The sequence below is a fragment of the Gymnoscopelus microlampas genome (assembly GCF_963454915.1).
Source record: "Gymnoscopelus microlampas genome assembly, chromosome: 11".
Lineage (NCBI taxonomy): Eukaryota > Metazoa > Chordata > Actinopteri > Myctophiformes > Myctophidae > Gymnoscopelus > Gymnoscopelus microlampas.
The window spans coordinates 39,869,626-39,941,714 of record NC_139948.1 but is presented as its reverse complement, the minus strand read 5'-3'; the positions used below and the strand labels follow the sequence as shown (position 1 = coordinate 39,941,714).

Here is a 72,089-nt window from a genome sequence, read left to right as displayed (position 1 = left end):
TAAGTGTCCATTTGGTCCCTGTCCATCATTTAGCTGGGGACCCCGTGGAACCCCCTGAAGTACCCCTGGGGGTCCCCGGACCCCACTTTGAGAACCAATGCCCTAGGGTAGGTACCCTCACAAAAAAACATGCAGTAATCCTGGTCTCTACACTGCCTCCCCCTGGTCAGCCGGGACGCCTGATGGAGGGGAAAGGAACTGGTTGGAATAACGTGTTACTTCCGCGCACTACGTTCTACCAGGGAAACCCCCCACCCCCCCCTGTCAGTTGATAAAAAGCGGCTTGCTAGCTCCTCGTACATTGGAGGAAGCATGAGCTCAGTTCTGGGCTCTCCCTAGGCTGGCAGAGGGAGAGTAGCGGCCAGGATTACAGCTTAGGCAATTGGCACTGGGTGAAAAAATTGGTTACAAAAATCGTGGCATAAAAATTTAGAGTAAAATGATTGTGATGCTTATAAATGGATAAAGTGGTTAAAATGATTGTGATGCTATGTCGACTACTTTTGCTGGCGAACCGGACCCCACTTTGAGAATCAATGATATATTCACTGCCAATAGGCCCGTCACATAACATTAGATGTCAGGGACATGGGAATGGATGGAGAAAGAAAGAAAGAACGAAGGAAGACTTAGTGGCAAATCTGAGAGAAAAAACAGAGAGCAGACTTTTATTGTATTATGACTCTCTTCTCTACGTGCCAGCATCTGAGTTTCTTTATCCAATGGAGAGTTTTCTCTTGTGAAAGTGCCAGTCGTGTGCAGCACCACGCTGAAAAAAAAAATGTTTTTCCCCTCTGATGAAAACTGATACTAATATTTCTCTGTAGTTTGATTTATGTGACAAGGTCATTATAAAAATAAAAATAAAAATAACTGGAAACTCTGCTGCGTTAAATTTGAGAAGTTGTGCGTGGTGATTCAGCGACATTTTATGACAAACGTGGTTTGAAAAACATAATTTCCTTACAGATGACTGACTGGCTGTTTCTTCAGTCCTTGCCCGCAAGAAGAAATACGGTGTCAGGGGCTTAAAAAAGCAGCTGCAGTGAAAATCCTGAGTGTGAATTTAACTCTGAGAATACAACTCACACTACTACCAGCTCATCAGTGGCCTTGTGATTACAGAGTCCACCCTGAGAATGGAAGGCTGGGGTTCAAACCAACGGCTGTAACAAATAGGAGCCAATGGTGAGCGGTGCCGCGCTATGAGCTTGTAGATCTGCCATTTTTGAAAAATCGTGAAAATGTGTGCAAATCTTTGAATATATTTTTAAAGCGAACATTTGTAACTCAAATCTTTGCTTCTGGGGGTCCCCGGAACAAAATATTTTGAAATGGGGTCGGCGGCTGATATAGCAACAAAAGTTTTTAGGATTTAGAAGACTATTTGTAGAATAAATATTCAAAGATTTGCACACATTTTCACGATTTTTCAAAAAATGCAGATCTACAAGCTCATAGCGCGGCACTCGGTGCCGCGCTATGAGCTTGTAGGTCTGCAATTTTTGAATAGCCAAAGAAATCTAAAAGTCACAGAGATGTGTCACTAGCCTAAAGGGGAATTCCCCCTTGGCAGGAGGAGATATGAGGCTTGTGGGCATCAGGCAGAGGGCTCTGAGCCACTATACTGCTCCACTTGTACATCAAGCCACGCCTCACACTACAGAAACAGGAGATAGAGGCTCCTGCCCTATAATGGTCCACATACTAACTTACTAAATTCACACTGAGGATTTTTACAGTGGACTATTCCACTCATGTTCAAGGTCAGGGAATGCCCTGCAGGGAACTGGCAATGCCACCAACATGTGGAATGCCCCGACACCATCCATTAAAAGACGTGAATCACTGGCTTTGAAAAGCATCTATCAGGACACCACAAGGGGAGGTGAATGCAATTTCCCATAGAAAGGAGGCGTCATTCACTGCCACCGTTTTTTCCTTTTTCTCCTTTGTACATATAGACCCCTTAACAGACGATGTCACACTGATAAGAACCAGTATGCGCGCGCAGGCCGGCACCAAATGAAACCCGTTCTGTCAGGTCTCGCAAGGACGCGCCTCACTAGCCAACACACAAGAGGAGGTTGAATGTACTGAAACCAGCGCACCCCGAAACAATATGTTGGGAATTGATTGCATGAAACAATCACCTGTGCGTCCAGTCTCAATGTTGGTAAACAAATAATTGGTCTATAGTGTTTTGTATTAGTATTATTGTGTTATGCTATGTTGATGAATTGAATACATAGGCCTTTTTTTGTGTTATCTTTTTAGCCTTGATGTCTGACTGTACCTCGTGCTGTTTCTGACTCAAATCAAATGTCTCCACACTCCGAAGTCCAAAGTTCACAAATGTAGACAAGCTTTTAAAAAACTTTTTTTGGGGGGGGTTGGTGGTGGTGGTGGCTCTGAGCAGAGTCTGACTCTGTTTTAACCCATTCCTCTCTCTCTGTGCTCTGTGTGGCCTCACTAGTAGTGCTTACACAGACTCATTCACAGAGTTCCAAAAGAACCAAAGTGCTAATCCCTCACACCGGAAAACTCCTGGGAAAAGTGGGAACAGCTGAGGATCTGCTGGAGGGGAATGAAGAGCAGCTGCTCCTGGAGCCGGCGCTGAACACCGACACCGTGGGGGGTAGGAGGGATCTCCAGATGGGATCTAGAAGAGGCTAGTGGTTCCCCAACCGGGGGGTCGGGACCCCCAGGGGGGTCCACACATTATTTTGGGTGGGGGGGGGTCCCCAAATGATTAGCTTATGGTGCAACATTGTTTTCTCACTCAACAGTAAACAAACCAACATACAGTATAGAGGATATGCGTGTGACATCATCATACCCGGAAGTTATGCAGGAATGCCTACTGAGTGTCAAAAAAATACTTTCTGGCCTTGACAGCCCATGCATCCAAACAGAAAAGTCATATCTGATTGCATTAAACAACATTAAACAATGTTAAACTCACTTTGCATGTTGCTTTGCCACTCGATGTGCCATTCACTTTAAGCATGCGCATATCCTCTATAAGTGTATACTGTATACAGGGTATCTGCACATTTCTTCAAGTTTCAATTTAATGTCTTTCAAGACCTTTTTTTAATACCAAATTGGCCAAATTGCCAAATATTACATTAGAAAGAGGCAAACATTGTGAAAATAGCCAATCTACAAGCTCACAACGCCTCAGCTATTTTCACAATATTTATCTGTGGAATCAAGTCAAACTAAATGTAATCCTACAATTCCATGTGCTTGTCAGGGAGGGGGGCCCCCCAAATACCGCTGGTGGGCCGCGAGGGTATTGCAAGTGGGCGCCCCCCAAATAATTGGCGACACACTAAGATTTTAAGGATATTATAACATTAATATAAAAAAGTGACACCAATATGTAAGAACTTAAAAGTGTAATACGTTAGTTCCCTTGATCCAAGGTGGAACACAACCGATTGATTGATCGTTAAAATAAACCTGCTTTGAAAATGCGGGCGGTCCACCCATCTGACCACTTAAGTGTTACAGTAAAGTGGTCAGATGCGAGTAAAGGCTGTTTCAGACGGGGAGCGATTGACGCGCCTAGTAGTTGATTTTCAATGAGAGGCGGGCGATAAGTTGAGACGGGCGGAGAAGCAGGCGGACGCGGCCCCGTGAAATTCTCGCGCTCGTTTCATGCACATGCCCACGGGCGACAAGAGCTCCATTGTGGTCAGCTTTTTGTCCCGCGCTATGCGTGTGTTTGTGTCATGTGGCACATGAGGGGCACACCGCCATCCAAGTGAGAACGCCCGCGCCAATCGCTCCCCGTCTGAAACGGCCTTTAGGGGGAAAACATAATAGAATAGATCAGGGGTCTTCAACAGGGGGTCCGGGACCCCTAGGGGGTCCTCAAAGTTACTACAGGGGGTCCGCCAAATCTTTGTGTGATAGGAGCTTCTTTTTTACATGAACAACTTGAACCCTAGAATCCCTGTTCTGAGGGGAACATTAGCCGAAAACAGCAGATCTACAAGCTCACAACGCCTCGCGCTGAGAGGCTTTGTGAGCTTGTAGATCTGCTGTTTTCGGCCAAGAGGTTTGGTGTAGAGGGGGGGAAAAGAGCAGACCAAGTATCGAGCCGAAGGTCAAGTTTACTAAGTATTGACGGTTTAAGTGGTTAGATGTTAAAATACAGTATATGAAGCTATCTATGAAATCTATGAAGTATTTTAATCTGCAACACAATTTTATACAATATGTAGTCGGGGTCCCTACTTCATCTCTCTCTCAGCTAAGGGGTCCTTGGCCTGAAAACGTTGAAGATCCCTGGAATAGATAGATTGAATTTGAAATAGAATGGAATAGAATAGAATAGAATAGAATACATGTCGTCATGTCGGGTGGAAACCTCATATGTACAAAACTTTGTTACTTTTCAGGATTCAAATTCAAAAATAGCACAAGTAGTGGATCTACAAGCTCGAAACGCGGCGCGCTTGCAGATCTGCTACCTTTGATGCTTTTGTGTGACGCATGTAGTATGATCAAGTAGGGTGTTGATTTACGAAACAAAACACAAAAAGTTTAAAATACGGACACAAGAAGGTTTCTGTCACCAACAGGCAGCGATGAGCAAAAACGCTAATGATTTGTGGCCCTGTGTTGCCATTAAAGCTATCATCCCAGTCATGGACCATATCAAGTTGCATAGAGTATTTCTAAAACGTTGCTCCGTTGCCCGGGCCATCAGAGCACAGCAAGAAAGCATTTCTGTTTTCAGCACCTTATAAAAATACGTATCCCTTCGCTTGGCCTTGAGACGCGGCTTGTTCCAAAACTGTTTCCCTTCAAGCAAAATACAATCCTGACAAATGTGCAATGAGGGGGTAAGATTCTTGGCCCCAATAATTGTATCCAGTGTCTACAGGTTTTTTGGGGGTTTTCTTTTTTTTTTCCTTAACCCATTAAGACCGGGAACGCATCTGTGTCATTTTTAGTTTTCTTTGGCTATTCAAAAATAGCAGATCTACAAGCTCATAGCGCGGCACCGAGTGCCGCGCTATGAGCTTGTAGATCTGCTATTTTTGAAAAATTGTGAATATGTTTGCAAATCTTTGAATATATATTTTTAAAGCGAACATTTGTAACTCAAATCTTTTCTTCTGGGGGGTCCCTGGAACTAAATATTTTGAGGAGAGGGTCCACGGCCACATACATATCTAAAAATGTTAAACATGTTAAACGTGTTTATTATATGTATTTGGCCACGGACCCCCATCTCAAAACATGTTCCAGGGACCGCCAGAAGCACGGATCGGAGTTAAAAATGTTCGCTTTAAAACACAAATGTTCACGATTTTACCCAAAAAGTTAGCAGATCTACAAGTTCATAGCACACGAGCTTGTATATCTGCTATTTTTTGAATAGCCAAAGAAATTAAAATGACACAGATGCGTTCCCGGTGTTAATGGCTTAAACAAAGAGTCGGCGAGAGAAGCGGCTAGGGTACTTCTCACTTTGTAAAATGTAACGCGGCACCTGACACCGCAACCCTGTCCTGCCCCGCGTCTTGTTGTTATTTGGGAAATGCTAGACATATTTCTGGGCTTCTCAAACACCGTCTCGTCTTACCCATAACAATCCAATTCAATATGCCGTATTATCGCAGTGTGTGGAGTGCAAGGAGCAAAAAAAGCTGCTCTTGCCTTGTTGCAGACCAGGTTTTTTTTGGGGGGGGTACTGAAATTCAAGCTGTCATAATGAAACTGGTAAAGCCAGGTTAAGATTTCTTGGGCCCAGGCTGAGTCTTGAGTGGCTCCACCTGGACTGTTAAGTATTAGGCAAAAAAAATATGTATATAAAATAGCTGTTTAGATTGAATGGAGTAAAGTCCCTGGTGTTCAGGGTGTCTGAACACCAGGGTCTTTCTGACGCAAATAGAGTCCTATAATCCAGTGCCTCTCAACCTCTGGGTCGAGGACCACAGGGGGGTCCCCAGATGACAGTAAATAGGAGAGAAAGGGGGATCTTAAGACTTTTATAATACAAAAAAAGAAATTAAAACATACCATTACTGCATCAAACATTAGCCAAATTGTCAAATAATATAACAAACAGGCAAAAAAAATCGGCTATTTTCACAATATTCATCTGTGGAAGCGAGTCAAACTAAATGTCATGCCTCAACTCCTAAATACCAAGTGCTTGTCAGGGTGGGGGGTCCCCAGTTCAAATATGATTATTTTGAGGGGTCGCGGCCTGAAAAGGTTGAGAAGAACCACTCCTTTAAATCCAGTGGTTCTCAACCTGTGGTGGCCTGGTGGGCCCACTGGTGGGCTGTTAGGGTATTGCAAGTGCCCCCCCCCCCCCTCCAAGTAATTGACAAAACACTAACATGTTATAAAATGTATTGGGGGAAAACTATTCTTGACAAAAACATAGTTTTCATTGTGATACTGATAAATAGGAACTTAAAAGTATAGTAAGTCAGTTCCAGTGATCCAAGCCAGAACACAAATCAATTGAATGGTCATTAAAAACAAATTAGCAGATCTACAAGCTCATATCGATCCATAAAAGGTTGAGAACCATTGCTTTACTACAAACAGAGACGAGTGTTCTTAACTTTGAACGAATAAGCAAGAACTAGCAGAAACATGCTGGGGAAACGTTGTGACTCAGTGGCCTGATGGATAACTTTAGGGACTTGCATTTCAAGAAGAGATACAGCATACAGTATTTTTTTTAGAGTTTCATACAGTCGTTAATTATTAAAGGTTAAAAGGTAAACTTCCTCAGTAGTCAGAAAATCTAATCCGAAAGCGAGCGAAATTACAAAGGAAAATGAATAACACTCTTCAAGCCAAGGCCAACACTTTAATATCATGTTTTTTTTTCCTCCCTCCCTGAGCAACGGTAAGAAAAAAAAAGAAATAAACTGAAAACCTAAAAAAAAAAAAAAGAAATGCCATGCCTCCCCCCATATAATCCCATGTGGTATGTTCCCACTTAACAAGTAATTGTATTTTCTCCTCACATATCTAATAGAACAACATGGCAGCCGCGCTTCTTAATTTCTTCCTTGTGTTCGGAGGGCAAACCCCAAGTGTTGAGCGCATGGAGAAGTGCACACAATTAGCTAATATAATTCACAGATGTGCTGCTCGCATTCTCATGGTGTGAGGAGCGTTTTGCTCTCTTTCTCTCTCTCTCCTCCTCGGCCACAAAAAAAGCGAGGCAGGCAGACGCGGGGCAAAACCTGAGAAATCTGGACAAAGTCTCATGCGAGCGCCTCACCCCGCCCTGACCTATTGGCACATACATTTCCGATGACGTAGTAATTAACCCATTAAGACCTGGCTGAGGCCCGATTCTATACAAAATGTCTTCTAAATCCTGACAGTTTTCAGGAGCAACGTAATGTTGCTTTATCAGTGGTGCTCCAACTTTTTCTATGTCACTGACCCCCAAAATGTATTTGGCCGCAGACTCACCCATCTCAAAATATTGTGTTCCAGGGACCCCCAAAACAAAAGCTTTGAGTAAAAGATTTTCACCCTAAAATAATATATATATATTCAAAGATTTGCACACTTTTTCAAGATTTTTCAAAAATAGCAGATCTACAATCTTGTAGCGCGGCACTCGGTGCCGCGCTACGAGATTGTATATCTGCTATTTTTCAATAGCCAAAGTGTAAAATAATGCTTTTTTTAGCTCAAATCTAAAAAAAATGGCACAGATGCGTTCCCGGTCTTAATGGGTTAAAATACACTAATTTGATAATAATGCAATAACAGCAGCACCCCTGAAGGGCTAATTTAAAGAAAACATTTACCCAGACTGCCAGTAAAGCACATGTAATTCCCCATAGAAAATACAGTAGCCTGTGTTGATGTGTTTTCTGAGGTCTCGGAGGGGGGGAGGTGGGGGGGTTCAAGGTACTGATTTCATACCACAATCATTAAAATCTTTAGCTCCCCTTTTGGCTGGGAGCGTCTGGCCGGCGTCGGGCCGTGCGGCGAATGATATTGGATCCCCCAAGGTGCAAACCTGATGAATATCTGAGGTTGTTTTTCAAAGGGTTAAGTTGGAATCCTCCTCCTCCTCCTCTACAGCAGAGAGAGAGGGAACGGTGACAATTCAAAAATGTTGAACTTGAACTGTTGTTTTTATTGGAGTGCAGAAGCCAGGGCATCACCAAAAGAAAAGGCCCTAATGATGAACAGAAAGGGGGTAGTACTGTAGGCCCTGGCTACCACAACACAAACATGGAAATGGAGGTCACCACCAGTGGCGAACAGTGACCAAGTATATGTACTTGAGTACTGTACTTAAGTAGTTAATCTGTACTTAATTATTTGGTGTGTGTGTGTGTGTGTGTGTGTGTGTGTGTGTGTGTTTTTTTTAATACTTATTACTTTCACTCCACTACATTTCAAAGACAAATATTGTACTTTTGACTGGAAAAAAAGTACATTATGAATTAACCCCTGAAACCCCGTTTCAAATATAGTGATAATTGCTCACAACGCGTTGCGATGCGATGCATTTGTGAGCTTCTAGATCTGCTATTTTCACTATAATTGGCATTTTTTTTACTAGCCCAAAATTTTCATCCTGGCTGCGCCACTGGTCCAAAGGTTGATCAGACAGTGTTCATACCAGTGTTGATTTCGTAGACTAAAACTATGACGAAAAATGTTCGTCGACTACCTTTTTTCACTGACGAAAACTAAATAAAAACTAAATAAAAACGAAGCTATGATGACTAAAACTAAGACTAAATATACTGAGAATTTTGTCGACAAATAAAAACTAGACTGGAAGTCTAGAAGTCATTTTATGTTTGGTTGTGCTCGGGTGTTGCGCTATGAAAATAGCAGATCTACAAGCTCACAACGCGTCGCAGCGCGACGCGTTGTGAGCTTATAGATCGGCTATTTTTAGCATGCAACCAAGTGTAAAATCAGCCATTACGGCGCCATCAAGGTGCCGCCAAAATACATTTTAGTCGACTAAATCAACTGTAGATTTAGTCGACTAAAATCTTATGATATTTAGTCAACTAAAACTAGACTAAAACTAAAACATTTCAGATGACTAAAATATGACTAAAACTAAATGGAATTTTATTTAAAAGACTAGGACTAAAACTGAATCAAAATTTGCTGTCAAAATCAACACTGGTTCATATTGCACTGGAGGGGTGAGTTCGATTGATTGATTGATTGAGTCCTACAGACCTCCTTCCGGCTACCTACACAGAGGAATGGAACATGTGGCACGTCGTGGCTGAGGAAGGATTCCCAGTACGCCTCGGGGATGTTCCCACGTTATTGCTCTTATTATTGTGCTTATTGTTTGGTTATTATGTGTGAGGGAATGTGTTTATTGGGGTCATTGTGTTTATGTGCATGTGTTTTATGTTGTGTGTATTTTGGCAGCTCCCTATCCCCATTTCCCTGTTGTGCCACTTGGGTTTGGTTGGGTGTGTTTTGTGAGCTGTTTGCAGTAGTAGTCATTATGCAGAATGTGCCAAGTTTTTTACAAAAGTCTAAAAACTACAAGATCAGCTATTTTCGAATAGACAAAAGTATAAAATAGGGCATGATTGTATGTTAAATGTATGTTTTATAATAATAATCTAAATCTGAAATGGGACTTGTAACTAAAGGTGGCAAATAATTGTAGTGGATTAAAAAGTGCAATATTTGTCTCTGAGGTGTTATGGAGTACAGAAGTTGAAAAAGGTCTTGGAAAACATAAAGAAGGTCCTCAAAATAGTACTTAAGTACAGTACTTGAGTAAATGCACTTAGTTAGCTACTTTACACCACTGGCTGTTTGCCACAATAAAAGAGTATTCCTATAAAAAACTTGTGGTCATGGTTATTCCTGTGGATAAGCAACCCCAGCGGTCATTACAATATTGTACATGTGAGTGATTCAGCACAAAGCAGTTTTCAAAAGTGAATGCTATGTTAATACTATGCCACAGTCAGACAAGGCTGGAAATAAAAAATAAATACACTCACTGACAGGTATTTCCATGAAGCTAATGTACTGTAATGCTGCTTTGCATTCTTTCTCGCCTCCAATTTCTGCTTTTCAAGACGACCACAAAATCAGAACGCTGATTTGGCCTCTTGGTATTATTTGTGCTGTTCAATTAATCAAATTCACACTCGGCACAACACACCCCCTAATATTTGTAAAAGTACAGAAAATTGGAAATACTCCAGCAAAATAAGAAATACCTCAAAATTGTACTTAAGTACAGTTGAGTAAATGTACTTAGTTACTTGCCCTCGCTTCTTTTTTTTATCAAATGAATAAAAGGTCTCCAGATATCTTCAAAAACAAGTTTATGAATAACAATATAAGTTATCTTTTCCACTGACATGGGGACATTTCCCTAAGCCACATACCAATTTGTGGTCCATGAACAACAAGCAATTATACGCTCTGCACGTACGATACACGTCTGAATATGAATGTCATCTCTTTTTACAAGACAGGGGGGTTTACAGGCCCAGAATCAAAGATTTAGGGTCAGGAGGTACATTTTTAGATACAAATCTGATCTGCAGTATCATATAAAGTTCCAAAACAACTTTACCGTTGCACATTCACAAATACTATGTAACAATGTTCCATTTGAATCGTCCAGTACAGCGGTTCTCAAACTATGGGTCGCGACCCAAAGTGGGGTTAGGTGCCGTTGGGGTCGCGCAGAGGCAACCAAAAAATATGATTTTTTTTTTAATCAAGAAACGGTAATAAAAAAAAATATCAGGGATGTTATCATTGAACTCATGCAATCTAACGGAGGTTATATGCATTATGCACATCCAAAATGTACAGTAGGCCTATATCAGGGTGTTTTCCCCCTTCATCGTATGCGTTCACACTTTAGTTTTTCAGACATTGTTAAAGGTGTAGTGAAATGAAAAATATGTTTTTCACACTTTTAGAGCATATCCGTGGTCATCATATGGGCATACCTAACAATAGATGCCAAAAAAAATGAAAAAAAAACATTTTTGTGTATTTTTACATCTAAAGTCCCTAAAAAGCCAATCTTAATTACTTCCTGTAAACGAAAACGTGCTGCGTGATGACATAACTCGACCTTCGTGAATATAAATGAATCTTGATTACATGCACCTGTTTGATTCCCATAGCTGCACGTTCTTCAAACACAGCTGATTTTAATTACAGAGATACTCCGTTTTGAATCTCATTGAAGATGAGTGTATTACTCATTTTAAACTTCATCTGCACACTAAAATATGTATCTGAAAACATTATAAGTTAGAAATAAGCCAGGTAGTAGCAAACGCGCTTCACTGGCCGTTTCTCTCTCACTTGTAAACAAACACTAGCCGTGTTGCCCACGGCTGAAGTGATTGAGATCCAACGTCCCATAGCCTGAAGGGATGGGACCTTCTGATTGGATTAGAGTCGTTGAGCCGACGTTTCGGGCTGAACCTTCAAAATAAAATGTCCGAAAATGTCACTTCAGTGCGTCTTTAACCACGTGCCAGCCCAGCACTATATACTTCCCGTACAAAGAAAAGCGAAAGAAGCAGATCTTCAAGCTTCTGCTTGTAGTGGATGAAAGCAAGTTATGATTTTGTGCAAAATGTTTAAAATGTTGAACTACTACTAACAGACAAGTCCCCCTGTGAGGGGGGGTGGGCATCACTGAATTCATATTGTATGTATGCATGCATGTGGGCCACACTGCTAGAGATGCCATTTTTTCCTTCCCGATACCGAAACCCATAACATGCGTATCGTTTGATACCGAGTACCGATCAAATACCAGTGAGTGATTTAAACAAATCTAGGACAGTGGTTCTCAAAGTGGGGTCCAGGGACCATCTGGGTTCCTTGAGGGGGTTCCAAATGGACCCTTAGACAGGGTCTGTAACTCTCAGAGTTATGGGGGTCCTTGAAAGACGCACTTGAGAACCACTGATCTAGGAATAAATACAAATTCCATTAATAATTGTTAATGTGCAGCTACAAGTTAGTAAAATAATGTAAATACTACAGTAAGAGTATAAAACAGTCGGGCAACGTCAACTGAAGCAATCAAAATATGACTGTAAATGAAATATCATCATGGGATAAATGACGTGGTGTCTGAATGGCATAGATTAGACTGACTGAGATTAGACTGGATTTTAGGCAGTATCGGCAGCTTTTTCCGATACTGGTATCTGGAACAACTCTACTCATTGCTTGTCTCCCTCCAGTCCTCCAAAGATACTGTACTGTATGTCCTCATCTACAGTACAGCAGCCATTCCCAACCTGTGAGCCATGAGGAATAGGCCTATATAGACATAGGTTTTGCAACCAAGCCAGTCATGAACCAATACAGTGTCACAACTCACAACATTCGACAGCAAACACAACACAACAGACGTCAAAGCCCAAAACATCTACCTTGAACTTCAAATAAAATAGCAAACTCACACTCTCATACAGTATTGCTCCCCGTTACAACACACTACGTTCAACAGCAGACACAACGCAACACACAAACTGCAGATTCACATCAGCATTCAATTCCAAAGCCAGAACTGAACATGATGTTTCATTGACACCCAGTCTATTGGGTCCCAAAATGACCACAATAGCACAGAATAGAATAGAATAGAGCAGCTTGAATCACATTAGTATAGGCCCACACACAGCATACAACACAAGCAGCAGCAGCAAAGCAGAAGAAGAAAAAGTATAGGCCTACACACACAGCATACAACACAAGAGGCAGCAGCAAAGCAGAAGAAGAAAAAGGTTCCTACTTTGAGCCGTCTTCTACTGGACTTCATCGGTTGTGTAAGTGATGACCAAACGTTGGAACCCATGGATAGAGAGATAGAGCCCCCCTCTCTCTAGTTCATCCTCAGATGAGCCCTACAGTGGTGTCTCCAGTCACGTCGATCCTCCATACATCTGTCTCGTTTGCCAGTAGCCTACTTTCCTCCACTGCTCTGCTGGGACCTCCCGGCTGCCATCTTCTCACCCATCCTTAGTTGGTTGGTAAGCCCCCCATAGAGATAGGTAGCCCCCCCATACAGATGCTTGTTGATATCATGTTCATCCAGGCTGGATTCACAGCTGTATAGGAGATTAGAATGGACTGATTTAACCACACCTGAAATACACACATTACCTGTATGTGCTTTAGGCCAGTGGTTCCCAAACTGGGGGTCCCCAAATTAATTTTGGGGTGGGTCCCCAAATGATTAGCTTAATGTGCAATATTAAGTTCATCTCTATAGGCCTACAACAGGGTATACACATTTCTAAAGTGACAATGTAAGGACTTTTAAGACCTTTTTAATAACAAATTGTCAAATATTACATAAGAAAGAGGCAAACACACATCACAATATTTATCTATATATTTGACTAAATGTAATGCCTCAACTCAAAAGTGCTCATCAGGGTGGGGGGTCCCCAGTTCAAATATGATTATTTGGGGGGTTCCCAGTTCAACTATGATTAGTTCAAATATGATTATTTAGGGGGTCCCCAGTTCAAATATTATTATTTAGGGGGTCCCCAGTTGAAAAATTATTATTTAAGTGTTCTCAAATTATGATTATTTTGGAGGGCAAAGCCTGAAAGGTTTGGGAACCCTTGCTTTTAGGCCATTATGCCTGCATGACATTACAATTCAAAGACAGCTCTACTACAACATACTCACTTCAGAACACAGTGCTTTATCTTGCCTAGTTTTTGTTTTACTAAATAAAATAATAAAAGCGACATTACACATTATTCAGCTCTTCTGCATGTTTGGGTTTGTTACCTGCAAACAGTCGGACAGAAAACCGCTACGCAGTTTACATTTTGTCACGGAAATTATAACTTCTCTTTCAACTGTCACAACTGTCGCCCCTTCCGTTAGCAATGCTAACCTGGAGCTAGCTAGCTTGAACGTGCAGTGATGCTGATTCAACAATATCCATGAGGTGTAACGTTAATAGTATAAGTTGTTTATTTCACTATAATACGTACAAATATGACGGCGCCAAACAAACACCCGTGTCTCGTGCAGGTGTTGGGGGAAGGGGGGGGGGTTGGGCGGAGCAACTCGAGTATTTAAAGAGCCCGCCTGAAGCCTGCTGCTCAGGGACCTTGTTGCCAGGTCTGCTTATTATAAGCGACCTTGATATTGTTTTTCTAAAGGGGGGGGCTTGTTTCTAAAGAGTAGTTGCTGATTTGGGCTTGTTTCCTAAATGTTGTTTAAACCAGTGGTTCTAAAACATTTTCATGTCAGGGACCCCCAAATTAATATTTATTTGTCGACGGAATCCCCCCCCCCCCATGAGGCCCATCTAAAAGTATATTGTTGTGACCCCTGTACCAGATTTGTGTTGTTAAAATGTTAGAAAAAATATTCAAAATGTATCACTTTTTTTTCAAGATCTGTTTTGAATATAGCAGATATACAAGCTGGTAGATCTGCTATTTTCAAGTATCCGATGCTCATGTGGCTCAGTCACTTCTTTTGGGCTTGTTTTCATAGACCTAGTTGCTTATTTCTCTCGGAAAATCTGGCAACACTGGTGTCGACTTTCTTTCTAGGGAGTATCTCACAGGCTTTGCTTTTTGAATGCTATTACCTTATATATTATTATGTTATGTTAGATAGCTGTAACTCTGTTTCAACAGGATAACAGTGCTGTTTCAAAATAATAGTAATAATACATAATATTATTATTTATCTATTTATTGGAACATGTGTTTGGGTTTTAATATTCGTCTAATGAAAAATGATATGAATGGTATGACATGACTTCAACCTTGGTGGCATAGTCAACATTAGTTCATATTCATGGTCAGTTTATTAGAATCCCACATTAACCCCTTAGTGGAGTAGGCCCGACACAAGTAGCCTATAGTAAAGTGTAATGCATTGTTTTTAAATGATTCTCAAACATGCATCCTTCTTTTTTAGTATATCATTTGTTTCTATTTGAGGACAGAGAAACTTAACACTCATTCACCATGTCAAGCAATCTTTTACTTCATGAACTAACATAAGCAACTCTGGGTCATTCACTTCTCTAATCCAGTGGTCTTCAACGTTTTTCAACCCAAGGACCCCTTAGCTGAGAGAGAGAGATGGGGGACCCCCACTATATATGTATATGTATTGTTGCAGATTAAACTTTTTCATAGATTTCATAGACTTGTTTGACAGCACTATCATCAGTGTGTTGTGTTGGATTCACGTTGATGTGTATTTTTAAGATTTAACCACTTAAACGTCAATACTTAGTAAACTTGACCTTTCACTCTGTACTTGGTTCTTTTTTCCCCTCTACACCAAACCTCTTTGCTGAAAATAGCCGCTATTTTTGGCTACACTATAAGTGGTGAATCAGACCAATTGATTTAGTTGACTATAAAAAAATCGATTGGAATGATTTTGTCGATTCGTTGATATCTAAGAAATTGATTAATCTACACAGGCAAGATTAAGTCGGTTATTGGTTCTAAATGTCGGTTTCGGTATAGTTTTGGTTAATTGCATACTTCCTCATATGATTAAAGAAAAATAAATGTTTTTTCCAGTCTTTACAGCCTTGGCATACAAACGTCCCCTTTTAGTTGCAGCAGAATAGAATACCCAAGAGCAAAATGCCCTCTACGTGAGTATGAGAATGGACCAACTATAAAAGTATGTACTGGTACTCTCAGAATTGTCTATGTTGGGTGGAAACCTCATATTATGTCCAAAACTGTTACTTTTTAGGATTCAAATTCAAAAACAGCAAAAGTAGCAGATCTACTAGATCTGCTACGCAAGATCTTGTAGATCTGCTACCTTTGATACTTACTATTAAAAAAAAATGTAATAGTAAAAAAGAACACAAAAAGTTAGAATACAGAGATAAGAGATTTCTGCCCGACAGCAACGATATGGTTCAATTGGTAAAACATATTTTGATGCTAAAGTAACTCCTTTTGCTTGGGACCCCCCCTGTGTACGTGTGTGATCATGTGGCCCTAATCGCTTTTTTGGGGGGCTTGTTTCTCTTGAAAAATCTGGCAACACCGCAGGTCACTGGTGGCTGACAAGCCAGGGGGTGGCCAGGCAGTCACTGGCGTGGTTTTACTTCTGAAGGACCTAAGTGTATGTGTGTGTGTGTGCACCCATTTGACATTGTTATGCTAAACACTGCTTTGGTAGAGGGGAAATTGAATCAAGGAGCTGTCCCATGCAGCTCGGCTGCTCCATGTTCTTATCATGTCCATCACCCGCTGATCAGAAACACATTGAGCTCCCACCAACAGAGAGGGTCACAGAGTCACCCGACCTGAGGCAGACAGGCATTTCCTGAGCCTTCCATCATGGATGCGTCTTCCCTATGGCCTGCGGGCGCTGGAGGTGATGTAACAAGCTGTTGAAGAGAGGAATTCCAACTGACCCAGAAGCTGCTGCTGCTGACAGACTGTGAAACGTGTATTTATTATGCTTCACATTAGGGGCCGGGCGACGTGACCTATGATCATTATCGACGCGTTGTGAGCTTGTAGATAGGCTGTTTTCGCTTTCTTTGTGTGTGCCACTATTGTACAACAAAGTATGATACAGGATTAAGCTAATCAGACCAATCGATTTGGTCTTTATAGATTATAAAACATCTATAAAATGTTGTTGATATATAAGAACAATTCAAATAAAAACCTGCCTCTCTATTACTTAACTAACCTACAAAGGTAAGGACCACTAAAGGACCGGTTTTCATTTCAACCTGTCTTCATATAAATCGGTCATCACCTATAAGATGGCACCATTTGTGTCTACATTTTAGGCATTTAGCAGATGCGCTTTATCCAGAGTGACTTACAGTAAGCAAGGTAAACACATACATCATATGTCTATTCCCTCTGTGTCTGAAATCTTGTTTTAAATGACCAAACCTGCCTACCATTGATTGGTAGGCAGGTTTCTGAACGGTCCACAGCCCCCCTCTGAAACGTATTTTTATATTAATTTGGAATCCCCATCAAAGATGTCATTGGTAGGCAGGTTTCTGAACTACCCACTAATGAGACCACCAATGAAATGGTGCCATTTTCTAATGAGCATCCAATATATAAGATAAGGTTGAAAATGGGTGAAGTGCTCCTTTAAGTCAGATATTGGCTCTAAACATCGGTTTTCGATATATTTTCGGTTGAACGCCCAGCCCTACATCACTGGCATGTTTAGTCCATCATTACAGTTTAAAATACACAGCTGAAGCAATAAGACAAACTGAAGCAATAATTGTGGGAGGTACTTATATTGTGTTCAATAATTGCAGTGGTTTATAATGAACATAAAATATATTGGATTCAGAAAAAGAAAACATTTCGTCCAATCAGGAATGTGAAAAAAGCAGCTTTACAGTTGATCAAACTGTTCAATACTTATTGATTGCCAAATGGTAGTTTTATTCGACCTTTAGTTCCCAGAGTTATGACTCCACCATGTGGAGTTGTGCACCTGAGTCAAAGAACAAATTGTCAGAGATGGCAGAGAAATTTACATTCAAGCAAAAAAAGTCCTCTTCAGCATTCAGGCAAACAGTGAACAGTGTTAACTGCCCGGGAAAATAGAAAACAATGTCTAACTACAACAGAACATAAATCCGTTCAGCTCCATACAGAGAAGATACACCATTAAGTAGGAGTCAAAATTCACTTTGGTCGTTCTAAATGTGTATTGCGCTTGTGCAAATGAGCTGGAGGGCGCCCTCAAACTAGCGCCACTTCTCTTTAAAAAAGGCACATCCATTAATACGTTGTGTGAAAATATATATCACTCATCTGTGACAGTTTTCATTTATTGATACGAATGTAAACATTAGCTGTGTGGCGTTTTTGATACAAAGTAAAAAGGGCCACAAAAACAACAACAGAAGGCTTCACACTAACATTCATTAACTAACGCTCGATTCATGTTCCGTCGTACGCAGTCGCGGTGCGACACGCGCGTCACAACGCGTCGCACCGCAACACGTTGAGTGTGTGCACATCGGATACCGTCTCTGTCGGGTGGAAACCTCATTAATGTCCAAAACTGTTACTTTTCAAGATTCCAAAATATCAAAAGTAACAGATCTACAAGCTAGAAACGCGGCGCGAAGACTTGTGGATCTGCTACTTTGGATGCTTTTGTTTGACGCCGTGGTATGATCAAGTACAGGGCGTTGAATTAAGGGAAAAAAACACAGTTAGAATAAATTATGGAGATAAGAGGTTTCTGCGAGACAGCAACGATATGTTTGGGATGCGACGGCCGTCGTACGACGGAGCATAAATCAGGCTTCACAGGTCATCATTGCACTCATCTCGTTCCAGTTTTAAAGCCACCGTAAACCTCCACGCTTCGACGTACTGTGGACAAGCAGATCTGCTCTGGGAAAGAACTCCTCACTCATCTCTGGGTGCGTTCCAGTTTGAAGGCCACGGTAAACCTCCACGCTTCGATGTACTGTGACAAGCAGATCTGCTCTGGGAAGAACTCCTCCACGTCGGGGGGAACGTCCAGGTCTTTACGCTCCAGGTAGGACACCAGCGTGTCTTTCAGGCTGTTTTAAACACATACATCACACACACCGTTAGACATGTTATCACGGTATAAAAGACAACAGCTACTGTATCGCTCACTGTAGGTCAGTGGTTCACCAGCCTTCTTATGCTGCGTTCACACATGCAGCTACAAAGATGCAGTCTACCATTCATTTTCAATGGAAGCCAGCGAAATGAAGATACAAAGATACATCCGTCATTTGTAGCTGCTAAAAAAGCTACACAAAGTTGAGCTGGTTTCAACTTCAGCTACAAAGCTACAAATATGCTGTGTAAGCTGTGTATCTTTGGTAGGTGCCAGTGTGAACGCACAGCATTACGCATGGCAAAAGCCGAGACCCCACCGACACACAAACACAATTCTCAGACATGTTTGACTGTTTAAAAGCGCAGTTCACACCAAGAACGATAACGATAATAAATATGTCCTTTTTAAAAACCGAAGTGGATGGCAGAGTCCACAGACACCACAACTATAACGACGATAGTCGTCATCGATATCGTTTGGATCACTTTCAGAGCAAGTTTATGAACGATAGAAACTCGACGGCCAATAAAAATCTATCAGCAGGTCATCTGGGATGCAACTGGTCTCACTCATCCAAGGATTTGTTATTAACGGAGATGAGGAGACGATTATGAATAGCTAAAGCTAGCTGACATTACCTCAACGCTACAACTCACCTGCTTATAATTAATAATCAGTCAGGTTATCCATATATCCTATAGCATATATCATATTGTATTTCAGCACCACAGAGATCTCTGACGCAGTATTTCGTGCCACTGTTTACAGAATGTCATCGTTCATCAGCATGGACGCTCACATAATTATCGTTATAGTTATCGTGCTGGGTGCAAACAGCCCTAAATCCTATACGCTTCACTGTAAACCCTATATTCCCCACTAGGGGGCAGCCCGGGCACCAGGTTGGGTAATACTGCTGTAATGTTACTGATCCATTGTCTTACCCCCAGTTGGGCCTGTAGGTATCCGGGGCACGAGGGTTCTTGAGCACCAGCAGGAGGAACTCGTGCATCTCCAGTAGAAAGGCATCCACGCTGCCCTTGGCAAAGAACGCCGTCAGCAGCCTGCGTTCCTCCTCGCCCAGGGGATGGCAGTACTCCTCTGAGATCCCTACAAACGGGTCCTGAGGATGTGAAAGCAGGGATTGAAGTCGAAAATAAATGTCAAGACTGAAAACTTTTGTTAGGTCAAGTCCCAGTCTGTGATTTGTGGAACAGCGTGAACGTACCCCCGTGAATTAATTTAACCCATTAAAAACCTGAGGCTGATTCTACAAATGCCTTCTAAATCTAAACCCTTTCTAGTTTTCTTTTTAATCAAAAAATAGCAGATGTACAAGCTTGCAGCTCGGCACGACATGATACGCTGTGAGCTTGACAGCTTGTATATCTGTTATCTTCTAATAGCCAAAGCTAAAATGACAACCAAATGGACCCGTATGGGCCATTTGGTTCCATTTGTACACTCTCAAGAGTTAAAATGAACACCGATTTACTTAGTGTAGATTGGGGTTCCAGAAACACTTTTTTTTAGCTGATGTATAAAAAGGGTTAAAGTGGTTAAACAGATTTTGATGCCATATTAAGTTATTTAGCTTGGATCCCCTGGGGGTCCCTGTCTGGACCCCATTTTGAGGAAGCACTGTTCCAACATGCAGCATGTTGTCTTACCCTCTTGAGGCGGAGCATCTTCTCTGATTTGAGCGACGTCAGGAGCTGCCACAGCGCCACACAGTGGTTCAAACTGCACATGCTCAACGCCTGTGTGCAAAACAATACGGTTTACCTTGTGTCACGCACAGTCAAAGACCAACAACTTTTTGCTCATTTTGAACTAAGCTGTTTACAGAGAGTAAATGCAACACTCATCTGGCAGGAAAAAAGAAAAATAAAGACCATATCATTGCCGTTAGGCATAAACCTTGCATCTCCATATTTCCATATAACTTTGTATATTTCTTTGCATAAATTAATGGCCTACTTTGTCATACAAGAGTGTTGGACAAAAGTAGCAAAAATAGCCAATATACAGATACAAGAGTGTCAGACAAAAGTAGCGAAAATAGCCAATCTATAAGCTCACAAGAAATTGTGAGCTTGTAGATCAGCTATTTTAGATAGTTTTGTGAACGTGAACCTGGTAAAAAGTCTCACTGCGAGTTTTATAGATATTGAATCAATGAAAGGTATTAACAAAGAGTGTGTGACTAAACAACCGTACATTGAATCCATTGGAACCAGTGGTGGAAGAAGAAGTACTCTTAAGTAAAAGTAGCAACACCACAATATAAAAATACTCTCTTACAAGTAAAAGGCCCGTGTTCAAAATGTTACTTGAGTAAAAGTACTAAAATGTTTGAAAATAGCAGATTTACAAGCACAGAACCTGAGCTTGTTATTTTCAAATAGCCTACAGTATGTATAAAATAGGGCTAAAGTGGTTACTGCATATTTTATAATATGATCATTTATATCTACGAAGTAACTAGAAAGTAAAGTTTTCAAATAATCGTAGTGGAGTAAAAGTAAAATATTTTCCTCTGAGATGTAGTGGAGTAGAAGCTTAAGTATAGAAAATTGGAAATACTCCAGTAAAGTACAAAAAAGACCTCAACATTGTACTTAAATACAGTACTTGAGTAAATGTACTTGTTGTTACTTTAAACCACTGATTGGAACACAGGTGTCCGTCCCCCCACCCACCAGTTCCTAGAAAGTAACAGTTTTGGCCATCCAAGGTTTTCCGCCCTCGACAGCATCAACAACAACGCATGGGATAGTATGGGAGGATTCGGGTGAAGATATCGTCTTAACGACAGAGTAGCAAATTAAGGAAGTTCAACGCGGGCCACTGTTTGTCTGAGAGGCTGTGAGAGGCAGCACAAGGCTGAGATAAGGCTGTTTGTGTGTGTGTGTCTGTCTGGCTCTCAGACCTTGAGGATGTGCGGAGGTGTCTGGTCTCCCATCTGCAGCACCTCCTCCAGGTAGCAGGACAGCTGCATGTGGGGCTCTCCCCCGGTCATGGCCAGGAAGCCCAGGGCCACCTCCACCGTGGACAGGGCCTCGCACGCCTCGCTGTAGGACTGCAGCTCCCCGCACAGGGCGGACAAGGTCAGGGTCGCCAGCGGCTCCTGTTTTTGGGATGCCAGACAAGACACACACACACACACACACACACACACACACACACACACGTTGACATATGTTGGTCACTTGTTTTTTTTTGTTGTTTTTTTCTTCGGCTTGTTTTTCTCAACCACAAATGTTTAGAATGTTGTTTAGAGTGGTTCTTAAACTTTTCCAGGTCAAGGACCCCCAAATTGACACTTATTAGCCCGCGGACCCCCATTTGAAAAGATATGCCAGGGACCCCCATAAAAGAAGATTTTTACGGCTCTAGCAGTGATTCTCAACCATTTAAATTTCAAGGACCCTTCAGTTTGACACGCATTAGGCTAAGGACCCCCATTTAATGGCATTTCTATCTCTGGGACCCCAATTTATATTGTAAAATCAATGTTAATTCAACTCTGAGACCAGTTAGGTTAAGGGTCCATTTGGTTCCTAACTATCCATCATTTAGCTGGGGACCCCCTGGAACTCCCTCAAGGACCCCTGGGGGTCCCCGGACCCCACTTTGAGAACCAATGGTTTAGATAGATGCTAGGTTCACTGTCTACCTGGTATCCTAGTCTCTTTGAGGCACTACACGGTTCTCTCTGCCCTCTATTTATGCGATTTTTATTTGAACCATTTGTATTGAGTAGATATAATGCTTACTCCAACTCCATGCTTATTCCGATCAGACTTGTAAGTCGCTATGGATAACAGCATGTGCGAAATGCCTAAATTGCACAGACCAATGGTCAAAAAGGGGGGACCATACATCACTGCACAACGGTGTTGCTTGTCGACAAGGACTGATCTATTCGGCAAGCAACACAGTTGTACTACACAGTATATAAATGAGGCTTAGCACAAAGGTAGAGGAAATAGAACAAACTTACCTGTTTAACTTTGCCTTTCACGTCCTTCAGGATAGTCTCATAGTTGCGGTCATGTCTGTTGACCAGCGTTGGAATGCCCTGCCGTTGAGAAAATGTGGGACATGACATGAAATGACATAACGGACACATCAACCATCACATGAGCACAACAACTATGGCAACAAAGGCAGTGCTCAACTAAGCTGTTACTTATTTCAAAAATAGCTTAAATAGCTGATCTACAAATAGCAAAGGTTATAAGGCATCGCAATGCAGTGCTCGACTCCACCTCAGCCCGTAGCACTTGCCGTAGCCTTGACGACCTTGCAGGCTTATGCAGGCTAAAATGTAACTTAGATAGCATGTTATGTAGACATATGCCAGGTCATTGTTGTCCTGGCATCCTATAGTTTGTATAGTTTCAATGCACAGATTATGGATTTTTTGGGGTTATTCTACGGTTGGACTGAATATTGGTTATTAGTTTATTATTAGATTACTATTTCTATGCATTTGATGTAGTACTTAGTGTTGTCCTTGCTTACTATAAGTCGTTCTGGATTAAATGCCTAAATTGTAAATGCAACACATTGTGACCTTGTCTGCTATTTTCTTTTACAAAAAAAAAAACTAAACTGAATAAAACGCATATTTACTGGCGACCCATTAAAAACTGGTCCGTGACCCATTGTTTTGGGAAGCCCTGTTCTAAGGGGTTGTCCAATAGGCACTCACGTTGAGGGAGATGAGAGGTTTTCCCTGCAGGAAGCGGGTCAGGATCTGTCTCTGGATCTTGGGCAGGTCGTACTCGTGCACGGTCTCCTGGCCTCGCTCCATGCTGTACTGGCTGTTGGACAGGACCAGCGGCAGCAGGTCTCTCTCCGGCTCGTAGCGGATCACGTGCATCTCCGTCAGGTCCGCCGGGCTCACCGTGTAGCTGTGGGACGGGTGCAAGGGACAGGGCAGTCGGTCAATCAATGGACAGTGGTGCTTGTCTACACCAGTGGTTCTCAATCTCTTCAGGCTGTGACACCCCAAAATAATCATATTTGAACAAGGGGACCCCCCAACCTGACAAGCACTTGTAATTGTAGAGTTGAGCCATTACATTTAGTTTGACTCTGTATCGTGAAAACAGCGGATCTATATGCTCACAACGCCTCGCAATGCAAGGCGTTGTGAGCTTACAGATCCGCTATTTCTTTTTTTTAAAATGCCATTTTTTATAGTATAGTTTGTTGGTTACTTTTTACATAGTAATGGTCTTATTATTAGTTCATTTTAGAGGTATTAAAAAGATCTTAAAAGTCCTTAAATTGTCACTTCAGAAATGTGCAGATACCCTGTATATCAGGGGTAGGCAATTGAGATAAGCCTAGGGCCAATATCACTCCCAGACATTCCATCGCGGGCCGGGCCTCCCCGCGAACATGCACAAAATTTTTCGGGTCTAATTCGGGTCTAACTCGGTCTAATTCGGGTCTAATTTGGGTCTAATTCGGTTCTGTTTGACCAATATAAATCAACATTTTTTCCGGTTTAAATATCAGCACAGGCGATTTTTCTGGTGATTTTTTTTTTTCTTCTCCATTTTCCTCTAATCTAGCTGTTTATGTTTATGAGTGTTTATGAGTGCATGATTTCAAAAGTGGGTTCAGGTTCTATGAAATAAGTATTTATAATTATTTTAACATTAATTTTTAATACTTTTTTTATAACACTTTTCAGTAAATCATTCATACTGTATCTTTACTAATATGTGACTGATGGCACCAACAATGTGAACATTAACATAATTAAACCGAATTAAAATCAGACCAAGATAAAAGATGAATCCATTTGATCATGGAGTGCTTGATTTCAGAGTCTCTTGAAACGAGCGCTACATTAGTTATAATTACAATGCGCCATTTACTAACTAAATAAAAAATACATAGGGGGGCGCTCGCTGTTATTTGTTCAGTCTGTCGCTTGATTGCAGAAAACATTTCAGCTGCTGCTAGTGAGCGAGATACAAACAACAACAATGGCGCTATCGAAAAGTTTGAAGAGGAAAGTTGACAGTGAAAACAGAGTGTTTAGAGAGGAGTGGACAGATCGGTATGTGTTCATCTTACCTGGTTTCACGAATGCAAATCCACTGACTTTTTTTCATGTCATTGAGCGAGCGCCGCCCACGTTATACCCCGCTGTCATTCTCTGGGTGCATCCACATATCTCCGTCAAGTTACCGTACGGACGCCGGAAGTCCCATCCACTCCCATGTTAAGTTTAAAACCGGAAGTACCGTTCCGTTTTTTTTTTAACATGGGAGTGGACGGGGCTACCGTCGCGTAGCCAGCGTACCGTTGCACGCTAGCTTACGGACATGTGTGGATGTACCCACTCTCAACATGGAGTAATAGTCATTATTTAGGTGGGGATAGTTTCTGTATTTGGATATAATAGATATAATAGCGGCCTATATGTGAGACTATCGGTCTGATACTGTATAAAAATAAAATCCCTCCCCCCAAAAAAAATCAAAACATTTTTTTCTAAAAAAATATATATTTTTTTTTCCAAAAAAATTAAATTCTCAAAATTATCTCACGGGCCAGATATTATTTCTGGGGGGCCAATCCCGCGGGCCGCCTATTGCCGACCCCTGCTGTATATACTTATACTGTATGTTGGTTTGTTTACCGTTTACTGAGTGAGAAAACAATGTTGCACATTTAGCTAATCATCTGGGGACCCCCCAAAAATCATTTGGGGACCCCCCTGGGGGTCCTGACTCCCAGTTTGGAAACCATTGACTTACAGCACCTTTTAGTTAACTCTGAGAGTGTAACCAAACATTTGTACTCTATTTGTACTCTACCCATTTGTTACAAATGGATCAAATAACACCAAAGACGTTACTTTGTATACTACAGGAAGGGATCATGCAGCATAATTTGAGTCTTTCATCCTAGCCAAAAAATACTAAACAAAAGGTTCATTACAAGTGCTGCTACTATACATGCCATGCAAGCAGTAAGTAGTGCTCATGCATGAGGCAACAGCGCCCTCACCTGGTGGTCTCTCCGGTGTGTTTGTCCACGCAGTAGACCAGCTCGTTGTGCACAGAGATGAGGTAGCTGACCAGAGCTGTGGAGCACAGGCCGGGGCCCTGGCGCCGAGGCAACAGCACTCTGAAGTTACTGTTGAGGTCCAGGTCCCTCTGGCAGAACTCCTCTGGAAGCTTGATCTCACCTGAAAGCATCACATCGACATCAAAGTACAGGATGAGGATCTTTTGCACGGCTTGTTGGATTATCATGTTGTCAAACTGTTTTAAAATCTTTGCTTAAAACTCACTTTTTATTTATTTACCACACATCCATGTAAATGAGCCAGAGTTAGCCAAAAACAAATTTTCATCTGTACTCCCTGAGCAGGCTGTTAAAAAGTGGTGATATAACTATCCATACAAAACAGTATCAATAATGTACAAGACAAGTAAACATAGTACAGGACACAGAATAATTACAGTACGAATAATTACAGTACAATATGAAAAATGACACCAGTGACAAATAGAGCTGATAATTACATGGTTTGGTTTAAGCCATTTCTTACGGTTGAATTTGAAAGTCAAATAATTGGTGGTCTCTCTTAATTCGGTAAGAAGATTCCAGTTTTAATGTTTTTTATTTATCTGCATTGTTTTTATCTACAAGTTTATTTTCTCTTCTTGTGTAAAGCACTTTGTAACACAGTTTTGAGAGGTGCTATACAAATAAAGTTTAGTGTTGTTATAATTATTAGTATTAAGATGTTTACCGTTGTTGGCCAAAGACACCCTGAGCTGGTTCCAGGTGGTCAGGAAGATGTTGATGCGTTTCTCGTACCAGGCTTTCAGTGACGCTGGGTGCAAAATGGAGATGAAACATTGCATTAAAACAAAAACGGTACATGATTCAGCGAGATGAGATTTCATAGGCCTTCATTTTAGATTAAGTGTGAACCCTGAGGAAGGCCGTTGGCCGGAATGCCTGTGTGTGATGATCTGCTGCTGGGGCTACAGCTACACAATAAATAAGAGATCCTAAAAGGACCAAGTGAGTGGTGGTGATCTTTTCAAATACCTATTACGACATGCCCAGAATAGGGAGTGCTAGGGTTCATGTGGTTAAATATGTTGCTACAGTGAGAGGGTTGAGAAGCACTGGTGCAGACCAGACTGTGAAAGTTTAGTTCATGGAGCCATAGGACACTACCTGCTCTGTGACTGTGGAGGAACTCTGCCATGGAGCCATAGGTCACGTCAGTGACGTTCTGGAACTTCTTGACCAAGTCTTTCTGCATGGTGAGGATGTCAGGAAGGAACTTCACCAACCGCAGCTCCGCTTCCTGGTACAAATGACAACAACCAGTTAGTGGTATTAACAAAATGATCGTAGAACCCGCACACTCACAACGCTCCAATACAATTTATTTGACGACGTTTCAAGCCTGGGCTTGGAGCATAAGTGTTCAGGTTCCATTTTCTCTCTATTGTTGTTTTTAACCCAGCACCATACACACATCAATGATGTGTGTATTTCATTTGCTTTTGTATTAAGAAATGATCAACCATCAATTGATACAACTAGTACATTGAGAAATAAAATAGCATTTTAACTGCAAATACAGTACAGACAACGACATATATTTGCCTTCAGCCACACCATAAACAGATCGCTATTTCAATTTGGCCAAAACAGACATAGACATAGAGTAACACTAGCAGGCACGATGTGGGCAAGTGGGCGTTTCATTAATACTGCACAGTGGCCTTCCCCTTCCCCACTGAACACTGCATTGTGATTTGTGCGGCTCGGCTCTGCCATGCAAAGCCTTGTAAACAAATACACTAATTTTAACCCATTAAGACCTGGGGCTAGTTTTCTGAAAAACGTATGTTACTATATCAGTGGTTCTCAAACTTTTTCATGTCAAGGGCAAAATTATATATATTTGGCCACGGACCCCCATCTCAAAATATTTGGTTCCAGGGACCCCCAGAAGCAAAGATTTGAGTTAAATTGTTTTGCTTTAGGCCCGGACCTGGCCTAGAGGTCTGGGCACCTAGGCTCATAACAGCCTGACAGCGCACTGTGGGTTCGAGTCCCGTTCCCGATGGTCCTTGCTGCATGTCTCTCCCTAGCTCTCTCCCCCTGTTTCCTGTCCATCTTACTATGAAACTATAAATAAAGTTTGCTTTAAAAATATGTATACATATTCAAAGATTTCCACAAATTGTCACGACTTTTCAAAAATAGCAGATCTACAAGCTTGAATATCAGCTATTTTTGAATAGCCAAAGTATAAAATCACACAGATGCTTTCCCGGGTTAATCGTCAAGTACAATTTCACGATGGTGACAGAACCCGCTCTCTTACCCTTTGCAGGAACCTCCAGAGGACAGGCAGGGTGTCTTTGCCGTCGTTCTGCTCCACCATGTGGGCGAGGCTCAGCAGAGACACCTTCTCCCTGCAGCTCCACACAGCCGAGCCGTGGATCAGAGAGTCTGTGGGCAGGGAGGCCAGGAAGAGACGGGGGTCCCCGAACACCAGCTTGACCACCGGGTTGGCGGACACCCGAGAGTCCGCTCGGACGAACGCGTTCACGTCCCTCAGCTGTCGGTCCAAGTGCTGGGAATGGAGAGAAGAGGAAAATACGTTCACATTTCCTTTACAAGAGAGGAAAACAACACGTTTTTGTTTTTTTCCCCCTGAGATGAGCAGTTATCGCTCCAAGTAGAACAGTGTCCATGTAATGCGTATATTACAGAATACACAGTAAAATCCTCATGTTAATTTAACTCGGAGAGTGCACTCTCTGAAGGTTAATTTAAAGGGGGTAGTTCACCCAAAAAAATACTTTTTTCCTATCGATTACTCACCCCATGGAGACTTGAATTCATGGATATGTTTTTGTTTTGGTCGCATTCCTAAGTGGTAGCAGTTCCGTATGAAGACACAAAGGAGACTCTTTGTGTCTCCATACAGAACCGCTGCCGGTCATCAAAGTATTGGCTCAGGAATGGGATGAAAACTAAAAAAAATATCCATGAATTTAAGTCTCCATGGGGTGTAGTAGTAGTCGAGTCATTTTGGGGATGAACTATCTCTTTAACTCAGAGAGTGCACTCTCTGAGTTACAAATTGATGCATTAGCAGTGAGGACTTGATTATGTACAAACTGAGTAGGAACTGAGATATTTGTGTTTACCTTGAGCTGGGGTGTGATGACAGAGTTGCTTACACTCAACTCCCAGCCATTTCTGAAGTCTTTGGTGGAGAGCAGGTTGTCATACGGAGCAGGCCCTAAGAGACGAGACGAGAACATATTTCAGTAAAACTCTAGAGCAGATTGTCTAACCTGTATGACACACAGGGTTGGCCCTTGCCTTGTGTGTCTGTGTACTGGTCTCAACCTTTTAAGGCCGGGACCTCCCAAAATAATCATATTTGAACTGGGGACCCCCCACCCTGATAAGCACTTGGAATTGTAGGAGTGGAGACATGACGACACACTTTCAGACGTTTCTATGCGTTTCCCCCGTATTGCATGTTTACATGGAGACGGGAGGAGGAGCATTTTCACAGATTTCCACTCTGGAAGGGGGTTTCACTTTGTTGCGGTTTCAACCTTCCGTTTCCATCTAAACGGAAGGCACATCTGATATTCTAAACGGGGCCTGAGCTGTGATTGGTGTAGCCAGCGTCAGCTGAGTGGTGCAGTTCGCTGTGATTGGTCTACTGTGGGCTAATTGTTTCTTACATTGGGGCGGCTGGCCGGGTTCCAGGAGGCTGCTGAGGAGCAGGTGAACAGTGATGACCATGTCGTCCGTCCCCTTGCCCAGAGATCTGGTCAGGTGCTCCAGGTCCTTCTGCAGGTGACCCAGGAGGAAGACCCCCGGGTCAGGGACCGGAGGCCTGATGATGGCAGAGATGGCCTGGAGACACACACAGACGCATGAGTATAGGTGGATATACCAAGAAATCAACATCATTTTATGACTGTGATGGTGGGCTCTGTGGCAGCGACGCGACACTCAATCTTTCATATCGTCGCTGTCGGGCAGAAGAGTGTCTTAACTTTTAGTGTTTTTTTTGTTGTAAATTAACGCCCTTACGTGACCGCACTACAGAGTCACACAAAAGTAGAAGATCCACAAGCTCGAAACACGGCACAAAGCGACACGTTTTGAGCTTGTAGATCTGCTACTTTTGCTATTTTTTTAAAACTGCCTCTCGCCTACAACAACTGCAGACAATCTTTTTGGCCGATAAAGTATAGATTTTGACCGCGATGGAGGGCCGCCGTCTCAAGCGAACTTGAACCACGAGAGGCACCGCCAAGCGAGCGAGTCACCGTGCCGAACGTTGCAAAGTTCGCTTGAGCCGCCTCAGCGCCGTCCGAGTTATGTACCGATAGGCACAGAATCTTAAATCATGTTTTGGCGAGAACGTTTGTCCCAACTGCCACATAAAGTGGCTACTGGCCACTCACAGCGCGTCCTTGCACAAGTGGTATAGGCTTTGGGATGACGCGTCATGGCGCCCAGCAGCATGGCCACGTGGGTCAGCAGGCGGTAGTGAAACCTACCTGTGTGTCTGTCATGGCGCCCAGCAGCATGGCCATGTGGGTCAGCAGGCGGATCAGGTTGAAGGGCACAGGGGACATGTCCTTGGTGTCCAACATGTCAGGGTTGTCTCTGCGTCTGGGGTCACCTAAGATGTGGCCTGGCTGGGTGCGGTCACCTCTGTTGGAAGAAAATGTATATATCAAAATCGATGAACCAATTAAAACCCGACAGTAATGAACACTTGAACTATGCCGCTCTATAAAAATGTAGCCAGTAAAATCCTCAGTGTTAATTTATACATTGTGGCGTTGTGCGCAAATGGAGCCAAATGGACTCTTACATTTGTACACTACACACTCTCACAGTTAAATTAACACTGAGGATTGTTACTATGTAGTATGCACACGCACAGTATTGCAATTCTGTAATGGAATGATATATTTGACTGTACTTACTGAAACTGAACAGGAACGAATCCTGCGACAGGTCTGTGGTCAGTTCCTCCGATCTCTGCACCACAGTCCATGCAACGACCTCTCTCCATGGGCTGGCCGCACTATAAAAAAACATCAAATTAACATGATTAAACATAAAAAAATAGTTGCTGTCGGGCAGAAACCTCTTATCTCAATATTTTTTACAGTTTTGGACATAATGAGGTTTCCACCCGACAGAGACGAAATAATACTGTGAAAGACCCAAATTAGGATAAATAAATAAATGCACATACCTCGCCAATGGTACACGGGTGACCATTTGGACATGCTGTGGAAAGTAAAAAATAAATAGTGTTTAAAAAGAAGCTCGATTATTTAATCAAGTACTTGGCAGCATCTAACGCTTGGAAAAAGCTACCTGGAACTCCAGGTTGCAAATTGGAGTAAACGGAAGACCAAAAGGAAGATAGAAATTACCGGTAAGCGGATATCTTTGGTCTGTGCACTTAGAAAACCCTTCCATTCAGAAACTATTACCAATTGGAACTAAATCAGGAGGTTTGCTGATGTTTGCCCACATCATCTGCTATATTAGTCTGATATCCTGTCATCCTAAGTTAAACGTTGATTGCTATACTGGGCTTAAAAAAGGGTTTATTTGTGAGGGACAAGGCACAATAAATATATTGTACCAGATATAGTCCCCCAGGCTAGTTTTCATCAGTGGTCCCCGGTTGGGAGTCATCAGTGACATGGTTTGGAGCAGTAACGCATAAACATGATTAAATTGCACAACCTAAACACACAACTTAACCTACAACAAAATAATATGTCAATTACTTTCAGCCAGTTATTTTAGACGTAATTTAACATTACGTACTGCACTCTGACACCCATCGACAAGTTGTTCCACATCCCAGCTGCTCAACTGAACTTTGCGTGGACTGACATTTAAAACAACAGTGCCCTCTAGTGGAGGCTAAGTAGCTTAACCACATGAACCCTAGAGCAGTGGTTCTCAAACTTTTACATGTCAAGGACCCCCAAAATGATATGTATTTGGCCGCGGACCCCCATCTAAAAATATTTTGTTCCGGGGACCCCCAGAAGCAAAGATTTGAGTTACAAATGTTCGCTTTAAAAAAACATATATTCAAAGATTTGCACAAATTTTCAAGATTTTTCAAAAATAGCAGATCTACAAGCTCATAGTGCGGCACTCGGTGCCGCGCTATGAGCTTGTATATCTGCTATTTTTGAATAGCCAAAGTATAAAAGGTTAAAATTATGCTGATACTATATTTACACATTTTGCTGGGTACCCCCTGGAACCCCCTCAAGTACCCCTGGGGGTCCCCGGACCCACTTTGAGAACCAAGGCCCTAGAGTGTCTCTATTCTGGGCATGTCCATAATATGTGAACATGCGGCGAAGGTTGCAACACGACACGTTGTGAGCTTGTAGATCAGCTGTTCATTTGTCTGATACTCACAGTACCACAGTAAGGGACCCAGGGCCTGGTGAGCAACTGCCAACATGTCCTCTGGCATGGTGGGTAAGAAGGCTCTCTGTAAGAAAAACACACAGATAAATACATTCAGTTTTCTTAAAAATGGACGGTGGTGGAAAAAGTACTACAAGTAAAAGTCCGGAATTTACTTGAAAAAAAAAGTAAAAGTACAAAAGTATTGGCATCAAAATGTACTTAAAGTGGCCTAGACCGTGGCGGTCTAGGCACCCTGGTTGCAAATCCTTAATAGCAGTGTGCCGCGGGTTCGCGTCCCGTTCCCGTCGGCCTTTCCTGCATGTCTTCCCCCCATCTCTCTCCCCATTCTTCCTGTCAGACTACTTTCCCTGTCCCTCTCCAATAAAAACAATAAAAAAATACCAAAAACAAATCTTTAAAAAAAAAAAAATGTACTTAAAGTACCAAAAGTAGAAAGTACTCTTTATGCAGAATGTCCCATTTCAAGTGTATACAAATCATTTGAAAATAGCAGATCTACAAGCTCACAATGCATCGCGATGCGAAATGTATATAGGGCTGAAGTGGTTAATGTATGTTTTGTAATAATAATCAAAATCTACAAAGTAACTAGTAACTAAAGTTTTCAAATAATTGTAGCGGAGTGAAAGTACAATATTTTCCTCAGAGACGTAGTGGAGTAGAAGTAAAAGTATAAAAAATTTGAAATACTCCAGTAAAGTAAAAGTACCCTCAAAATTGTACTTAAGTACAGTACTTGAGTAAATGTACTTAGTTACTTTACACCACTGCTTAAAAATGTACGGTGGGGAGGTCAAAGGGCCTGGCAGTGCACGTTACCTGCATGTTGGTTGGCGACAGAGCCAGCTGTTGAAGGGGAAAAAGGACACCCTGATTCCAACAGAGCAAGACGGCTGCCAGGTGAACGGTCAGCTCCACCATCACACAGTTGCTGCCAGAGGCCCCGGGATGAGCGGTCAGCGGCCCCATCTGGTTGCTCACCAGGGCCTGGGCGAAGGCCTTTACCTGGGGGCTGGCCAGTGCCTTGGAATCCTGGATGTACGCCAGCAGGATTTGGCATTGCTGTGGGGTACGAAACAAGAACAAAAAAAAACATTATAAAAATGGGTCTTGAGAGACTAAATTAGAAGTTATCGAAATATCCTTATGTGGGGTTTTACCTCAGGTTTGGGATGCGAGCCTGCGCGGACGTCTCTATAAAGAGAAGTGACTTCTCTGTACAGCGCTAAAAGCAGGTAAACGGTCTTCTGTTGCGGTGAGCATTTACACCCCTACAGGAATAGAAAACGATAATTGAGTCACTTTGCAGACAAAAAAAACAAAACAGGTATCTCTCTCTCTCTACTATCTCTCCTCTGTCTCTCTCCTCTCTCCCTCTCTCTTTACCCCCCCTAACAAGGCCAAGGCAGATGGCTGCCCACCTTAGTGTCTGGGTCTACCTGACATTTTCTCAGGGGAGTTTTTCATTCAAAAATGCTTGCTCAGGCTTGGAAAATCAGTCAGTTGCCTGCTCTATTTTATGCAAAGCATTTAGAGATGACGGGCTGTGATTTAGCGCTAAAATAAAATTGATTTGCATTAAATTGATACATACAGTACAAAAATCACAGTACCTCACAGATCTTGTCCAGTGTGTTTGCTTTTCCTTTGATCACCACCTGGGCAACAGCATCTCTGATTGTCTTGTAGTCCTCTCCACACACCAGAAACTGGTCTATGGGCGTGTCTTCTTGACTCTTGGAAGGAAAGTGTAACAGAAGTTTTTGATGAACATGAAATATAAGTAACCTAACCCACTAAAACCGGGAAAGCATCTGTGTCTATTTTTTTTATAGAAGATATACAAGCTCACATCTGCTATTTTTGAGAAATCTTGAAAATGTGTGCACATCTTTGAATATATATATATTTTTAAAGCGAACATCTTTAACTCAAATATTTGAGTCCTTGACATGACAAAGTTTGAGCACCACTGATATATAGCAACATACGTTTGTCAGAAAACTGTTAAGATTTAGAAGACATTTTTAGAAACGGCCTCAGGTCTTAATGGGATAATCAGCCTGTTTCTTCAAACTGCACCACAGGAGCTATAATGTAGAATGTACCTGCTGCAGGACTTCATCAGGGAACAGCCAGTGCACATCATCCACTTTGAGGAGTTTCTGCACAAACTCCACTCCATGCTGGCTGCAGATCTTTCGTATCAGGTAGATGCGGTACCAGTCGTTCCCACTGCGTCTGCAAAGATCCACCACGCTGGACAGGAAGGTTGTTTTTGCATCCTGACGGTTCTCCTGGACTCCTGTTGGGAGGACAAGAACAATTAGTTTGAATTATCAAGAAGGATTATTCTATTGGTTACTTTTTCGATTCATCGAATGATCGAGTAGCGTGTTTTTAAATATTCTTTATATGTCAATGAATCGATTAACCACTTAGGCCATATCTTATACTTCGTCTTACAACATTATCATCGTGCAAAAATAGATGATCTATTCTACGAGCTCACACAATGCGCAGGTTTTTGACATTTCTTTGACGTTTTTAACCTATAATGGCATGCCCAACATAGGGATCGATTACTAACATAATTAGATTATTAAATAATCAATTAAATCGATTAGTTCGATTAACTATTGCACCCCTACAGCAATGAGATGACAGCATGCATCCACCGGCATGTCACGTATTGTGCATGGGAACACAGAAACATTGCAATCAATCACAAGTGCACAAACTCTAACAATTAAAAAATAATGGAAATCAAGAAATGTGTTGTTATTTGTGATATATAAACAATAATAATAATTGCATCAAGGTTTACACACCTATAGCAGTCAGTTTGGACACGAGCAGGTCAGCAGCCATGTCCAGGCACATTCGCACCCTGGCCACCTGTTGCAGGTACTCTACAGTGGCTGCAGGAGCAGAGACGGGCTCTGAGAGCAGATAGTCCATCAGAAAGTTCCTCTCTGGCTGCAAGCTGGCCTGCTGCTCTGCTACAGTGTGGGACTGCAGCCTCTCAAACATGGAGTCCTAGATCAGTGCAGAAAGTGGCACATAGAAGTGAATTCATACTTTTTGAATCTTTATAGGGCTGTGACTATCAATTATCTTCTTAGCGATTATTCCATCGATTACTGTTTCGATGAATCAAAAAAATCAAGAACTTTGGATAAAAAAAAGTATACGTCAACGGACCAAGGAAAAAAAAAATCGAATTGATTTATTATAATTGACTACATTGATTAGTCTGATTAAAAACGTAATCCCTATGTTATACCGATCCACTACAAGCTCACAATGCGTCACGATATGATGTGTTGTGAGCTTGTAGAGCTGCTATTTTTGCGTATGTTTGAAAATCAATTATATGTGATTAAAATCATCTTTTTTTTGTATGATCTATTAAATCGATTCGTTCAATTAACTGTTGCACCCCTATACCTATATTATGTGCCTACCTCCAAGCAGTTGATGTACAAGGAGTACAGCTCAGTTTTGTCAGACACCTCCAAGATGTTGCTCTGCTCAACTGACGTCAGATGTTGCTGCAGGTAGCCTTTCACCTCGTCAAAGCTGTAAAAAAAAGTGTACACGAAGTTTACACAAAGTTGAAAGTTTAAATCGTGTTAAGCCCTGGGCATAGGCTAACCCAGGTCACCAACGTGCACATGGAATCACTGTACCTGTACTTCAGCAACAGCTTGAGGACCACCGAGCGAACCACGGGATTCTTATCCACCGAGTCGTTAAAGGGAGACAGCGCTTTTGTCAGAATCTGGCGATTATTACCTTTAAAAAACAAAACAAAAACACTATATCAACAGAACACATACTGTACACATATAACATGTATGTTATGCATGTGTATGTATAAGATTTGACTGTACTGTTAAACTATTCAATCAATAAAGCAAAATACTCTGTATTTATCCATTCATAACTAAGGACACCTCTGACAATGCGGATCTGGGGAACTTCCACCATGAGGAAGGACAGGAGGTGGTGGATGATGGCTGGACAGGGAGGAGAGTTGTCCTTGAAGCACATAGTGGACACCAGGTCTATGAAGAACGCGTTGCACTGCTTCCTGAACTGACCATGCTGGCTGATGAGAATCCTGCAGTAAAGGAGGACAAGTTGGCGAACTTTGCGTTATTTAAGTTCCCATGAAATCTAAATACAGTAGATGTTTCAGAGAATTTATCATGTGTGTGCCATTCCAGTCTTTTCTCTACAGAATGCCATTCCAATAGCGTCTGTCCTTGTAACCATACTTTGAGGGTACGAAATGTTGGTTTATTTAAATGTTGATGTGTTTATATGATGAGTCTATGTTATCTGTTTGTCATGTCAATGAAATGAACGTCAGCTCTGCATTAAAGCTGCAATTTATAAGATTTAAGCCGTAGTGCTTTGAGTTTCAGCCAGTACTACTTGTCAACCACTAGTGTTCCTACGAACACTAGTGGTCTACATTTCAGTCTACATTTCTCAATAGAAGAGCATGGGGAGACCAACTCCAATCACAGACGTTTAGTTACATTGTATTAACATACTCTGCCGTAAAGATTGGTCAAAATAACATTTTATTCACTAAGAAACATTCCAGATTCAGTTTTAAGTCTATATTCAAGTTGATATTTTGCCTTGACCTCCATTTGATGGGGGCTTTAAATTGAAGAATATTTAGGATTAACCATTTTGAATCTGTGCTTTGATCTCTTTTTAGTTTTTATTTTAGTTTTTACTTATTAAGAAAAATTGAGTGAAAAGCAGGTTCATGGGTCTCAATACGTTTTCCATAAAAGTGTTTACTGTACCTCAGATCTTCTGAGGGTGTCATGGGATAGTCATCGGCAACAGGCTGCATGCAGAGGGGACAGTACATCTGACCAGGGGTCAGCCACTGTTTGATACAGGCCATGCAGTAGACGTGTCCACAGGAGAGGCTTAGGGGGTCCCGGGGGTCCCCCATACACACTGGGCACATTTGGATCCCAAACCTGGACGAGACAGGCACACAACACACATACAGTACAGTGTAGAATCCCAGTCCACAAGCACAACACAGGGCAAGAAAGATATGGATACAAGTTAAGAGATAAAGATCAATCCATACCTGAAGATGTGTTCCACTGCTCCGTCTTTACAGGCTTTGAGAATAGTAATCACTGCCTCAAATGCCTGCTGCGTTTTGAGGTCTGAGTTCTTCTCCAGCACCTGGATCGGATGACAAGTCAGAGGTAACAATGTCAGTACGAATGCACAAGCACATTTTTGGGTCGTTACCTATCCGACATGGAAAACAAGGTACACTAAAAATCTATTTGTACACCGTTTGTGATCAGAGCAACACCGACCTGGCCGAGTCCTCGCGTGTGCTCTAACACCACGGGTGTCAGCCGCCTCTCCACCGCCTCGATGCCCAGCAACAGGTGCTCCACAAACAGAGACAAGGAGAAGATCCGGTTCCATCCGCTCCTAAAACGGAACCGCAACAGAATTTAGATTGGAAAACGACCGTCAAACTCAATGCTACATCTAATATAATGAATGCAATTTATTTTCATCACAAATTGTTCCATTTGAAAAAATATTTCTAGTGCTGCAACAGTCTAATAGATTACATTGATTATAAAAAAAAAATGATAGATCATTTTATAAAATAATCGATTAAAACGGTGGTCAGTAGCCAGCTCATTGGTGCATGAATCGGCTGCCCCGGGGCTAAAATGATTGACAGACAGATCTAACCAATCCGAACGAGAGGAACCCTCATTGGTTAGTCGCCCCTGGGCACCATCATTTCTGTACCAATGGCAGAGCTTCTCACAGATAACAGAATAGTTTGAGGCAGACTGCGGCCCCTAGAAGTGTCACAGAGACTCGATTTTTAGGGAGCATTGTTTGCTGTTTGAATATAATAAAATAACATTTAAAAATAAAAATACAAAAATCGCCAAAGAAGAAATCAACAAAAAATGCTTATATCAGCTATAATGGAATCGTTATGAAAAAAAAATAATATATATATATATAAAAAACACACACACGCTACTCAATTAATCAAATAAGTAATTGATTGAATAATCACTAAGAAATAAATTGATAGTTTCAGCCCTAAATCGTTCAAGTTGACACTCACTGGACCCTGCGGACCATGTCCCTGCTCCTGGCTCCATAGTGTCTCATGCTGTCTTCAGAGAGGATCAGTTCAATGGGAACTTGGAGCTTCTTGACCTGCCTGAGCCAGGCCTGCCTCTGGGCATCAGTGTTCAGGTCCAGGGGCTCCAGGTATTCCAGGCAGGCCACAGCGGCGTACACATCTAGCATCTACGAGGAGGAGGCAGAGGGAATACGGTCAAAAGACACCTCAGATCAAAGTCAAATACTGCAACAGAAACATTCATATTCGGGAGGGACTGTACAAAAACTAGAGTTGTTCCGATACTAGTGTTGGAAATACTGCCGATACAGCCTAAAATGTGACATTGGGTATCGGCGAATACTTAAGTCTATGTACCGATTCTACACTGCGAAATCGGAATTTTATTTTACATTCTAAATGTTTACTTTTTAACTTGATGTGGCTGAATTGTTGTCCCAGTTGTTAGAATAAAACATGGTGAAGCAGCATTTTATCATAATGTGCCACAGACCTGGCATAACCTCCCATTTGATATTAAACAAGCCTCTGGTATTTACTGTTGCATTCTTAATTGTAAATTGTGATTAGAATGGGTTAGAACTTTGCATTGCCCTGGTGTATAAAAGGTGTTTTACAATAGGGTTGTCCGATATTGGCTTTTTTACCGATAACCGATATACCGATATTGTCCAACTCTTAATTACCGATACCGATATCAACCGATACCGATATATGCGGGGATTACTGTGATTAGGGTAAGCTCAAATTTCATATCACACACACCATACAGTAAGAACTCCTGTAACTTATTTTAAAAAATACGTTTTTTTTTCAAAAACCGATACCGATATTTTCCGATATCGATTTTTATGCTAATATCGGCCGATAATATCGGGAGGCCGATAATATCGAACATCCCTATTTTACAAATAAAGTTGTGTTGCTTTACTGTTCCTGTACTATTTCTTAAATTGTGGCAGCACTTTAAATTTAAATGAATTGTTATTTAGTTATAGATTTAGCTATTTATATATTTTTCAGTTATGACTGACTCAAACTAGATCAAATTAAGTTCTATGGTATTGATATGGGTTCAACCTGAGCAAGCAATGATAGCATTGTTGGGGGGGATGGTTTCAGAACATCTCTAAAAAAAACATAAAAAACAGTCTCAAATGCATTGATATTTCAAACAGAATAATATTTAAAAACAGCTATTTTGAGGCTTACGAGCTCCATCCCCTCTCTGGCATGGGTGTTTCTCAGGAGGGCCTGTGCCATCGTAGTTTCAATGCTGAGCATCCTGGAGAGGTTCTGCAGTCGGTTTTTGAACTCGTGGTAGGCAGCATGGACCCATGGCAGAGATATCAGCTCTTTATCTGTGGCATTGAGGCGCAGTCGCAGCTCATTGACACCACACTTTAAGGCACCGCACAGGAGCTGCCATGGGGACAAAGTATGAAATAACAAATTCATAATAAAACTCAAAACGATTATTATTAGATACCTTATCAATGACCTTAATGAACTTCTGATTGACGGAACAGTGTTGCCATCACTAGAAATATGAATGGAATAACGAAATGAATTACCTGGACATCTCCCTCGCCAGTAACGTTCATGGTCATGGAGACGAAATCCTGCAGGTATCGATGGAAAAACTCCATCTGCGTTTCGGCGTCTGCTTTTGCAATGTATCTGCCAAGTGGAGTCTTCCCAAAGAACTCTTCAAACTGAGTTTGGGTTTGGCCTAGTGGACACATGAGGTCAGTACATGATGAAAAAAAACATGAGATGGTTATATTATTAAAATAATTACATTATTAAAAGACTTTGTTGAATGCTCGATTTTGATTGATCAATATGTTCTTTCTGTTATTGAAACAGTCTGCAAATCAGGAAATAACAGACTGCTGGTCTGTCTCTGCTCTAATTATTCTTAGGATTTCGTTCGAAAGTAGCCATGTCGTAAGTGTGATTTGTGACATTTTGATCAAATACCTTCATGTTGAAGGGCGTGAACCCAGAGCTCATCGAGGTAGTCCTTGATCCTCCAGCTGAAAGGCATGCTGCAGCCCATGTTCTGGTCCAGGCTCATGTACCTCTGTACAAGGATGGTCCTCGTCTCTGAGCTGTGACACATGTACAGAGACAGAAGGATGGAGATGAGAGTGATGAGGAGAGGGGAAAAAGGATAGACTCTATCCTTTGTTGCATTTTGGTATGCTCTATCCGACAAAAATGCATAAATAGACGAGATCATATGTAGACGCAGATAAGTAAATGATAATTGGTCTGGGAACCTTCTGATTCCCAAGCGACGTAGCTCTACCCCTCCTGAGCCTGTAGACATACTGTATGAATGCTGAAGAGATCTGCTCGTCGGCAAGTATAGATCAGTGTTCAGACCAATGGCTCTCAACCTTTTCAGGTCATGACCCCCCAAAAGAATCATTTGAACTAGGGACCCCCCACCCTGACAAGCACTTGGAATTGTAGGAGTTGAGGCATTCAATTTAGTTTTACTCGGTTCCACAGATAAATATTGTGAGCTTGTAGATCTGAGCTTGTAGAGATTGTACATTTTCACAATTGTTGCCTCTTTCTTATATTATTTGACAATTCGGCCAATGTTTGACCAGTTTTTATAGTATAGTTTGTTGATTACTTTTGATAATAATCTAATCTTTTTCTTTTGTTATTAAAAGTCCTTAAATTGTCACTTCACTGACAACCCCCCAAAATCATGTGGGGGGTCCCCCCTAGGGGGCCCGACCGACAGGTTGAGAACCACTGCTTTAGACCATTTACCTGTGGTCCAGCGTCATGGATGGGACCTCCAACAGTTTGTCGTTGCCAAAGATATCCAACCACAGCTTCTTCACAGGTTCACCCGAGTTGGTGTCTAGCAGGAGATCCAGGTTTTGATCACGGTCGACGATGGAGACCAGCTGGGCCAGGAAAGGAACGACGGCAGCTTGGACACGCTTCCATAGGGTGTGTCTGTCAACGGTCCAAATAGTGTTACAATGAATATTTGCGATCTTAGAATGATGAAGAAACAGTCACATGTTGCTGACCCTCTGTATGCTGTATTAACCCATTAAGACCTGAGGCCGATTATAAAAGTGTTTTGTGAAAAACTTATGTTGCTATGTCAGTGTTTCTCAAACATTTTCATGTCAAGGACCCCCAAAATTATATGTATTTGGCCGCCGACCCGCATCTCAAAATATTTTGTTCCAGGGACCCCCAGAAGTAAAGATTATAGTTACAAATGTTAGCTTTAAAAGAACATTATATTCAAAATCATGATTAAAAAAAAATAGCAGATCTACAAACTCGCAGCGTGGCACAAAGTGATGCGCTGTGAGCTTGTATATCTGCTATTTTTCGAATAGCCAAGTATAAAATAATGGTTAAAGTGGTTTCAATCTAAAATGACACAGATGCTTTCCTGATTTCTTTTTTTTTCTCTCCATTGTGTATTATGTGACAATAGCACTCACCTGAATGTCCCGCCTTCCTGCAATGCATCGATGTTGGACGCCTCCTTAATGACCCAGTTGCTTTTGATGGTTGAGAAAGTGTTGCCGTCGTGAGCAACCAATGACGAGTGAAGGCGCCTCTTCACCATTCTCAGAAACTCCGCTGATGAGAATAATGAAACGCAGAATAATGATACGATTGGTGCCGTAATGGCCTGGACCAGAGAAGAGAAGAAAATACAAGACCCTGCCAAACAAAGAGACTCGTATTACCATTGATTTCCTCATGGTCATTAAGTAGAGTGAGCAGGAGCTCCACTCTTCTTGTGCTGCGGAAGCCACTGTCCACCTGGTCCCTCAGCATTCCCACAGCGTTCTGCACACAGCTCCGCACTAGTCCTGTGGTGTCCAGGATATTCTCACAGCCCTGCTAGCAGAAGGTACCAGAGGTTTTCCAGAGAAACTAGCAACACTTCACATAAAAATATGTACTGTACTGTAGGTACGGTATATCAGTGGTTCCTTAACTGGGGGTCCCCAGATGATTAGCTTAATGTCCAACATAGTTTTCTTACTGAACAGTAAACAAACATACAGTATACTGTAAGTGTATAGAGGGTACCTGCACGTTTCTAAAGTGACCTTTTAAGGCTTTTTTAAGGCTATAAAACAAACTACACAATAAAAATATGTCAAATATTAGCTAAGAAAAAGGCAAAAAAAATAAAATAGCTGATCTACATGCACACAACGCCTTGCGTTGTCTGCATGTAGATCAGCTATTTTCACATGATTTATCTGTGGAACCGAGTCAAGCTAAATGCAATGCCTCAACTCCTACAGTGTTTGTCAGGGTGGGGGGTCCCCAGTTTGCATATGATTATTTTGGGGGGTCGCCGCCTGAAAAGGTTGAGAACCACTGCTGTACATGAAGACTTTTACAACATGTGTGTCTCACTTACAGAACGGCCTGCAGGCTCCTCTTCGGATTGCTCTGTCTCAGAGTACAAGTCATCTACTTCCATAGCTGTATAAAATATCACATTTGTTATTTTAGGCCCCATGTTTACCGTTAAGATACTTCAACCAACAAGAAGATATGTTTTAATCAATAGTTTCTACCTTCAGGCTGAACCTTTTCTTCAAATAGTTGACTGATTGCCAGATTTTGCAAGGCTTTGATATCAGACACGATATCCTTCGATCTTCTGAGGTCGTCAATATGCACTGAACTCCAGGGGCCTGTAAAGGTTAAAGCAGTTCATATAATCGATCACAAATTTTCTTGACGCTTGGATGACAGGGAATTCAGTCAAGTCATGTTGCTCTCACCTCCATGAAAGCCAACATAGGGAGTTCCTCCCTCCATTCTGGGCAGTTTGGTGATGAAGTAGACAAACACGTTGCTTTGCATGTTCTCTTGTCTTGACTTGTTGATTTCATTGATGGCTGAATACCTGTCAAAACACAATCAAACACGATGATAAAAACACTTTAACCGCAGATGTAGGGCTGTCACGATTATGAAATAACATAATGACAATGTAATAACTTTATACAAAAACATAATAGTGGAAATAGCTGATCAACAAGCTTGCAGATCTGCCATACATTATCGTGATTATCTCAAATAATTGCGATTAGGCAATTATGTAATAATGGTGACAGGCCCACGCAGATGTTGAAATCAACAACATATAATTAGCTTAACATTTAGCAAACAACCTACTTTGCAGATGCGATCAGATTGGCACTCTGAGCATCTTCATCATAGTCACACTGTATGATGAGGAGCCTGTTGCCAGGTGCAGGATTGCGGCCGTTTCCAGTTGTGAGGAAATGCCTAGGAAAAGACAAGAGATTTTTACATTGCATAATGTCAGATTCTGAGTGCAGAACTGAGAACAATATGGATGTGACATATTAACACACTTGATCTTCTTGAGGAATGAGAGTTCTGTGTCGAACTGCTGGAGAGAGAGAAGTTCCACGCCATGACACCCCTGATCCAGTGGCTCCAGATCAGATACTGTCAGAAGTCTGGAGAATGTTGTCACCTGTGGATTAGAGTCATAAGCATCAGCAATGACAAGTTGGATGAGTTCAGGGTATTGTAGAGATTACATAGGAGTATATAAGAACATATGGTATATGAAAACTTTAATCTTACCTCCGTGAAGAAGGCCAGGCCATAGGAATCCTGATTCATATGAGCGAGGATGAAGTCAGTCAAGCAGCCGTTGTTCTGTTCGTCAAAGTAGACCCTTGCCAGATATTCACTCTCGACTTTGGGGAGACCAGTGCAGTCTAAACGCACCACTGAGTCGGGTGTCGCACAGTTGAGCAGTATGAGTTTGGCCTCGTCCAGGAATCTTCGGTCACGATCCGAGGCTTCCACGTCACAATCTGAGGCTTCCACGTCACTTTGCTTCTTTTGCTTTGCACTTTGCTTCTCTGTCACTTGGAGGACCACAGAGGCACACGTGTCTGAATGGTAGCCAATGAAGACGTCCGCTGGGAGGTACCTGTGTGTCTGAGGCGCCGCTGCGTGTTGAGTGTTGAGGGAGATGAACTGTTTGACCCACGTTTCCAACTCTTTCACGACCCTCTTCTGCTCAGCGAGGAGGACGGTGTGGATGTCCAAGTAGTGTTTCTCCAGTCGGTTGATGAGAGGTATTGGGAACTGCTTGTAGACCACCTCTTTTTCCTCGATGACAATTAGCCTGAAGTCCTTATGCACTCTGCATTTGACACGATGTGTTCCCAGTCCAAGGTCTACGTATTTTTGTCCTCCGAGACAGACGTAGTACTGGTTGAGGGCGTCGTACAGACTTTCATACAGGTTCTGCAAGTTCAGGAGCACAATAGTTTGACCTGTTTCCATGCAGATTTTCACTCTGTTGATGTTGCGACATATCTGGGTGTACTCTTGATCCTTGGGGAAGCTTGAGCCGAAGATGATTTCAGGCTGGCTATTTTCCGAGAAGAAGGCTTGCTGCAGGATCTGGAGGGCTGCGTAGTTTTTTGTCAGAACCAGCAAGTACCTGCACTCTTCCTCCTGTCCGATTGCTGCAATGTTTTGTCTCACAAGGTCAATGGTGCTGATGCTCTCTAGGTTGGGTGTTACGTGTGACATTTCGGTGAAGACACTGACTGCGTCCACATCATCTTTGCCACTGAAATTCCTCAAAACTGCCTCCACAATCTGTTCTGCACTGGGTTTCTGTTGAGAGGCCTTTGCCATTGCGAAAACCATCTTCACCAAGCTGTAGTAGTCGCGCAGCCCAAAGAAGCCTTTTCCCTGTTTATGGCAGATGTTCAAGTAGGCCTTGGCGAACGGCTGGAAAAAATCCCTGACCTTTTCCGAAATCATGGCATCAGATGAGCAAATGCCTTTGGCACTATAGATGAGTTCCTTTTCATCAGGGTCACCACGGGAGACAAAGATGCCTCTGTTCATCTTCGCAGGGTCCAAGGCCCAGTTCGAAATGCCAATGAATCCAACCTTTTTGTGTGGCAGCGGCTCGTCGTCAATGCATCCTTCCTCCAGCAGTGGATGGAGAGTTTTCAGGGGCATTTTAGGGGAGTCCTCCGCCAAGCCAATCTCGTCGAGGACCACAACGGAAATGTACTCGGTCAGGTTCTTTCCCTCCTGGAAGCGAGCACACTGTTTGAACGTGTTGATGATGCCCTCTGGTGTCGAGTGAGGGCTGCACTGGAAGGACACCAGGTGGATCTGTTTGAGCCTTTTGTAGAGCTCAGAGTGGGCGGCCTGGCCCTGCATTGCATCTGCAACCAGAGTTTTGGACAGAGACTTTGAACTTCCAGGTTTTCCAACCAAAAAGAGGGGGATTCGTAGTTCAATGCAGAGCACCATCATGAAGACGTTTTCTTTCAGCGCGTTGTTTCTTGCAATTGTTTGCAATTGTTGCTTTGGCACACCACTCAGAAGTAGATCCTGCATGCGTGAAATTTCATGCATCATTCTCATTGGACTGTACATTTCTGGAAGTTTCCTGCAGATTCTCTGTCTGTATTTGTCCTTGTCTTCTAGGCAAGCGTGGTAGCACACCCCCGCAGCCATGATCAGAGACCACAGCACAGGGTCTCCGGCATTGTGTGCTCTCTGGAGTCTTTCTGTTCTGTTGACATTCAGACTTCTCTCAAACACTTCAAGCTCCTTATTAAGCATGTCATGGTTCTTATAGAACCACACAAATGCTTGCATGCAGCGTTCCACATCCCTCAGGCTCACAAAGCTGCATTCATCTTTCCTCGTCCGCATGTACCTTTGTGAGGTTGACAGAACATCCGTGATCATCTGGATGTATTCTACATTCAGTTTATTGACCTCGACTACCCTCTGTACAATCTGTTGGATGTACATTTTCTCTGTGTGATCATTCAACTGGCCAAAGTCCCACACTAGAGGGATCATGCTTGGTGGCAACGCCTGAACTCTGTACACCAACTGGCGTAGCGGAATGGATCCAAGCTTTTCATCCGTCTCTTCGGCTCGAACTCGGTACCCGAGACCGGCTGACTCTAGTCTTTGAATCATCTCATCCGTGTGCTTTCGATATGGGTTGCACGCCGCTACAACTTGCAATCCACAGTGGGGCGTCAAGCCCTCCCCCTCAACCGTCTGGTCACAGAGGACTTCTTTAATGCTGCTGATGGCCTCCGTTGTGTTGGCCTCGTCAAAGAAGAGAACAGAGTCAAAGCCGTAATCGTGTTTGTTGGTTAAAGCGATCGCTTCCGCCTCTCTGACTTTGGAGTAAATCATATCGGAACTTGTTCCTCCATGCACCTTGACCAGTTTCATGTTCTCAGTGGCCACTCCACTCCTCCGCAGTTCACAAAGGAACTTAATGAGCCTAGTCTTACCGCACCCAGTCTCCCCCATAATAATCACAGGGATGCCACACCTGAAGCGCATGTGGATGGCCAGCATCTTCAAGATGTTGTCAGTGGTGAGCTCGTAGGTTTCATCCGGATCAAGAGGCCACTGGATTCCGAGCACGTTGCATAGTCGCTCTATTTTCTCCCCCCTGGGTAGGCCATCAAAGTCAATGTTGAAAGGGACTCTCTGTAGCTGCAGCCCTGCATACAACTCTCGTGTCATGATGTTCGGTTTTATCACCCTTCCTGAGGTGGGATCAACAGCATCTACGCGGTTCTCTGCATTAAGCCGAAGATGGAAGCCAATGAAGGTCATGGACACGTGGTCATCGTTAAAGAATATGTACGGATGTGGCTCCGACTCCCATCGCTTCCTGATCAGAAACGGGGCCAGGTCTTCATCGCGGACGGTGGCTAGGTCCATCTGCAGTCTCCCGGGACTCTGGTCAGAGATGCTGAGTGACGGTGTGGCGAAGTCCTTGGCCATCAGGATCATGAAGTCCACCACAAAGGTCTTGAATCCTTGCAGAGTGTCACCAGTGCACTCGACATCGCAAAACACAGACGTCTCGCAGTCTTGTAGCTGGAGGTTCAAGAACCATACAAAGTTTCTCAATTCTGCCCAGGAGGGGTCCAGAATGCCGCAGTACATGAGAAGCATCTGTAGGCATTCTACGTGAGACCCTTCAACACCCTTGTACATGAAAGTGTCGAGATCGACACCATTATGGAATCGACTGAGATATTGGTATGGTCTTTGGAAGGCTTCACTCCTGAATTCTCGATCATCCATTAGTGGGTCCAGAGCGTTCACAAGTGTTGGATCTTCTTGCTTCCTCATCTCTATCATCAACACCTCTTTTGGTGATTGGCAGACAACTTTTGGGAACACGTCTATGAAAGAGGTGTTCACATTCCGGGTCTATGACAAAAAAAATGAAATGGAAATTAATGCTGGACAAATAAATGATTAAAGAAATATATATATTTTGAGGTAAATGTACCTGACGTGAAGCATTGCGTGGAAGATTTGTCGTTGACTCTAAGATCTCAATAACATACAACTGCTTGTTGCTGCACTTCCACATCTTTCCCTCAGAGTCCATCAGATAGCGAAGAATCAACAATTTGAAAAGGAATTCTTGGAGGCCTTTCCGTACCTTTACATTAGGATAAACAAGACGGATGTTTAATTCATTAAGCACAGAGAGAAGGTACCCAAGACTTTTCTCATCAGAAATACACCATAAAAAATGCCTTTGCATTACAATCATTACCGATGATGTGACATCAAAATGGAAAATTGTCAGCTCCTCCTTCTTGGAGTTGTTAATAAGAGACTGAAGAATGACATTCTCATCAACCTTTGGCTCAATCAAGCGAATGCACTTCATCCCTGATGACCTTTTGGTTGAGCGTTTCAGTTTTTCACAAAGCCTCTTGGTGTAGAGAGACTTGCCTGAAATGTTTAAAAAGCAAGTCATTATGCCATGTGTCAACAATGCTTAGAAATGAAATCGTAACTGTCTCTGCACATAATAATGTCAACCAAGTATACTTAGATAGATACACTCACCAACACCAGCTCTTTTGGATGACACCACTCGCACACACATTCGGTCTCTGAACACAGCTGCAGCGCTGTTTTGATCTGCTGGGACAGTGTAGTGTCGACTGAGGTACCTCTGGATCCTGACCAATGGCTCCTGGGGAACCATGTGCAATCTATACTGGCTGAAGGCAGAGGGGAGGTAGGCGTGCTCTCTGTCCGAGCTGCAGATGATAACAAGTTTGTAGTCCTTCCTGCTCTGCATTTCCATTCGACGAAAGAACCTCTCAACTTTGGAGCTCACGTCGTAACTCAGCTGATCTCCGTACAGTAGAGCGTGTATCTTCTGTCCCCTGTACCCTGCCGTGAGACAGCGTCTGAAGAACAGCTCCACGTGCTCGTAAGGCGTGGATGAATTGCATAGGAGGACTTCGTCACATGTGGGCAGCACCTCGTCTTCGCTACTCATGTAAATGGAGATGCACGAGGTCAAGACCTCATCGTGAGGACAGACAATAAGATTTGGCTTCCCAGTGGCCAAACCTTTAGGCATCTTTCTTTTCACACACGTGTCCTTATTCTCTTCAGAAAGGCCCTCTTGGTGCTTATCCTCCACGCTTGCCAGTATTTCCAGCAGTTTTCCAAGGCTTCTAGTGTCGAGCATATCTGGAAGGAAGTTTTTCATGTCGTTCATGTAGGCGTTCCATATCAGGTCAAACTTCTGACAACCGCTTGCTAGTTCCACAAGACTTGGTAGAGGATCAAAAGCTCCCATCAAATCTGGGTCTCCCTGTGCAATGACTGGAACTTCTCGAAACGTCTGATATTCAATGTCCTCGTTTATCTCTTGTGGTTTGGTGAGGAGTTCATACTGGAGTTCATGCCAAACCTGCCTCAAATCTGAGGCTGTGCAGTTTGGTTTGACGAAGGAGAGCATCATGAGAAGTTGGTCCTCCAAATTAGTGGCATTCTGCTGTGTCAGCTTACTGCACAGGTATACAATCTGCTCTGCTGTGTAGTAGTTCAGGTAGTAATGGTGCGACCTCTGTTTGTTCACGAAGTCCATCCAGTAGTCGAAGCACTTCTCCATTTTCTTGCAAAGTTCAGGGAGCTGCTCCTCCACGATGCCGTCCACAAAGATAACACTGACTACGGAGCCTAGGTTGAAATCCATGACAATGCTGGGCTCTGTGCTGCTGGAGTTGCATTTGATGTGTGCCTCCCATTGCCTGAACAGGGGATTCCCAGCCGTGTACAGGGCAATGAATGCCTCGGCCAATCGTTGAACACTGGCAAAAACCTGAGCGGGTGCAAAGAGATGTCTATGTCACAACTGTGAACATTATGCATGTCTCATGCACGTTACAATTTGTAATAAGACAGAAAAACAATAGCTTTGTCATTGAAGAGTAAAATAACAATGATATTGTATCTATGAACATGCAAATTATCCAATTGAATATATATATATATATATATATATATATATATATATATATATATATATAATATTAACTCACTGAGTGCCAGGATTGCCAGAATTATTTCAGAATTGATTCTGAAAAGTGCCAGAGTTTTTTTCACAGAAAACAAAAAGTGCTTAGAAAGCGAGATACAGCCTTTTTCAGTCCTAAGTTAAACAAGGAGTGGATGGAGCTGCACATCTTCAGATGATGATATCTTGGGTTCTGAACATGTTTTTCTTTTTTTTACTATTTTTTCAAAAACACGTCAAACACGTTAATGGCACCCAGCGCCATAGCGGTAAAAACACGTGAAACACGTTAATGGCACTCAGTGAGTTAAGAGATCAATAATGAAAAAGACATTTGCTTTAAAAAATATATATGACTTACCTCTGCAAAGCGGTCCACCTCACACTGCCCCTGCTCCCCTTTCCCAGACATGAGCATGAGTTTGTTCTGCAGCTCCCGCACGTCCTCCAGAGAATAGCGGCGCATGTCCCGACCTTCATCATGTTCCTCTGGAATCTGCAGCTTCAAGGCTGTGTCAAGACTCAACTAAATGTATAAAAACAAAGACATAGTCTTAAACTTACTTCTGGAAAGATAATTTTGTAAGAAATAATGCTGTTTTAAGTAGGGCTGCAAGTATCGATTATTTTGTTACACAGTAATCCATTAAATTGATTACCAAAACTAATAATAATAACCCTTTAAGACCTGAGGCTTATTAAAAAACAAATCTTCCAAATCCTAACAGTTTTCTGAAAAAACGTATATTGGTAGAGTGGCGTGTTCAAAACCTTTTCAAGGACCCCTAAAATTATATGCATTTGGCCGTGGACCCCCATCTCAAAATACTTTGTTCCTGGGACCCGAGAGGCAAGGATTTGAGTTAAAAATGTTGTTGAATATATATATTCAAAGATTTGCATATTTTTTTTTTTCACAATTAAAAAAAATATAAATACAATATAAGCTCATAGCACGGTGCCGCACAATGAGCTTGTATATCTGCTATTTTTGAATAGCCAAATAAATCTAAAATGACACAGATCTGGTCTTAATGGGTTAAGTGATGTGCCCTTGAGCAAGACACTGAACCCCCAACTGCTCAGTGGCCACCGGTATGTAAGACTGTGGTTGCACTGGTCAGCTCACAGGTTTTAATGTGTGTGTCTATGTGTGCAGGGTGTTGCTGAAAATGAGCATGTGTGCTCAGCTACCACCCTGGGTAAATAAAGAACACATTTACCTTCTTAACATTCTGTGCACTGATCATGTAGATGCCGTTGTTGTTGATGGCCGACGCCAAGGAGAGAGAGGAGAGTTCTACTGAACCATGGCTGTCCTTCACAGTCTTCAGCCATTCCAGATGGCGTGCAGTGTCACGCTGGAAAACAAAATAACATTACAATCAATCAATGGTGCCAGACAGTCGGTAATAATTAGCTTACATATCAGTGGTTCTCAAATTCCAAGGTCCCCATAACTCTGAGAGGGTAAAAGGTGGAAACAAATAGACCCCCGGGTTCATTTGGTACACATTTGTACACTTTCAGAGTTACAGACTGTAAGGGTCCATTTAGAATCCCCTCAACGAACCCTGAGGGTCCATGGGCTCTGCTTTGAGAACCACAGAGCTACACCTAGCATCCCTATTCTGGGCAGGTCATAATAGGCAGATATTCTGCAAAAATGGATGAACATTCAGTGAAAACAATCGAGCTGTGTTTGCTAAGTGACATACGACAAAGCATATCCGAGTTTATTCGGTTAAGAAAGAAATAAGTATTGTTAGTATTGAACATTTATTCTCACCAGCTTCTTTGGCAGGTTGCTGTCATTCTCCAAAGCTCTCCAGAGCTTCTTTAGTACCTCCTCCAAGGCCTGAAAACCAGCGTCTGCTTTGAGGTCATAAAGAATGGACGAGTAGCCAAGTACAGCGTCATGGAAGCAGGCGACACGATCCACATCCAGGTCATTCTCTCCAGCAGAGATGGAGGCCAGATCAACAAACACCTTCAACTCATTGATATCTGAAATGAAACGCGTCACATTTCCACTGTTCACTTGCCTGTATGACCATTAAAATAACAATTAGCGTTAATATTAGGTATTGATGATCATTCTCACCTTCAAGGGCTTCCTTCACCCAGTTGACAAACTGTCTTCTCTGTCCCAGCTCATGTAAACACAGTCTGCGAGGCTCTGTGATGTCCACCAGAACCATCTTGGCCTGCATCAAGTCATTGTCAATTCGACTGAGGTGCTCTCTCTGAAAGTCTGCGTGAGTCTGGGGAGGAGATGCCAAGATTATTGTAGATATTGTCATATTATTTACGTTCATTAAAGACCAGAGCAAGCATAACTTCTGAGGTTTTGACAAACCAAACCAACAATTTTATGCCTAATGACTCTTTAACATCTAAAAGAAATGTACAGATCTCCAATGACATTTTTTATTGAACTTTATTTTATGTTGTATGCACAGGGAATGCATTACAAATATATTATGTTGTATGCACAGGGAATGCATTAAAAATATGATTGCAACATGCACCAGTAATGATATACAATACACAACAAGGCTACTTACAACTTCAAGCAGAGTCTGCAGAACCCTGAAGTCACCCTGAAGACAAAGGGTCTCCTTCACCATCATGATGACTTTGGCCGATTCCACAGCTAGATGAAGCTCGTGATACTGCTCAATCTGTTGGACCCTTCCCTGGATCCACCGCTTATCGTCGGATTGATCGAGGCGACACATGATGGCCAAGTCTTGGGCGAGGTCTGCGTACTTGTCCCTGAATGCTTTGAAGAGTATGTCGATCTCACCAAGCATGATGTTGCCGTTCTTCAGCTCCCTATAGATCACCTGGTACTCATCGTAGCACGCCTCGAATATGTCATCGTGAATCATGTCTGGCGTCGCCTGCATATCAGCAACCCCGGATTCATCAGGGTCCTCGCCTTCCCTTCCTCTCTGGGAGACGAGTGCGGCTTGCTTATCCCAGCACTCTTTGAATATGTAACTGTCTTTGAAGGTGTGCAGAATCTCAGCCATTTCACTGATGTCTTCCTCGAGATCGAAGTAGGTCGAAGTAGGTAACACGCCAGCCGTTGCGGAGGCCATTTGGTCAAACGGATGAACCTCCATGAACTGGTCCAGGGTCATGGTGTCGACGTTGATCTGCTGTCTTTGTTCCAAGTCGCATACATCAACTGTCACACAGATAAAATCTAGTTAACTGTTGGAACTTTTTTATCAAAACAAAACACAGACATGTTATTTGATACAATAACTAGGAATGGGCTTTTGGCCATTTCTTTGTAAACGTGTGCACTTTGAGTGGTCACGTTGAGTGGTTAACTCGAGTGTTCACAAGCTGAAGTCATCCGAATTTCTGGAAACTCCACTTCTTTGTGGTCTCTTTATCAACTACGGTTTCAGAGCAAAGCCTTTTGTTTACTTTAAAAGCCAAGCCATTAAAAATGAAAGGGAAACTCAACTGGGGTGTAGTTGTTTAGATTACAAAGGCGTCTTTCCCCCTAAATGTCCTGCTTGCTTTGAAGTTAATATTCATAGATTTTGGTGGTGGCCAGCAAGATTGGATACTGATACATACATTGGATGAATACAACAGGATGAAGTTAACATTAATAACGCCCTGCGGATCAAACAGTCATTACTAGTGGCGCACGTTGGCACAGCACTGTGGTAGAAAAAGGGGTGCGAGTTTGTTCAATCCAGTTGTTTTGAAAAACAGAGCATGCATGTACTACTGCTAGAATAGCAGTTTTGTATGAATTACAACCACATGAATTACAACTACAGTATATCAAGTATTTTAATTATTTCTACAAGTTTTATTTTAATTGTCAGTTAATCAGTCCTAAACGGAGAGTGAATTATTTTTGTGTAAATGGTTAAACCGTTTACCTGCCAAATCAACATACCTGTTATATGTTCCTCAAGCTTGCGAGTCATCGTTATCAAGACGTCCACCAGCTCCCTCTCATGGTACACAGCTTTCACTTCATTCTGTCTTGTCTGCAACAGCCTCCTCATTCTGCCGTAATCCTGACATTGTTTATTCTCAGAGAGACAGTCTGCAAATGTCAATAGTCACATTTTAATATATATATAAATACATGAATCATTAGTTTTGTACCAACAAGCCTTTTTAAAACGTAACTATTCATCTCCTTCGTTGTCTTTCATGCAAGCGAAAGGGAGGCCGCAATTACCTATTTTTAGCAGTTCTAAGAAGGCATCCCTCCTATCTAAAATTAATGAGAGGAGGCTGAGCGTGATGTTTCCGTGGAGTAGCTTATTGGTGATGGCAGCAAAGGATGATATCGCTACAGCAATTCTGTCCATGGCGTCCTGCGAAAGCTTCTCAATAAGTTTCTCCTCTGCACCTGTAAACACATAAACGGTTAAAAACTGATTCATCTCCAAGATTGCACACCACTTATTATAATAATGCTTGAGACCATTACAGGGCAATCATAATATGTAGCACTGAGTAGCTATGGCAGTAGTCTTGCTCGATATTAACCACTTAATTGAAACCCCTTCTATTTTCCCTCTACAACAAACCTCTATGCCAAGCTCACAGCTTTGGAAAAAAATGTAATAAAACAAACAATTAAATAAAATTAATGCAAAAAGTAATCGAACAAACACGGCCACCTCACGTATTAGGAGGGCAGTATGAGTATGTGTTTTCGATGGATCTATCATGGTTAAAATGGAATTTTAAGTTACAATGGTTTGTATAGGAAGGCGGTGTGTCTGATCAAATTTATATCAAATATCTAAATACCGAATCAAGCAACTTAAAAACTGTCTGAGGTGCTCACAAAAGCCTGAGTAGACCCCAAACATGTTTGAAAGTGAAATATCCCTTTAAGTAGATACCATGCAACTGGAATATGTCTTTGGCTGCTGTCCAGGAAAGGAGATGCTTGAGGACGGCACCCTCTTCATCCTGATAATGTCCACCACTGTCCCTTGGCCATGATTTCTGGATAATGGCTGAAATAAGGGTTCCAAACTTCCAATTTATCTTAAACCTCTCAAAAAGTTTACCCTCTGACTTGTTCTGTAAAATAAAAATAAAACATTGCATAAGAATGAGTACACTGCATCTTTCAAATACATAAAATATAACTGAAAAAACTGGACTAACACGTTGCCACCATATATCGAGTAAACCGCAGAAGTTAAGAAATCTATCTTTATTCCTATAATTCAGTCTAAGACAGTCCAATCATGTAAACTTTAGATTGTGTGAACAACACTCGGCCAAGGTGGAAAAAGCAAACAACTGCACATAACTCATGTATACTTAAAAAAAGATTCTCCATTTATTTTCTGTACACTAGTTTCTTTGTTTACAAACATGATCTCTGCCGTTCTCAATCTCAATGGTGTATTAAAAAGTCATATTACCTGACATAAAGTGGTGACAGATTCAAGAGCACATTTCTCAACAATAGAGGCAACATGTGGATGGGATTCCATGAGCTCCTCAATTTTTGCGCAGTAGAATTCTATTTGATCCAACACAGTTTCCTAAAAAATAAAAAAAATAAAAAATAAAAATAAAAACATTAAAATACAAGAAAATATTTTTTTTTCAGACCAAATTAAATGTATCTATATCACAAACCTTTTTAAGCTTGCCTTCAAAATCCATTGTGAATGTTTTTCTCCATTGCTCTGTGAAAACTGCATTACTGAATTGGAGAGAGATCGTGTTGTTCCACATCTAAGAAACAAAACCAACAGAAGACACCACACAGAAAAATCACAAGTCTTTATTTATAATGGACACTTGCGGGTCTGTTTCTAAGATTATCCATATTGATGGCATGGTTTTTAGGCACCGGTCACAATATTATGCATTTCGGTCTGTCTTTTAATCAACTAATTTAAGTGCATTCGACACTACTCACTTCAGTCTCTTCTGGGGTGATATTAGCTTGCATGTACAAGGAAGACACACCCCTGTTTAGCAGCCTCTCCCTGAAGGATTGACTGATCCATCCTCTCATTGTCATCATCGCCTGGGACATCAACAGCTCAGAGTATTTTGTACGTTCCTGGTCCTTTCCAACATCCTAAAATAACCAGAATAAGCATTAACAGAATTAAAAAAGCTAAACTTATCTGAGAAAAGTAAACAACATAATTAATGTCTTTCATTTCACATACCTGTGGCTCGCAAGCTTCAGCAAAGTCTGAGACCTTGGCAACCAGACACATGCATGCAACAGGGATTTCTGTGAAGCTCTTGGTAAACCTTGCAGGTCTGACTGCTTTACAGATCTTCTCTATCAGTTTCACTGCTGTCTCCAAACACTCTCTTCCATAAACCACGCTGAACGAACTATCATAACAAACAGAAACAAGTGGATGATTAAAGCATTGACCACTCGATCAAGTACATCACATTAATGCACCAAGAAAATAAATCACCTGTATTTTTGCTCAATGAGGTTCCCTTGGATGTGTGAGATAATCTCAGAAACAACCTGTAAAATAGAAAGCAAAGTACACTCAATTTTAAACATTCTAATGACAACCTAGAAACTGTATTGTGTTTAACTGGTGGTGTAGCTTCACCTGCGCTGAGCTGTAGCTGATATCCTGTGGGGACTTCATACTGAAGATGTGAAGCATGTCCAAGAGCTCAGTCTTAAGGATGTCGCTACATTCCACCAGATCTTCAATCGACATCAGACTCATCCAGGACCGGACTGTCAGTTTGTCCACCTCTACCAAATGACTGTTGCTTTTCATCAGTTTCAACATTGCCCTGAAAATTTAGTAGACCATAAGCAGACATACTTCATCATGTAACAGAAAACATCTGAAAACCACGGAAAGAATGGAGTCATAGAAGTTACAAACAGTGGGCTACAGCTCATCTTATTTACAAAAACCATGGTTGATTATTCTTTTAAATCAATACAGCATAAATTAGTTGGGACATATTTTGGTTAGCGTAGTTGCTGAATGTTGCAATGAAGTGCTTACTTCTTATCCTGGCTGTTCATTGATAGTGCATTATCCACTTTAAGGCCTTGCAATCCAGACCAAGATGGGTCATACGTGGGGTTAGCCGACTTTGATAATGGTTGGAAAGGCTTTGTGCCTTTCAGGACGTGGAGAAATGGAATTACCAAAATCCACCGTGGCATTCCATCTGCTTTCACAATTCTTATCAGCGTCATCAATGTTTCTGGAAGACTAGATGCATCAAATCAAAGTAAAATCAGTGCAACCACAATTTACAACTATTGCATCAAAACGTAAAGGTAAGCAACAATATAAAGATATAAAGGTAAACAGAGATAGCTAGAAACTACATACGATATACACTAAATACATATAATGACATTATAGGCAATATATTTATATTATATGCAATATACATGTGCTCTATAGCAATATAAATGTTACTATAATTTATTTATTTTTAAAGGAAATTGAAATTCCATTTATTAAGCTATGGCCTCTAGTTTGAGTGCAATAAATGTTCATGATTATTAGCCCACAATCTAGAGGCTTGGTTGACAAACTGTGCAAGCATCATTATAATCCTTTCATTTTATCACTCTCTGTTAACTATAATCTGTATTAGGATTTTACCAAGAGGAAGTTGGAGAAGCTACAAAAGGACATACGTTTTGAGACTAGAGATGGCTTTTGAAAAATCTGTCCAATACATCAGGAAGTCATCTTTGGGCAGATTGGGCAAGCACAGGGCATTGCAGAGTCGATTGAGCTCATTGGCGTGTAGTTTGAGTGCATGTTTTTTCCACACATATAGCATGATCACAGCTGCTTTCAAGGGATCCTGGATGAAACGGCTCTTCGCTTCTCCATCCATCTTCAGCACCTGAGGAGTCACGCATTCCAGCATGAAGTCCTTGATCAACATCCTGACCTAGGAAATCAAAGCACAGGGGGAATAACAGAGATATATCAGGGTTAGGGTAATACCAAGGTGTTTTCAGGCTACAACTCTACTCTAGTCGTAGGACTGGGCAATATGGGCAAAAATCTAAAAATGTACCAAATACCTCAATATAGATATTGTAACGATAATATCGTAATTAGCGTCAAAACGTGATGTGGCGTGTGGTGAACTTAAGTGATTAAAACCAGGAAAAACACAATACGTGTGTGTCTTATCATGATATCCAAAATCCCAGACATGTAGTCTCATATCACAATATCAATATCAATATAATATACTGCCCAGCCCTACCAACACAACTGTATGAAAGTTATTTCATTACTTCATCCTCGCCATAGTCTAGGCACCATTTCTTCTGAGTGTCCTCGTACACAAAGGGGTTTGCATAAATCTGAAAGAACTGATCCATCTGGATCTGGAAGCTCTTCAGATTGACATCAGTCCAAGTCCTGAGGAGATCAAATATAGTTGCCAGCATGGCTCTCCCGGCACAGTCTCTGCCTTGGACTATGCTCTTCCTCTGTTCAGGCCAGAAAGTGTCCTTTAGCCGCTTGAGCACGTTCTTCGATGGCTCGGCGCAGATCATGTCGTCATACTGATGCCACTCCCCTTTCACAAAAGATACACATGTAAATCAAATGCATATTTGATGTTTTCTCCATATAAATATGGAGATAATAATAAATAAAGTGAAGCGTTGTGACCTCACCTTCCGTGGTGAGGAGATGGGGCTTCACAAACAAACACCTGTTGGTGATCTGTGCGGAATCCAGCTTGTATATGTACTCATACTCATATTTGGCCTTTTTGTTTTTGTAGACAACATACTTGTATGGTATAGACACACTCATGGCTTCAGCTTTGGTTGTAGTGACACTGCCCCCGATTAGAAATCCATCTTCTCCAAGATCCCTGTGTGACACAGAAAATAAGAACAAATGTATATAAAACATTTCATTTGATTGTTATTTAACCTTGTTTATCGATCACATTAAAGTAATGACTCTGCTACCATAGAGGGCCAAAATCACCTATAATAATTATTAGAGTTCTCAAATTCTGCTGAGAAAACTTCTGATTTGTTCCCCTACACTTCCATTAATAAATGTTAGACCCTGATGCCAGGTACAGTAGGACATCTACATACGGCCAATATTTCCATGGCAAAGTGGGGATTCCTTCTTGAATGAGTGGTACAGTATGTTTGGTCTCCCTTGGTACAAATCCCAGGTAAGAGACAAAACTTTCAGATGGCAGTTTTTAAGCATGAATATGGAAAACTTACCATTAAATAGAGCATTGCTATCTTTATCACTTCATTAACCATCACAGAACTTTATAGCAAATGTTTTGAAAATGAAAACAATGCACTACTGCTATAGTGCCCGTCTACTAAACTGAATTTCAACGAGAACAAGTAATGGGAATAGGTAACAGGAAGTTTTAAGACCATATATGATGTTGGTTTTGGAAGAACTCACTTAGAAACATTGAGCTCAACTGCATCTTCGTCCCATTTTCCAATACGTGATCCTGCCCTTAAAAAAATGCGGTCTTCATCTGTATCAAATTTGAAATCCTTTGAGAGAACTGCATGGAAGATGATTGTGAGTCGGTCACTTGCTGCAATTTGCTTGTTCTGGTTTGCCCTGGTTATTCTGGAATTTGGAAAATAAAGGTTAATTAGATTTGAGTTCTAAAACTGGTCAAGATCATCTAAATGTATTTATTTATTTAATCAATGTCAAAGAATCTGATGACTGTACCGTTTGGGTGGTGGGACAACCTGGACCTCGGGCTCCGTGTTATCATTGTTGGCTGTCTTTTCTGATTCACCTCCTCCCCCATGGGCAGACTGCTGGACCTCCATGTGTTCTACCTGCACCTCTGGGTCTACACTGGAGCCCCTGCTGTCAACCTGTTGACATTACATTCAAATAAATAAGAAACACACCTCACAATTAGTCTTACAAAGTCTATATATATTTATTTTTTTAAAGAACAAATGAGTTCTCATTGCAAATCGTCACATTACCTTTAAAGCATCTAGAGAGCCAAAAACCATCCCTGGCTGAACAGCAGATGTCTGCTTCTGTTGTTGACCTGGTGCCTTGGTCTTGTCTTTCTGCTTTGCCTGCCCAGCCTGATTAGCCTTTTGATCCACATTGGCATTCTGGTCCAGTTCAGTAAGTTTGGTGTTTGTTATGTCTTTCTTGGTCTTTGGAGCTTTCTGGTTAGTGACCTTTGTCCCTATAGGATAGGATAGGAATAGGATAACACTTTATTAATCCCCCAAAAGGGAAATTCAGGGCTACGTGCTTCATAGATAATAAATATAGTAGGCCTAAGTAGGTAATGATGAATAGTACTGCTACTAAACCATACAATAATACAGTACTAAACCAAACAATAATGCACAGATACTAAGGATGTTAATGATTAACCATTTAACCGTAAACTGATAAGATTATCAATTCAAATTATCGGTTAAACAATCACATTCATTGTATTTATTGTTTTCATTGGAAAGTTCTGCTACCATTTGCTAAACATTGATGTAAGTTATAGATTTTTCATGTAGGCCTATTTCATTTATTCCATTTAAATTCCTCCAGGGTAGCCTATATATAGCCTACCTTTTTAAATGACGTCCCTAACTGATACAACACACACACACACACACACACACACACACACACACACACACAAGGAATACAACAATACACTATGTACAGTCTCAAACATATGGTACATCGGAATCGCTCGCAAGCAAACCCACACATTAGTTGGTTTATCAGCATGCTTTACCTGAAGCTTGTGGAGATGTACTTGTTTTGCCTTCAGAGAGATTAGCTGGAGTCTGCTTAGATGATATTTCTTTATCACTCTCTACCACTGGCTTGCTACTCGCCCTTGTTGTCCTGAAATTTGGTTTAAGAAAAATCATATTAAAGTACTAATACTGGTCGAATGACTTAAATGCACATTTTTAAAGGGACACGATCACAAGGTTCAGCATTAGCTCAGAACTTGTTGTAGGGTTAAAGGTTCCATTAGCAGACATGAAACTGAGCATTCTTCTGTGCGTCTCTGAACCAGCCCTGAAGCTGTGCTGAAAAGTACCTAATTGATGTCACTAGGGTCAAATCTATGAATGTGAAGCCTAAAGCCATTCCTTCCTAGTTTTTAACTGCTACCCTCGGTGGCCATGACATTGTCCTGGTTCATCATGTTTACAGCAAAATAGTGATCTTGTGTTCAGAAAATAAAATAATAAATCTTGAGACTTACTGTATAGGACCACAGAAAGGTTGAAACAAACAGAATGGGGGAATTGTCAGTATTGTGATTGTATCATAACCAGTGTTGGGAAGTAACTAAAGTAATATGTAACTTAAAGTAATATTATTACCTTTTCCCAGTAACTAGTAACGTAACTAATTACTTTCACATTTTGAGTAATAATATTACCTTTACTTTTTTTCAAAAAGTAACTTATTACTTTTTTTCACGAGCCTCGGTGGTACTCTGGGTTTGAGTGTGTTTATTTGATCCTGTGTTGTTTTTGGTCCATTGATATAATGGTAGACTGGTTGGGATCGAGTTGCTATGCAGGCTGCTTGCTGATCCGGTCTAGAGCGGATACAGAAACGTTGCGCACTTGTCTGTGTGAATTATTATCAGCTGCGGAAGGGCGTGCCGCCCTTAAACCGGAACAAACAGTGTTGCCATGTCTGCTTATTATTATAAGCAACTTGTTAACCGATGAAGATGCGCCGTAAGCTTGTAGGTCGGCTATTTTCTATATATATATAATATAGGTCACTGACTGTGGCATGTATATATATATATATACACACACACACACACACACACACACACACATACATATATATATATATATAGGCGTCAAATGGTTTTCATTTAGTCTGTAAGTTATGAATTCATACACTGTAAAAGTCTTAAGGTTGTTACACACCGGGGCGATTTTGTCATGCGAATAATGCAGGGTTTTTTAAAACCTTATAAAGTCAATGGCTCCGTACATGGAGCGAAAAAGCGAAAAAGCGAAGCGAAAAAGCGTATTTTAATTATTCGGAACGAGTCCGAATTTTTCGTATATTCGCTATTTTCGCCGGTGTCGCCCGGTGTGTAAGGACCTTTAGTGTTAATATAATTCAAATGAGTGTACAATGAGGATTTTACAATGTAGGCTGCAGAAAAGAGAAAAAAAAACAACTGCTAATGTTGAAAATGCAAAGTCAGACTTTTGGGGAGAAAGGATGCAAATTACTGGGGGCGAGAAAAAAAAAGTAACTAAAGTAATAAGTAACTAGGTACTTTTGGCAGGGAGTAATAAGTAAAGTAACTACATTAATTTTTAAACAAGTAATATGTAATAAGTAACATATTACTATGTTTTAGTAACTATCCCAACACTGATCATAACCTTCAACAATTAACTGAAATGCAGAGCAACAGTGTGATTGTGTCCTTTTAACAATGTCACTGTAAGAATGTGATTATTGTACCTTTTTGTTGGCGGGACACCCTGAACCTCAGACACTGTGTTATCATCAGTGTTGGCTGTCTTTTCTCTGTTATTGTCAGAGGTTGTCGGTGCAGATGAGTCACCTCCTTCCCCATGGGCAGACTGCTGGACCTCCATGTGTTCTACCTGCACCTCTGGGTCCACACTGGAGCCCCTGCTTTCAGCCTGCTGAAATTACATTCAAATACAGTTAGGGGTGTGCACCTCACAATTATCCTGACAAGCATAGAAATGTCACACATTTTCCAAAAAAAAAAAAAATCCACTAAAAAAAATAAAAGATAAAAATACAAAGGTTCCGATTGCAAATCTTCACATTACCTTTAAAGCATCAGGAGAGCCAGATAGCATCCCTGGCTCAACAGCAGATGTCTGCTTCAGTTGTTGACCTGGTGCCTTGGTCTTGTCTTTCTGCTTTGCCAGCCCGGCCTGATTAGCCTTTTGATCCACAGTGGCATTCTGGTCCAGTTTGGTGTTGGTCATGTCTTTCTTGGTCTTTGAACTTTTAGATTCAGTCTTTTGACCTTTCTGGTTAGCGGCCTTTGTCCCCTGCGTTGATATGTTGTCATTGTTCTCTCCCACTGACTTTCTACTCTGAACTGCAGCATTGTGACTGCACAGTGCACTGGGTTCTGGTGAGATGGAACTTTTTTCACAGTGAGTGCCCTCAGGAGGTCTGCCAGGAGGACTTGGAGCTACTAAAGATCTAGGCTGGCTCTCGAGTGAAGAACCACCATCATGGGCTAAGTCTGCCATTTCATCCAACGCATTGGATGAGCAGTCACTGTCAGAGGACTCTCCCGCATCCTCCGTCTTCTTGACCCCGCTGTCTGCCAGGGAGATGTTGGACAGCTCAGAGGTCACATTTTCCGGATCCAAAGACATCGGGCCATCTTTCTTCTTTTTGGTCTTCTTCTTTTTTTTTCTCTGTGAAGACCAAAAGTCACAACATCAATTTAATTTGATTAATAAGTGCCGTTTATCTTTAATGTGTAACCTGGTGTTACTATCATCAGTGCTGAAATATTTTCTACTGGTAAACTACAGAACACTTTCCCCATTTTCACAAATGGATGAATATGCCTTTACTTACAGTTTGGAATATGCTTACAGTTTGAAATATGGCTCCCTTACAGTTTGGGGTGATTCTGCTTGTGAGCTTAACTAAAGGCCTTTGCAGACAGGGTGTGATTTTTCGCACGGAAAAAACTGACAATATCATTTCTTAAATGAACACATGGTTTTCAATGACCTCATGCACACCGGCTCCGAATTTACCGTGTGGCGATGCGATGTGTTTTTTCTCCAATCGAACCCAGTTCGATTCATGCGTCTTTTCGCATGCGGTAAAAACTGATTGACTAATCGCACCTGTTTGCAAAGGCCTTAAAGGTCTTGTAATGTACGTTTCAGACTGCATTTTTGGCCCTCTGCTCCAACTTAAAGGGATATTTCACTTTCAAAAAAACTTTGGGTCATTTTATCGTCTACTCAGGCTTTTGTCAGCCCCCCAGACCGTTTTTAAGTTGCTTGATTCAGTATTTAGATATTTGATATACATTTTATCAGACACGCGCCCTTCCTATACAAACCCATTATAACTTCAAACTCCATTTTTAACATGTTAGATTCATCAAAAACACCCGTCCTTGGTTCTGGTGACTCACCCTGCCCTCCTAATACGTGAGGGGGCCGTGTTCTTTCGATTACTTTTTTCATTTATTTTTAATATTTTCATCGAAAAAACACGGCCCCCTCGCGTATTAGGAGGGCAGGGTGAGTCACCAGAACCAAAAAAACGGTCTGGGGGGCACACAAAAGCCTGAGTAGATGATAAAATTACCCAAAGTTTTTTTTAAAGTGAAATATCCCTTTAAGGGAATGTCTGAACTAAGCTGTAGAAGCTGCCTTTTTCTCTTTCAGTGCGCTATCATTGTACTCTGTCTCTGTTGGTTACTGTTACTAGTGTCTGTGTACATATCACATTCAAGGAGCTGTAAGTTTAAGTGATATGTTTTGGTTAAAACCTATGTTTTTGTTAAAACATTAAAGTTTTACATTCTGATAATCATTGTTATTATAGTGTTTGTTCAGTAACAGGGGGTTCCCCCGTCCCTCCAGCTCTTTAGTAAACTGAAAATACATTTTCAAATGAGTCACCAATTTCATCCAGTCAGGACAGAGAACCCATTTATCAGCTTCAATTTTACAGTGTTCCAGGTCAACTTTTGTCTGCTATTTGCGTTGTTTGTTTGTTTCATCACTTCCAATTTCAGTTGTTTATCTTGTATTGGTATCACTAATACCAATCAATTGGTATAACAACCTGAAAATGTATTTTGTGAGCTAGAGAGACAGTGAGACCCCTGCTACTGAACAAACACTCTATAGCAATGAATACTATTGGAATAAAGAGATATTTAACACTTATTTTAACAAAACAATATCACTTAAAGCACCTTTAACGAAAACATGTGACTTTTCAGCAGCAGCAGCGAGTGAGAGAGAGAACTCTTACTCTACACTACTCCTTGGAAAGTCAGAATACAGTAAATGAGAGACAAACATGCAAAGTTTATCATAATATGACAAATTGAATTTACATTATAAGCATTATAAGAATCAATTAAATTATGCACACTACTCAGCAATCCTGCACCAAAATTCTGGCCCTGGAGAATGATGACACTTTACACAAACCTTTTTCTTGGGGTTGGGTAAGATATCGTTCAGGTCACTTGGTCGTTTAGGGGATCGATTGTCCACAGACAATTCAGCGGGGGAATTCAGCGATTCTGGATTTTCAGTTCCAACCAAATCTGGTTCTGAAGATTTGGAAACAGGCACGCTTCCTGCATCTGGATTAAGAGAACAATTAGAAAATAATATATATATTTTTAAATTGAGTAACTATATGAACCATGTTTTAATCTGCTTTGTTTAGTTTTGTTTGTGCCTCTTTTTATGTCTGACTGTTGGAAAATCTATAAAAATGTTTGAACAGAATCAGCTGACACAAGATGAATTGTATTAGTAACATAACATGTGAAACCATTGGGGTCAAGTTGAATGACCTGGCACAGTAATGTTTTGAACGCATGTACAGTATAGTATAGTCAATATTGAATTGATCACAATCACAATTTTAACCAATCCTTAGTTTTCTCTCAAGCCAATAAAGAAGAAGTGGCAGTGCCCTCCTGTGGCTAGAGCCTGACACAAATCAGTTGAGAACCATATTTGACAGACCAACCTGAACTTCCAGTTTTTAATTTCTCAGGCCATACTGTATGTGACAGATGACAAGGGCTTGTTTAAATTCCTTTGTGTGTGTGTGTGTGTGTGTGTGTGTGTGTGTGTGTGTGTGTGTGTGTGTGTGTGTGTGTGTGCGCGCACTTATTAAGCAAATCCATAAAGAGGGGGAGGGGGGTGATAGATTATGATTAACCCATTAAAACCCGGGAAAGCATCTGTGTCAGTTTAGATATACAAGATATACAAGATATACAAGCTCACAGCACGTAACTTTGTGCCACGCTGCAAGCTTGTATATCTGCTATTTTTGAAAAGTGTGAGAACTATTGATATAGAAGGCATTTTTAGAATCGGACTCCGTTCTTAAATGGGTTAAACCGGATTTGTACAGTATGATTGTACTAACCAGGTATGGTGTTTAAAGGCTGGGCAGACAGACGGTAACCACACTGACTGCAGAACTTTGCAGTCTGTTCCAAAATATTGTGGTCACAACTGGGGCACTTCATCTTCAGGCTTCAATGGCGGTCTCCTGCAGCATAAGAAAGAATAACGTCAGTGTAGAATTAGAAGGTCACGAGAACATTTTCACTTTCGTTTCTGCTAAAACAGACCGATTCATGAATGCATTTAGTCTCTTCCACTACCGACAACAGCCTGTTTCACGTGGACTTTGCATGTAGGCTGTTAACTGTTGCCTATTGAACCGAGACTAATCTGAAATGGATATCAAAGCATTGTCTAGACTTTACCAATACACATAACTTGGTTAATAGCCGACCAACAGGCAAGCCTGACCTTGTATCTGTTACTTTCTGAACCGTTTGGAAATTCTACCAATTTCTTTCTTCGCCTATAATGACATAATGGGATGCCAAGGTTAAATGAATAGTTATTAAGACTCAATAGCGCGAGGGTGTCGTTGACAGAAAAAAAAGAACGCAAAAGGTACCAGTTCTTTTCAGTGGTGGAAAAAGTATATATATTTTTTACTTAAGAAAAAGTATCAATACTGCAATATAGAAATTCTAAATTTACTTGAGCAAAAGTAGAAAAGTATTGGTATCAAACTGTACTTTAAGTCCCAAAAGTATAAAGTACTCATTATGCAGAATGTCCCATTTCACAAGTTTTCAAATGTATAAAAACCTTTAGAAAATAGCAGAGCTAAAGCCTGGCTTTCTATCTAGTGTTGAAGTTATTAATGTATGTTTTGTAATAATCAAAATCTACAAAGTAACAAACTAAAGTTTTCAAATAATTTGAGTGGAGCAAAAGTACAATATTTGCCTCTGAGATGTAGTGGAGTAGAAGCAAAAGTACCGAAAACTGGAAATACTCCAGTAAAGTAAAAATATTCCTCAAAATTGTACTCAAGTACAGTACTTGAGTAAATGTACTTAGTTCCTTTACATCCACGGTTCTCAAAGTGGGGTCCGCGGACCGAAGCATGGCCAGAGGGTCCGCGAAATATTTCACAGATAAAAAAATAAAATAAAAACATTTTTGATTTAAAATATTTTTTGATTAAAAATATTTTTTGATTGAAAATATTTTTGTATTATTTATTTTTTTATGGGGGGGGGGGCTAGTGAAAGTTGCATAAGTTCTTACTGTAATGGTGTATGTGATATGAAATGTGAGCTTACAATAATCACAGTAATCCTTAATCATATAGACCAATTATTTGTTTACTAACATTGAGCCTGGACGCACAGGTGATTGTTTCACGCAATCAGTTCCCAACCTGTTTCGGGGTGCACTGGTTTCAGCACACCCCAACCCCCTCTTGTGTGTGTTGGCTAGTGAGACGCGTCCTAACTGTCTGTTAAGGGGTCTATTCCATCATATTCAAAGGTTTTTGCAGAGAAATGAGACAGACTCCGGTCACTTTCAAATTAGAGCACTGCAGAGGGCAGGTGTCCAGCTGACGCTCGTTGACGCTACATCACTGTATACATATTAGATGTATTAGATATTTATTAGATATTACATTGATATTAAAGCTATTTTATTTGATTAGATATGTGATGTTGTTACCTGACAATTAGTTGACTTTATCGGTTGATATCGGCAGAGGTGGACGAAGTACTCGACCCCAGTACTTGAGTAAGAGTACAGATACTCCTTGGTCAAATTCACTCCACTATAAGTAAAAGTAGCTCAGTCAAAATGTTACTCAAGTAAGAGTAAAAAAGTAATTGTTTTTAAATATACTTCAGAAACAAGCCAGAAACACGGCTAGCGTGAGAGCAGAAGTTAGGCCAATTGCATTTTAGGGAAGAAAAAAAACAGCCAACCTAAAGGCCAAACCGCACCAATGCAACTAGTCGCAACTCCTTGCAACAAAACTGTTTTAAGGTCAACCACACACCGATGCAACTCCTTGCTGCCATTGGGGATAATGGTTGCAAGTAGTTGCAAGTAGTTGCATGTTGCAACTCCTTGCAACATGCATGGCGAAACATTGTTGTGGATGTGGAGTGGGCTTAAAGTACTCAGTACTTTATAGCCTTCCTAGAAATATACTCGAGTAAAAGTAAAATATTTGTCTTGGAAATGTACTGTAAGACAAGTAAGAGTAATACGTATCAAAAAAATCTAATACTCAAGTAAAGTACAGATCCTCAGAATCTGTACTCAAGTACAGTACTCAAGTACATTTACTCTGTTACTGTCCACCACTGGATATCGGAATCGGAAATTAAGAGTTGGACAATATCGGAATATCGGATATTGGCAAAAAAGTCAATATCGAAGATCCCTAACAATACGTTTATTATTTTTAAATTGAAGCACCTACTAAAAGTCACCTTTAGACTGGTCATTTTACATGTCTGTTTTTATTAGGACTGTATAAGTGTTCATTTTCTGAAGTCTGAACCATTAAGATCAGTTACTTGAAAAGTGTTCTGTCAGGTTTTACACAAAAGCTATTTTAATAAAAGTACTATTGGCACATGATTCATATAGTAGTAGTGGTTTCTGTTTATGACTATGAAATGGGTCTGAAAGATTTTGATTGAAACGTTGTTTAATACAAATAGTTCCAATGGCATCTAAATGTACACATGTGGTTGTAAGTATATGCTTATCGGTGCTGCGAGGATGAGGGGGTACCTGGAAAAAAATCTGCCCTCCAAGGGGTACCTGGGCCAAAAAAGTTTGAGAACCCCTGCTTTACATCACAGTTTTTTTTAACATCCCATAAACAGGGCTTTTTGGCGTAGTGCCTGTGGAAAGCCTGGCTTCCATTTACTGTCCTGTCCCCAGATCCAGTCTAAAGCCCACCTACTGCATCCGGACAATCTCTCCGCACACATGTAAGCAAACAAACACATTTCCGTATCCGCTCCAGACCGGATCTTCACACAACAAAGCAAACTGATCCCGGGTCTAGTTCTTTTTGACAAGCGGACAGACACACCTCCCACATACATCCTCAGCATCCAATAAGAAGCGAACGCTTCAGTCTTTCAGCCAATCACATGCATTAGGTACATGATGCTGAAGTCCACTTCCTTGTTTGCGCGCTGGAGTCAGTGTTGCCATGTCCGCTTATTATAAAGCGACGCTGAGCTTGTTTTTCTGTAAAGTTACTTGTAAATATCAGTGGCTACGGTTTTTTGGGGCTTGTTAAGTGTAGTTGCTTATTTGGGCTTGTTTCCTACTATGGTTTAAATCAGTGGTTCTCAAACATTTTCATGTCAAGGACCTCCAAATTAATATGTATGTGTCTACAGACTGAAAATATGTTCCGCCAGGGACCCGATACCAGCTTTGTGTTGTTAAAATATTCCAAATGTTTCCTAGCTTCTTTTGAAAATAGCAGATCTACACGCTCACAACGCGCCGCGACGCGTTGTGAGCTTGTAGATCGGCTACATTTTAATAGCCAAAGGTTTCAAAAAAATGAAGTGCTCATGTGGCCATAGTTGCTTATTATGGACTTAGACCTGGTTGCTTATTTCTCTCGCAAAATCTGGCAACGATAACCGTAGTCATATTAATGCAATCCACACTACAGTATATTAAACAGCATGCCTTTTGGGCTTCATACTTGATATCATCATGTGACAGTCCAGAAGTCCCTGATAACCTATAACCTACAGTAAAATCGCTCGGTCACCGTTTAGCTACTATAGCTCCAATATGTTTGAGCTATAAAGCTACCTCTGCAGTCAAGAGATGAAATCATCATCATCATCACCATCACCATCATCAGTGATAAACAGAAAGACGACTGTTGTTGTTGACTTAGTATGTCGTCGATAACAAACAAACAGTCATTCGAGCGAGGCCTCATTTCATGCAATCGTCCTCCGCTCCGTCACAACAAGCTCCAAACAGCGTGCCACCGCTATCGTTCAATCACACAATGTACGTTCACACCATGGCATCATGCTATGCTTCCTACCTGTACAAAGTAACGCCGAACCATGGGGTCTTTCCTTCAGAATGGGATCATAAATAATCCTGTCTGTCGCTGACATGCAGCTGGAAGTAAGGAACACTCCCACACAGACCACACAGTGATGATGAAGTCAGAATGACTCTCGGTCGGACTCAGTCATGGAGAATAAAGTTTCGTTTTGTCAGAAGAGACCATATAGTGGGCGTCAACGAACAACAAAGCAGCAGCACGTTCACCACTGTTATTATGTTATCTAATCTATCCCAACGGTTCTCAAACTTTTTCGTGCCAAGGACCCCCAAATTGATATGTATGTGACCGCGGACCCCCACCTGAAAATATGTTGTGCCAGGGACCCCCAGGAGCAAAGATTTGAGTTAAAAATGTTCACTTTAAAAATATATTTTATTCAAATATTTGCAAAAATGTTCACGATTTAAAAAGTCTGGAGTAACCCCTAAAATGCATTTTATTTCTCTTGTCCCACCCCCATGTCCAAATTGAATATAAAATAAAACAGTTAAAATCAAACGCAAATCTCCTTTTTTTGTATTATTTTGTCCATAGTTAATTCTGGAAAAATATTATAAATCAACATTTTTTTTTCCATAATTATTACGCAAGTGCAGTGTCCCACAACATGCATGCAGCCCTGTTACCTTAACCTTTTGTTTTAGCATCACATGACACACTGGAAGTGACATCATCAAACAGTTTCCCAACAGCATGGGTAGAGCAAAGGTATGTCCTCTCTTCTATATTTCATATTTTTATAATATTGTCAGCCTTGCTTGAATGTCTCCCTCACGCAACCCTGTTATGTATATTATCATACATTTTGAAAAAAAGCTTTACTTATTTACTTGAGTAAGTTTGTCCTCTTGGTCAACAACAACAGCTAGCTAAATGTGTTAGCATGGGTTTGCAACCCTGTTACTTGCAACCCTGTCGCTGTGATTAGAGTAACAGGGTTGCGTGTCCTACAATTTACTAAGAATTGACAAACTATTATTATTTATGGTTCAATTGAATCATTTACATAATCTAAAGAATCATTTTGTTTAATCTACATATTTTAGACTAATTACTGAATGTTATATCCTACATTGTTTCCTTTTATTTTAACTACCTGGATAGGATTAGGAACTTGATTAATAATGGGGACACAAAATTAAGTTGGATAAAGTATTTTTTTTTTCTTACAGCGTGGCCCACTAATGAGCGCGGCTGAAAAGCAGAGAAGCTATCGTGCCAGGCGTGATGCTGATGTACAGAGGAGACAGCAGTACTTAGAAACAGAGAAAGAAAGATGGAGGGAATCTGTAGAAACAGGGAAGAAGATACTTCAGAAAGACCGCAGTGAGAGTGGACAGTGTGCCCAGCGAAAAAAGTGGAGAGAGTCGCATGCGAGGAGGAGAAAAGCCAGAAAATCGTTACATGAAGAAGGGTTTAACACCCCTCCAACCAGCCCCGAAACTCCAGTCACACCAGAAATCTCAGTCGGGGCCAAAGCTCCAGAATCTAGCTCCAGCTCTCAACCTGGGACTACAAGGTCAGTATACAATAATGTTATGGAGGAAAGAGGAATGCAAATACAGTATAAGCACAGAATGTTAATGACTGCCATTGTCCATTTTTCTGCATGTGAAATTGTTAACCAACAAACCAAAATGTACGCTTCTATGTTTCTTTTAGGCAACCTGATATTGGGAGAGGAAGAGGAAGGGCAGCTGGCCAAAACAAATCAAAGAGGAAGCAGCAGGATGATCCAGACCAAATCAAATTTGTTTATAACCTTGAAAGAGGAGGCCAAGGGAGCACAGCATACATGACATTAACTCTATTATAATAGACAATACTGAAAAACAGGAACAAACATCAGCTACCTGTTATTTACGCGAACGGGCCATTCCCACCGGATCGCTGTAACTTGGCAACGCCCCCCCTTGGCCTATAAAAGAGACTCTCCCATGAGCCGACCGTCTTAAATAGAGTCGCATTATTTACACATCCTAAACCGTGCACAATGATGCTTTGGTGCTCTGTACCTCCTCATGATTAAAAACATCACTTGCATGGGGATTATCAAAGAAGCTCTGCAATGGTGTTAATGCCAATTCATGGGTCTGATCATTGGGCTCCATCTAGGGATGGGGGTCTGTAT

The 72,089-nt window shown here is 41.4% G+C and overlaps 1 protein-coding gene across 5 annotated transcripts; it reads right to left on the bottom strand.

The window, feature by feature from the left end:
* Positions 1-17,280: 17,280 nt before the first annotated feature.
* On the bottom strand, positions 17,281-70,071 carry LOC311055943 (E3 ubiquitin-protein ligase rnf213-alpha-like). 5 transcript variants are annotated; one of them, XM_084072225.1, is made up of 71 exons: positions 69,929-70,071; positions 65,918-66,043; positions 64,957-65,114; positions 62,578-63,183; positions 62,237-62,424; positions 60,513-60,625; positions 59,740-59,954; positions 59,471-59,622; positions 59,186-59,362; positions 58,414-58,616; positions 58,027-58,313; positions 57,409-57,671; positions 56,759-56,971; positions 56,345-56,537; positions 56,198-56,253; positions 55,934-56,108; positions 55,675-55,839; positions 55,389-55,487; positions 55,169-55,291; positions 54,635-54,818; positions 53,959-54,132; positions 53,668-53,820; positions 52,304-52,932; positions 51,841-52,000; positions 51,526-51,743; positions 50,960-51,097; positions 50,098-50,262; positions 48,269-49,541; positions 47,970-48,151; positions 47,697-47,852; positions 44,236-47,614; positions 43,961-44,193; positions 43,723-43,847; positions 43,520-43,633; positions 43,123-43,247; positions 42,913-43,032; positions 42,753-42,817; positions 42,064-42,220; positions 41,812-41,953; positions 41,114-41,305; positions 40,304-40,434; positions 39,895-40,052; positions 39,533-39,742; positions 38,300-38,487; positions 37,515-37,635; positions 37,274-37,374; positions 36,975-37,157; positions 36,105-36,271; positions 35,838-35,943; positions 35,613-35,727; positions 34,977-35,184; positions 34,254-34,450; positions 33,759-33,881; positions 33,306-33,416; positions 32,965-33,207; positions 32,131-32,206; positions 30,932-30,966; positions 30,657-30,757; positions 30,222-30,378; positions 29,394-29,568; positions 28,842-28,936; positions 28,010-28,261; positions 26,845-26,977; positions 26,408-26,491; positions 25,657-25,837; positions 23,336-23,537; positions 22,622-22,699; positions 21,548-21,745; positions 20,286-20,375; positions 19,560-19,738; positions 17,281-18,586 (listed from the first exon to the last, which is right to left on the bottom strand). In XM_084072225.1, exons 2-71 carry the CDS (start codon positions 66,018-66,020, stop codon positions 18,433-18,435), a joined length of 16,125 nt encoding a protein of 5,374 aa, XP_083928351.1. In that variant the 5' UTR covers positions 66,021-66,043; positions 69,929-70,071; the 3' UTR covers positions 17,281-18,432. The 5 variants fall into 5 exon arrangements, with proteins under 5 accessions (XP_083928351.1, XP_083928348.1, XP_083928349.1 ...); XM_084072222.1 differs by having other exon boundaries at positions 43,961-47,614; XM_084072223.1 differs by having other exon boundaries at positions 42,064-42,217; positions 43,961-47,614.
* Positions 70,072-72,089: the final 2,018 nt, after the last annotated feature.

Bases quoted from the DNA above. Each gene is read 5' to 3' on its own strand.
- LOC311055943 (XM_084072222.1), bottom strand. From the start codon at position 66,020: ATGAAGTGCCCCAGTTGTGACCACAATATTTTGGAACAGACTGCAAAG. The intron at 56,972-57,408 runs GTATGTCCTTTT...TGATGCATCTAG, and splicing joins GCCATCTCTAGTCTCAAAAC to TCTTCCAGAAACATTGATGA. The intron at 43,033-43,122 runs GTGAGAGCAACA...TAACCTTTACAG, and splicing joins CTATGTTGGCTTTCATGGAG to GCCCCTGGAGTTCAGTGCAT.